The sequence below is a fragment of the Leuciscus leuciscus genome (assembly GCF_965113295.1).
Source record: "Leuciscus leuciscus genome assembly, chromosome: 5".
Lineage (NCBI taxonomy): Eukaryota > Metazoa > Chordata > Actinopteri > Cypriniformes > Leuciscidae > Leuciscus > Leuciscus leuciscus.
In genome coordinates this window covers 6,115,186-6,187,274 of record NC_138729.1, presented here as the reverse complement: position 1 = coordinate 6,187,274, position 72,089 = coordinate 6,115,186, and the positions used below count along the sequence as shown (strand labels likewise).

At 39.8% G+C, this 72,089-nt stretch overlaps 1 protein-coding gene and 1 long non-coding RNA gene across 2 annotated transcripts; one reads left to right on the top strand and one right to left on the bottom strand.

The window, feature by feature from the left end:
• Window positions 1–23,239: 23,239 nt before the first annotated feature.
• Window positions 23,240–25,441, bottom strand: LOC309500171 (RWD domain-containing protein 2B-like). Its single transcript, XM_082171739.1, has 2 exons — window positions 24,344–25,441; window positions 23,240–23,671 (listed from the first exon to the last, which is right to left on the bottom strand). The coding sequence occupies exons 1-2, from the start codon at window positions 24,679–24,681 to the stop codon at window positions 23,431–23,433; spliced, it is 579 nt and encodes a 192-aa protein (XP_082027865.1). The 5' UTR covers window positions 24,682–25,441; the 3' UTR covers window positions 23,240–23,430.
• Window positions 25,442–33,169: 7,728 nt separating this feature from the next.
• LOC309499664 lies at window positions 33,170–35,813 on the top strand. The gene is made up of 3 exons (XR_014206312.1): window positions 33,170–33,252; window positions 33,371–33,459; window positions 33,642–35,813. It is a non-coding gene; the product is annotated as an uncharacterized lncRNA (long non-coding RNA).
• Window positions 35,814–72,089: the final 36,276 nt, after the last annotated feature.

The window sequence follows — 72,089 nt, the reverse complement described above, 5'->3', positions numbered from 1 at the left end:
AAGGGCACTTACACTCCTGATGAACAACAAAGAAACACAAGACACATTCTTGAAGTTGGGCCAGGAATGGGACCTCTCACCAGAACTGAGCAACAAACTGGAGGCATTTATATGTGTCCTCTATGCCCCAAAAGCATCAACCACCATGATCAACAAGCTCAGGTACCACCTTTTCTGTGCAAAGAAAGGTGAAATCGAGAGTCATCAACTCCCACCGTGCAAGGATAGGTTGAGGCAACACACACTGCGAGCTAACTATCAAGCTGGTATTTGGAAAAGATGTTTAGAAAAGGACCCACAAGTGCCAAGCCCTGTTGGCAGAGGATGGAAGATGGAGACAGAGGAGGAAGGTGAACAGTTGGTGCTGCACTGGATGGAAGGCCAGCCAGCACCTGAAGCTGTCCTGGATCCACTCGCCTGCAACTGCACAAAAAAAAGTTCACTCCCACGATGTATGTGTCTTGCAAAATGGCCTCAGGTGCACAGACGTGTAAACTGACAGAGTGTGAAAACCAGGTGACCTGTGTAGAAAGTTCAGATGAAGACGAGGACGACATGGAAAATGATGATGATTAGATAATAAAATAATGGACATCAACATACAAACCAGTCTTTGATTAAAGGGATAGTTCACTTTGAAATTAAATTTTGGAATGTTTTAGCTTAAAGGGCATCCAAGATGTAGGTGTCTTTTTTCCGCAGTAGTTTCAATTTTGATATTTTTAGGTCAAACCGTTCTTGTCTGTCAGTCATATAATGCAGGTCTATGGTCACTATCTCAAAGAGCATGCACAGAGTCCAAATTAAAACAATTCCCCATCCCCCATACACTAGATGTCGCCTTGGCTACTGCAGTTCATTGGAAAGAAACCGTAGCCAAGGCGACATCTAGTGTATATATCTATGCACCAGTCTGCGCACACGTCACACAGCAGGATGCGCGCGCGCCCTCAGATCACTTGGATGTGGCTGTGTTCAAGAGGTAAAAACGATATAAATACTGTTCGTTTTCTCACACAAACCGCTCGTTTCGTGTCTTAGGCCATCAATGTGTACTTACGATGGGGAATTGTTTAATTTGGACGATGGAGAATTGTTTTAATTTGGACTCTGTGCATGCTCTTTGAGGTGGTGACCATAGACCTGCATTATATGACTGACAGACAAGAACGGTTTGACCTAAAAATATCAAAATTGAAACTACTGCGGAAAAAAGACACCTACATCTTGGATGCCCTTGAGGTAAGCTAAAACATACCAACATTTTATTTCAAAGTGAACTATCCCTTTAAATATATTCACTTTACAACCTGTTTCTTTATTGACTTTTACAACTAATAGGTCTCCATTCTATTTGTCCATTCTATTCACTCTATTCTATTTTGAAGACTTGTGCTGGCTGCACAAGTCTAATTTAAGGCTCTCACAAATAAATAGTATGGGTATATTATACATTTTCTGAGTCATCAGAGTGCCTTGAGTATTGAAGTTATTGAGTTTTGTGTCTGTGGTGTTCTTTCATGCCACAGGGATAAAAGAAAGCATACAGTTTAGGCGGAAATTGTGAAAAAATGTGTTATTTTTGGTTTAAAGAAGTCATGTGACCTCTGTGTTTGACAGACAGATTCAGTATTGGGCTTAAATGAAAGCCTAATAGGTTCCCTTTCCAACGATACCAAGCACCATATTATAGAATATTGACAATATCCCTAGAATGAGCCTAAACCAGATATACACCAGATTTCAAAAACAGAATTTATCTTTATCTTTATATTTATCTGATTTCGCTACCACCCCTGCACTGCTATCGTGATTTTTCTAGTACTAGGGGTGTATACCTTGCCAAAATACAATGATAGCATTTGTCCCCCCGATGATACCGATCAACCCCCCTGGCTCATGGACTATTAGTGGAATTGCATTAGCATGGTTTAAATCAAACCGTTATCAGTTTGTAGCAGTAAATGAAGAGATGTCTTATCGATCACCAGTTCAATATGGCGTACCACAAGGCTCAGTACTAGGACTGTTGCTTTTCACTCTGTACATGCTACCCTTGGGAGATATCATTAGGAAGCATGGAATTAGTTTTCACTGTTATGCCGATGATACTCAGCTCTATATTTCTTCACGCCCTGACGAAACTTACCGTATTCACTAAATTAACGGAATGTATAGGTGATATAAAAAAATTGGATGACTAGTAATTTCCTACTACTTAATTCTGAAAAAACAGAGATTCTAATTATTGGACAAAAAACTTCCTCACGTAATAATCTAGAATACTGTCTAACACTTGATGGCTGCTCTGTCAAGTCTTCGTCGTCGGTTAGGAACCTGGGTGTGCTCTTTGATACCAATCTTTCATTTGAAAGTCACGTGTCTAGTATCTGTAAAACCGCATTTTTCCATCTTAAAAATATATCTAAATTACATCATAGGCACTTGGTGTTTTAAGCCCCCAACAGTGCCTTCCAGGCAGCGAGGGGATGGGTAGGTTTAAGGTTGAGGGTAGGGTTAGCTGCCTCTAAGGAGCCAAACGCTGATTTCACGCAGCCGTTATTTTGAAATCGAAAGCGAGGCTCCGGTGGGAAGAAAACCGGAAGTGTCGCCTTTAATCACAGGAGAGTCGTGAATGCGATGGCGTATTGTTGTGTTTAATGATGTTGTGTCAATTCTAAAACTGTACATACATTTCTTTCATTCTTTAGACTATATACAGTGAAATTAATTTATAAATAAAATATTTTTTTTATATATAATTCAGAAAGTAAAAAAAGAAGCAGGAATGAGATATATACATATCCTATATTGGATATTAACATCCAATAGTGTAAATCGCGGCAGCAGCTTCAGGTTGGTAGTCCAAGGCATTGTTGTTTACGGGGTTCTTACCACCGGAGCCTCACTTTCGATTTCAAAATGGCGGCTGCGTGAAATCAGCGTATTGGGGGCTTAAAACACCATTGTTCTCATTGACAAATGCAGAACAATTAGTTCATGCGTTCATGACATCAAGGCTAGATTATTGTAATGCTATTATGGGTGGTTGCCCTGCACGCTTAATAAACAATCTTTCTTACCAAAACCAGGAAGTATGACCATATTAGCCCTGTTCTGTCAACACTGCATTGGCTCCCTATTAAACATCGTATACATTTTTAAATATTGCTGATTACTTATAAAGCACTAAATAATTTAGCTCCGCAGTATTTGAGCGAGCTCTTAACGCATTATAGTCCTTCACGTCTATTGCGATCTCAAAATTCCGGCCAGTTGATAATACCTAGAATATCAAAATCAACTGCTGGCGGTAGATCCTTAGCACCAAAACTTTGGAACAGTCTTCCTAACATTGTCCGGGAAGCAGACACACTCTGTCAGTTCAAAGCTAGACTAAAAACACATCTCTTTGACCTAGCATACACATAACACATTATAGACTTTTATAATTCAATGTCAGGCTGCATAGATTAGGTCAGCCGGAACCGGGAACACTTCCCATAAATCCTGATGTACTCGTTACATCATAAGAAGAATGGCGTCTACGCTAATATTAGTCTGTTTATCCCGAGGTTTACCGAAGTCCGCCGGATCCAGGCTGTATCTAGTGATGGCCAAATGAAGCGTTTCGAAGCATTATTGCTTTCTGATACAATTGTGTCGAAAATGATTCATTACTCAAAGCTTCATTCAGATAGAAATTGCAGCACCATCTCCTGGTGAAGTAAATGTAATGCAACAAAGCTGACAACCATAAAATGCAAGTAGGCTTATTACGTGTTTAACGAGGCGATCAAAGCTGAAACAGTGTTAGTGCTGTGAAACTCATTTATGTAGGTGCATTTTACAGATACTGATGAATTTCATGTGTTCACCTTGATAATAAAACATTAAGCATGATGTGTGTGTGTGTAATTATTTCTTTAGACAAGGACAGAAGATCAGACCAGCTTAAAAAAAAGTTGGAAACCATCACAGAAATTCTAATGGTTTCTATTAAAATACCAATAGGAACCATTGGCTTTTACTATTTAAACCACTACAGAATTCTTTTTTGTTGTGTGTTTGGGACATATTCCATTAGGATTTAATGCCCCCACCAATAGAACCCAACACATATCAGAGACCACTATAATTCCCATTACAACCAATAAAATTCCCATGAAAACCATTAAATCCAATAGAATTTCTGTAATGGTTTCTATAGTTTTTTTTTAGCAGGGCAGTATCGTGTGAAAGCTTTATCTTGTTTAGCTGTGGGAAGCAGAACTCTATAACTTGTTAACTGGTGGGACTGATATTTTTGTATGTTGAAAAGGATGTGCTTGTGTAACTGGTTGTACTTGTATAGGCCTAATGTAGCAGAGGATTTTTGAAGTTTCTGTCTTTGATGCATGTTTTTATGTAACAATGTTCATATGTTCTCTAATTAATAATAATAATAAAAAAAAGAAGAAATACAGCCGCCATGTTTCAAACCTGTCAACACTGGATTGGGCTGTCAAAGCAGTCAGAGATGATTCACTACAGGAGTGAACCAGTGTGTTTGCTTCAGAAGTCATTTTCACGTGACTAGTGACGTAATGATACAAGCTCCGAAGCAGTGGTTCATTGCAAGGACCGTTCGAGTTTGAAGCAAGCTTCGGAGCGTCGGTGTCAGACGTAACATCACTAGCTGTATCCAGATCTGATGAAGGACCTGTGCCTGGACACGACGACAGGTAATTGGTAATTATCCTCAGGTGAAGAAAGTTCCAGGAAGTGGGCGTGTCTCCCAATAGAGTGACAGGAGAGTGACTAATTGGGATTTTTAACATAATAGCTTTGTCCATCAGGGAGACAGAGACATCAAACCACTGTCATTCACTAGAGGAGGACAGGGCACAACTTTCACAACCTCTCCTTTTACCCCTACTGGCTGAAATGGGTATTGCATGCTAAAATTAACATTCTTTTAGTAACAACTTTGTCCATCAGGGAGACAACGACATCAAACCACTGTCATTCAGTAGAGGAGGAAAGGGGACAACTTTCACAACCTCTCCTTTTACCCCTACTGGCTGAAATGGGTATTGCATGCTAAAATTAATATTCTTTTAGTTACAACTTTGTCCATCAGGGAGACAGAGACATCAAACCACTGTCATTCAGTAGAGGAGGAAAGGGGACAACTTTCACAACCTCTCCTTTTACCCCTACTGGCTGAAATGGGTATTTGCATGTTTAAAATTAACTTTATTTTAGTAATAGCTTTGTCCATCAGGGAGACATAGACATCAAACCACTGTCATTCAGTAGAGGAGGAAAGGGGACAACTTTCACAACCTCTCCTTTTACCCCTACTGGCTGAAATGGGTATTTGCATGTTTAAAATTAACTTTATTTTAGTAATAGCTTTGTCCATCAGGGAGACAGAGATATCAAACCACTGTCATTCAGTAGAGGAGGACAGGGGACAACTTTCACAACCTCTCCTTTTACCCCTACTGGCTGAAATGGGTATTGCATGCTAAAATTAACATTCTTTTAGTAACAACTTTGTCCATCAGGGAGACATAGACATCAAACCACTGTCATTCAGTAGAGGAGGACAGGGGACAACTCTTACAACCTCTCCTTTTACCCCTACTGGCTGAAATGGGTATTTGCATGCTAAAATTAACTTTATTTTAGTAATAGCTTTGTCCATCAGGGTGACATAGACATCAAACCACTGTCATTCAGTAGAGGAGGACAGGGGACGACTTTCACAACCTCTCCTTTTACCCCTACTGGCTGAAATGGGTATTGCATGCTAAAATGTACTTTATTTGAATAATATCTTTGTCCATCAGGGAGACAGAGATATCAAACCACTGTCATTCAGTAGAGCAGGACAGGGGACAACTTTCACAACATCTCCTTTTACCCCTACTGGCTGAAATGGGTATTGCATGCTAAAATTAACATTCTTTTAGTAACAACTTTGTCCATCAGGGAGACAGAGATATCAAACCACTGTCATTCAGAAGAGGAGGAAAGGGGACAACTTTCACAACCTCTCCTTTTACCCCTACTGGTTGAAATGGGTATTTGCATGTCTAAAATTAACTTTATTTTAGTAATAGCTTTGTCCATCAGGGAGACATAGACATCAAACCACTGTCATTCAGTAGAGGAGGACAGGGGAAAACTTTCACAACCTCTCCTTTTACCCCTACTGGCTGAAATGGGTATTTGCATGCTAAAATTAACTTTATTTTAGTAATAGCTTTGTCCATCAGGGAGACATAGACATCAAACCACTGTCATTCAGTAGAGGAGGACAGGGGACAACTCTCACAACCTCTCCTTTTACCCCTACTGGCTGAAATGGGTATTTGCATGCTAAAATTAACTTTATTTTAGTAATAGCTTTGTCCATCAGGGAGACATAGACATCAAACCACTGTCATTCAGTAGAGGAGGACAGGGGACAACTTTCACAACCTCTCCTTTTACCCCTACTGGCTGAAATGGGTATTGCATGCTAAAATTAATATTCTTTTAGTTACAACTTTGTCCATCAGGGAGACAGAGACATCAAACCACTGTCATTCAGTAGAGGAGGAAAGGGGACAACTTTCACAACCTCTCCTTTTACCCCTACTGGCTGAAATGGGTATTTGCATGTTTAAAATTAACTTTGTTTTAGTAATAGCTTTGTCCATCAGGGAGACATAGACATCAAACCACTGTCATTCAGTAGAGGAGGAAAGGGGACAACTTTCACAACCTTTCCTTTTACCCCTACTGGCTGAAATGGGTATTGCATGTCTAAAATGTACTTTATTTGAATAATATCTTTGTCCATCAGGGAGACAGAGATATCAAACCACTGTCATTCAGTAGAGGAGGACAGGGGACAACTTTCACAACCTCTCCTTTTACCCCTACTGGCTGAAATGGGTATTGCATGCTAAAATTAACATTCTTTTAGTAACAACTTTGTCCATCAGGGAGACAGAGATATCAAACCACTGTCATTCAGAAGAGGAGGAAAGGGGACAACTTTCACAACCTCTCCTTTTACCCCTACTGGTTGAAATGGGTATTTGCATGTCTAAAATTAACTTTATTTTAGTAATAGCTTTGTCCATCAGGGAGACATAGACATCAAACCACTGTCATTCAGTAGAGGAGGACAGGGGACAACTTTCACAACCTCTCCTTTTACCCCTACTGGCTGAAATGGGTATTTGCATGCTAAAATTAACTTTATTTTAGTAATAGCTTTGTCCATCAGGGAGACATAGACATCAAACCACTGTCATTCAGTTGAGCAGGAAAGGGGACAACTTTCACAACCTCTCCTTTTACCCCTACTGGCTGAAATGGGTATTTGCATGCTAAAATTAACTTTATTTTAGTAATAGCTTTGTCCATCAGGGAGACATAGACATCAAACCACTGTCATTCAGTAGAGGAGGACAGGGGACAACTCTCACAACCTCTCCTTTTACCCCTACTGGCTGAAATGGGTATTGCATGTCTAAAATTAACTTTATTTGAATAATAGCTTTGTCCATCAGGGAGACAGAGATATCAAACCACTGTCATTCAGTAGAGGAGGAAAGGGGACAACTTTCACAACCTCTCCTTTTACCCCTACTGGCTGAAATGGGTATTGCATGTCTAAAATTAACTTTATTTGAATAATAGCTTTGTCCATCAGGGAGACAGAGATATCAAACCACTGTCATTCAGTTGAGGAGGAAAGGGGACAACTCTCACAACCTCTCCTTTTACCCCTACTGGCTGAAATGGGTATTGCATGCTAAAATTAACATTCTTTTAGTTACAACTTTGTCCATCAGGGAGACAGAGACATCAAACCACTGTCATTCAGTTGAGGAGGAAAGGGGACAACTCTCACAACCTCTCCTTTTACCCCTACTGGCTGAAATGGGTATTGCATGTCTAAAATGAACTTTATTTGAATAATAGCTTTGTCCATCAGGGAGACAGAGATATCAAACCACTGTCATTCAGTTGAGGAGGAAAGGGGACAACTTTCACAACCTCTCCTTTTACCCCTACTGGCTGAAATGGGTATTGCATGTCTAAAATTAACTTTATTTGAATAATAGCTTTGTCCATCAGGGAGACAGAGATATCAAACCACTGTCATTCAGTAGAGGAGGAAAGGGGACAACTTTCACTACCTCTCCTTTTACCCCTACTGGCTGAAATGGGTATTGCATGCTAAAATTAATATTCTTTTAGTTACAACTTTGTCCATCAGGGAGACAGAGACATAAAACCACTGTCATTCAGTAGAGGAGGAGAGGGGACAACTTTCACAACCTCTCCTTTTACCCCTACTGGCTGAAATGGGTATTGCATGCTAAAATTAATATTCTTTTAGTTACAACTTTGTCCATCAGGGAGACAGAGACATCAAACCACTGTCATTCAGTAGAGGAGGAGAGGGGACAACTTTCACAACCTCTCCTTTTACCCCTACTGGCTGAAATGGGTATTGCATGTCTAAAATTAACTTCATTTTAATAATAGCTTTGTCCATCAGGGAGACATAGACATCAAACCACTGTCATTCAGTAGAGGACTACAGGGGACAACTTTCACTACCTCTCCTTTTACCCCTACTGGCTGAAATGGGTATTGCATGCTAAAATTAATATTCTTTTAGTTACAACTTTGTCCATCAGGGAGACAGAGACATAAAACCACTGTCATTCAGTAGAGGAGGAGAGGGGACAACTTTCACAACCTCTCCTTTTACCCCTACTGGCTGAAATGGGTATTGCATGCTAAAATTAATATTCTTTTAGTTACAACTTTGTCCATCAGGGAGACAGAGACATAAAACCACTGTCATTCAGTTGAGGAGGACAGGGGACAACTTTCACAACCTTTCCTTTTACCCCTACTGGCTGAAATGGGTATTGCATGTCTAAAATTAACTATTTTAATAATAGCTTTGTCCATCAGGGAGACAGACACATCAAACCACTGTCATTCAGTAGAGGAGGACAGGGGACAACTTTCACAACCTCTCCTTTTACCCCTACTGGCTGAAATGGGTATTTGCATGCTAAAATTAACTTTATTTTAGTAATAGATTTGTCCATCAGGGAGACAGAGACATCAAACCACTGTCATTCAGTAGAGGAGGAAAGGGGACAACTCTCACAACCTTTCCTTTTACCCCTACTGGCTGAAATGGGTATTGCATGTCTAAAATTAACTTTATTTTAGTAATAACTTTGTCCATCAGGGAGACAGAGACATCAAACCACTGTCATTCAGTAGAGGAGGACAGGGGACAACTTTCACAACCTCTCCTTTCACCCCTACTGGCTGAAATGGGTATTGCATGCTAAAATTAATATTCTTTTAGTTACAACTTTGTCCATCATGGGAGACAGAGACATCAAACCACTGTCATTCACTAGAGGAGGACAGGGCACAACTTTCACAACCTCTCCTTTTACCCCTACTGGCTGAAATGGGTATTGCATGCTAAAATTAATATTCTTTTAGTTACAACTTTGTCCATCAGGGAGACAGAGACATAAAACCACTGTCATTCAGTAGAGGAGGAGAGGGGACAACTTTCACAACCTCTCCTTTTACCCCTACTGGCTGAAATGGGTATTGCATGTCTAAAATTAACTTCATTTTAATAATAGCTTTGTCCATCAGGGAGACATAGACATCAAACCACTGTCATTCAGTAGAGGACTACAGGGGACAACTTTCACTACCTCTCCTTTTACCCCTACTGGCTGAAATGGGTATTGCATGCTAAAATTAATATTCTTTTAGTTACAACTTTGTCCATCAGGGAGACAGAGACATAAAACCACTGTCATTCAGTAGAGGAGGAGAGGGGACAACTTTCACAACCTCTCCTTTTACCCCTACTGGCTGAAATGGGTATTGCATGCTAAAATTAATATTCTTTTAGTTACAACTTTGTCCATCAGGGAGACAGAGACATCAAACCACTGTCATTCAGTAGAGGAGGAAAGGGGACAACTTTCACAACCTCTCCTTTTACCCCTACTGGCTTAAATGGGTATTGCATGTCTAAAATTAACTTTATTTTAATAATAGCTTTGTCCATCAGGGAGACAGAGACATCAAACCACGGTCATTCAGTAGAGGAGGACAGGGGACAACTTTCACAACCTTTCCTTTTACCCCTACTGGCTGAAATGGGTATTGCATGTCTAAAATTAACTATTTTAATAATAGCTTTGTCCATCAGGGAGACAGACACATCAAACCACTGTCATTCAGTAGAGGAGGACAGGGGACAACTTTCACTACCTCTCCTTTTACCCCTACTGGCTGAAATGGGTATTGCATGCTAAAATTAATATTCTTTTAGTTACAACTTTGTCCATCAGGGAGACAGAGACATAAAACCACTGTCATTCAGTAGAGGAGGAGAGGGGACAACTTTCACAACCTCTCCTTTTACCCCTACTGGCTGAAATGGGTATTGCATGCTAAAATTAATATTCTTTTAGTTACAACTTTGTCCATCAGGGAGACAGAGACATCAAACCACTGTCATTCAGTAGAGGAGGAAAGGGGACAACTTTCACAACCTCTCCTTTTACCCCTACTGGCTGAAATGGGTATTGCATGTCTAAAATTAACTTTATTTTAATAATAGCTTTGTCCATCAGGGAGACAGAGACATCAAACCACGGTCATTCAGTAGAGGAGGACAGGGGACAACTTTCACAACCTTTCCTTTTACCCCTACTGGCTGAAATGGGTATTGCATGTCTAAAATTAACTATTTTAATAATAGCTTTGTCCATCAGGGAGACAGACACATCAAACCACTGTCATTCAGTAGAGGAGGACAGGGGACAACTTTCACAACCTCTCCTTTTACCCCTACTGGCTGAAATGGGTATTTGCATGCTAAAATTAACTTTATTTTAGTAATAGATTTGTCCATCAGGGAGACAGAGACATCAAACCACTGTCATTCAGTAGAGGAGGAAAGGGGACAACTCTCACAACCTTTCCTTTTACCCCTACTGGCTGAAATGGGTATTGCATGTCTAAAATTAACATTATTTTAGTAATAACTTTGTCCATCAGGGAGACAGAGACATCAAACCACTGTCATTCACTAGAGGAGGACAGGGCACAACTTTCACAACCTCTCCTTTTACCCCTACTGGCTGAAATGGGTATTGCATGCTAAAATTAACATTCTTTTAGTAACAACTTTGTCCATCAGGGAGACAACGACATCAAACCACTGTCATTCAGTAGAGGAGGAAAGGGGACAACTTTCACAACCTCTCCTTTTACCCCTACTGGCTGAAATGGGTATTGCATGCTAAAATTAATATTCTTTTAGTTACAACTTTGTCCATCAGGGAGACAGAGACATCAAACCACTGTCATTCAGTAGAGGAGGAAAGGGGACAACTTTCACAACCTCTCCTTTTACCCCTACTGGCTGAAATGGGTATTTGCATGTTTAAAATTAACTTTATTTTAGTAATAGCTTTGTCCATCAGGGAGACATAGACATCAAACCACTGTCATTCAGTAGAGGAGGAAAGGGGACAACTTTCACAACCTCTCCTTTTACCCCTACTGGCTGAAATGGGTATTTGCATGTTTAAAATTAACTTTATTTTAGTAATAGCTTTGTCCATCAGGGAGACAGAGATATCAAACCACTGTCATTCAGTAGAGGAGGACAGGGGACAACTTTCACAACCTCTCCTTTTACCCCTACTGGCTGAAATGGGTATTGCATGCTAAAATTAACATTCTTTTAGTAACAACTTTGTCCATCAGGGAGACATAGACATCAAACCACTGTCATTCAGTAGAGGAGGACAGGGGACAACTCTTACAACCTCTCCTTTTACCCCTACTGGCTGAAATGGGTATTTGCATGCTAAAATTAACTTTATTTTAGTAATAGCTTTGTCCATCAGGGTGACATAGACATCAAACCACTGTCATTCAGTAGAGGAGGACAGGGGACGACTTTCACAACCTCTCCTTTTACCCCTACTGGCTGAAATGGGTATTGCATGCTAAAATGTACTTTATTTGAATAATATCTTTGTCCATCAGGGAGACAGAGATATCAAACCACTGTCATTCAGTAGAGGAGGACAGGGGACAACTTTCACAACATCTCCTTTTACCCCTACTGGCTGAAATGGGTATTGCATGCTAAAATTAACATTCTTTTAGTAACAACTTTGTCCATCAGGGAGACAGAGATATCAAACCACTGTCATTCAGAAGAGGAGGAAAGGGGACAACTTTCACAACCTCTCCTTTTACCCCTACTGGTTGAAATGGGTATTTGCATGTCTAAAATTAACTTTATTTTAGTAATAGCTTTGTCCATCAGGGAGACATAGACATCCAACCACTGTCATTCAGTAGAGGAGGACAGGGGACAACTTTCACAACCTCTCCTTTTACCCCTACTGGCTGAAATGGGTATTTGCATGCTAAAATTAACTTTATTTTAGTAATAGCTTTGTCCATCAGGGAGACATAGACATCAAACCACTGTCATTCAGTAGAGGAGGACAGGGGACAACTCTCACAACCTCTCCTTTTACCCCTACTGGCTGAAATGGGTATTTGCATGCTAAAATTAACTTTATTTTAGTAATAGCTTTGTCCATCAGGGAGACATAGACATCAAACCACTGTCATTCAGTAGAGGAGGACAGGGGACAACTTTCACAACCTCTCCTTTTACCCCTACTGGCTGAAATGGGTATTGCATGCTAAAATTAATATTCTTTTAGTTACAACTTTGTCCATCAGGGAGACAGAGACATCAAACCACTGTCATTCAGTAGAGGAGGAAAGGGGACAACTTTCACAACCTCTCCTTTTACCCCTACTGGCTGAAATGGGTATTTGCATGTTTAAAATTAACTTTATTTTAGTAATAGCTTTGTCCATCAGGGAGACATAGACATCAAACCACTGTCATTCAGTAGAGGAGGACAGGGGACAACTTTCACAACCTGTCCTTTTACCCCTACTGGCTGAAATGGGTATTGCATGCTAAAATTAACATTCTTTTAGTAACAACTTTGTCCATCAGGGAGACAGAGATATCAAACCACTGTCATTCAGAAGAGGAGGAAAGGGGACAACTTTCACAACCTCTCCTTTTACCCCTACTGGTTGAAATGGGTATTTGCATGTCTAAAATTAACTTTATTTTAGTAATAGTTTTGTCCATCAGGGAGACATAGACATCAAACCACTGTCATTCAGTAGAGGAGGACAGGGGACAACTTTCACAACCTCTCCTTTTACCCCTACTGGCTGAAATGGGTATTTGCATGCTAAAATTTACTTTATTTTAGTAATAGCTTTGTCCATCAGGGAGACATAGACATCAAACCACTGTCATTCAGTTGAGGAGGAAAGGGGACAAATTTCACAACCTCTCCTTTTACCCCTACTGGCTGAAATGGGTATTTGCATGCTAAAATTAACTTTATTTTAGTAATAGCTTTGTCCATCAGGGAGACATAGACATCAAACCACTGTCATTCAGTAGAGGAGGACAGGGGACAACTCTCACAACCTCTCCTTTTACCCCTACTGGCTGAAATGGGTATTGCATGTCTAAAATTAACTTTATTTGAATAATAGCTTTGTCCATCAGGGAGACAGAGATATCAAACCACTGTCATTCAGTAGAGGAGGAAAGGGGACAACTTTCACAACCTCTCCTTTTACCCCTACTGGCTGAAATGGGTATTGCATGTCTAAAATTAACTTTATTTGAATAATAGCTTTGTCCATCAGGGAGACAGAGATATCAAACCACTGTCATTCAGTTGAGGAGGAAAGGGGACAACTCTCACAACCTCTCCTTTTACCCCTACTGGCTGAAATGGGTATTGCATGCTAAAATTAACATTCTTTTAGTTACAACTTTGTCCATCAGGGAGACAGAGACATCAAACCACTGTCATTCAGTTGAGGAGGAAAGGGGACAACTCTCACAACCTCTCCTTTTACCCCTACTGGCTGAAATGGGTATTGCATGTCTAAAATGAAACTTATTTGAATAATAGCTTTGTCCATCAGGGAGACAGAGATATCAAACCACTGTCATTCAGTTGAGGAGGAAAGGGGACAACTTTCACAACCTCTCCTTTTACCCCTACTGGCTGAAATGGGTATTGCATGTCTAAAATTAACTTTATTTGAATAATAGCTTTGTCCATCAGGGAGACAGAGATATCAAACCACTGTCATTCAGTAGAGGAGGAAAGGGGACAACTTTCACTACCTCTCCTTTTACCCCTACTGGCTGAAATGGGTATTGCATGCTAAAATTAATATTCTTTTAGTTACAACTTTGTCCATCAGGGAGACAGAGACATAAAACCACTGTCATTCAGTAGAGGAGGAGAGGGGACAACTTTCACAACCTCTCCTTTTACCCCTACTGGCTGAAATGGGTATTGCATGTCTAAAATTAACTTCATTTTAATAATAGCTTTGTCCATCAGGGAGACATAGACATCAAACCACTGTCATTCAGTAGAGGACTACAGGGGACAACTTTCACTACCTCTCCTTTTACCCCTACTGGCTGAAATGGGTATTGCATGCTAAAATTAATATTCTTTTAGTTACAACTTTGTCCATCAGGGAGACAGAGACATAAAACCACTGTCATTCAGTAGAGGAGGAGAGGGGACAACTTTCACAACCTCTCCTTTTACCCCTACTGGCTGAAATGGGTATTGCATGCTAAAATTAATATTCTTTTAGTTACAACTTTGTCCATCAGGGAGACAGAGACATCAAACCACTGTCTTTCAGTAGAGGATGGAAAGGGGACAACTTTCACAACCTCTCCTTTTACCCCTACTGGCTGAAATGGGTATTGCATGTCTAAAATTAACTTTATTTTAATAATAGCTTTGTCCATCAGGGAGACAGAGACATCAAACCACGGTCATTCAGTAGAGGAGGACAGGGGACAACTTTCACAACCTTTCCTTTTACCCCTACTGGCTGAAATGGGTATTGCATGTCTAAAATTAACTATTTTAATAATAGCTTTGTCCATCAGGGAGACAGACACATCAAACCACTGTCATTCAGTAGAGGAGGACAGGGGACAACTTTCACAACCTCTCCTTTTACCCCTACTGGCTGAAATGGGTATTTGCATGCTAAAATTAACTTTATTTTAGTAATAGATTTGTCCATCAGGGAGACAGAGACATCAAACCACTGTCATTCAGTAGAGGAGGAAAGGGGACAACTCTCACAACCTTTCCTTTTACCCCTACTGGCTGAAATGGGTATTGCATGTCTAAAATTAACTTTATTTTAGTAATAACTTTGTCCATCAGGGAGACAGAGACATCAAACCACTGTCATTCAGTAGAGGAGGACAGGGGACAACTTTCACAACCTCTCCTTTCACCCCTACTGGCTGAAATGGGTATTGCATGCTAAAATTAATATTCTTTTAGTTACAACTTTGTCCATCATGGGAGACAGAGACATCAAACCACTGTCATTCAGTAGAGGAGGAAAGGGGACAACTTTCACAACCTCTCCTTTTACCCCTACTGGCTGAAATGGGTATTTTCATGCTAAAATTAACTTTATTTTAGTAATAGCTTTGTCCATCAGGGAGACAGAGACATCAAACCACTGTCATTCAGTTGAGGAGGAAAGGGGACAACTCTCACAACCTCTCCTTTTACCCCTATTGGCTGAAATGTGTATTGCATGTCTAAAATTAAATTTATTTGAATAATAGCTTTGTCCATCAGGGAGACAGAGATATCAAACCACTGTCATTCAGTAGAGGACAGGGGACAATTTTCACAACCTCTCCTTTTACCCCTACTGGCTGAAATGGGTATTGCATGCTAAAATTAACATTCTTTTATGTACAACTTTGTCCATCAGGGAGACAGAGACATCAAACCACTGTCATTCAGTAGAGGAGGACAGGGGACGACTTTCACAACCTCGCCTTTTACCCCTATGGCTGAAATGGGTATTGCATGCTAAAATTAACATTCTTTTAGTTACAACTTTGTCCATCAGGGAGACAGAGACATCAAACCACTGTCATTCAGTTGAGGAGGAAAGGGGACAACTCTCACAACCTCTCCTTTTACCCCTATTGGCTGAAATGGGTATTGCATGTCTAAAATTAACTTTATCTGAATAATAGCTTTGTCCATCAGGGAGACAGAGATATCAAACCACTGTCATTCAGTAGAGGAGGAAAGGGGACAACTTTCACAACCTCTCCTTTTACCCCTACTGGCTGAAATGGGTATTGCATGCTAAAATTAACATTCTTTTAATAATAGCTTTGTCCATCAGGGTGACATAGACATCAAACCACTGTCATTCAGTAGAGGAGGACAGGGGACGACTTTCACAACCTCTCCTTTTACCCTTACTGACTGAAATGGGTATTGCATGCTAAAATTAACATTCTTTTAGTTACAACTTTGTCCATCAGGGAGACAGAGACATCAAACCACTGTCATTCAGTAGATTGAGGACAGGGGACGACTTTCACAACCTCTCCTTTTACCCTTACTGGCTGAAATGGGTATTGCATGCCAAAATTAACATTCTTTTAGTTACAACTTTGTCCATCAGGGAGACAGAGACATCAAACCACTGTCATTCAGTAGAGGAGGAAACAGGACAACTTTCACAACCTCTCCTTTTACCCCTACTGGCTGAAATGGGTATTGCATGTCTAAAATTAACTATTTTAGTAATATCTTTGTCCAACAGGGAGACAGAGACATCAAACCAGTGTAATTCAGTAGAGGAGGACAGGGGACAACTTTAACAACCTCTTCTTTCACCCCTACTGGCTGAAATGGGTATTGCATGTCTAAAATTAACTATTTTAGTAATATGTACAATATTTGGTGTTTGGCTGGTCAAGGATGAGTGCTACCAGAATGGTGTGTCGATTAGAACACAGGAATGAGTCCAGAAGTTACTTCTCAATTGATTGATTCATTTATTATTCATGATTCATTTATCATGATTCATTTAATTTAGAAGGATGTCCTGTTACTTTATCCACTACAGTAAAAGACCTGGGAGTTATACTAGATCGCAACTTGTCTTTCGAAAATCATATTTCATATGTTACAAGAACAGCCTTTTTCCACCTTAGAAACATTGCTAAGCTACGTAACATGCTCTCTGTTTCTGATGCAGAAAAGTTAGTTCATGCATTCATGACCTCGAGACTAGATTACTGTAATGCTTAATTAGCTGGTTGTCCTGCATCCTCAATAAACAAGAATGTACAAAAGCGTTAGTCCAAAATGCAGCTGCTAGAGTTCTTACTAGGTCAAGAAAATATGATCATATAACACCAATTCTATCATCTCTACACTGGTTACCTATTAAGTTCCGTATCAATTACAAAGTATTACTACTGACCTATAAAGCCCTAAATGGTTTAGCTCCTGGGTATTTAACGGAACTTCTATCGCCCTACAATCCATCGCGCTCTTTAAGATCACTAAATTCGAGGCTTCTGGTCATTCCTGATTCCTGATATTGTTCGAGGCTCAGATTCGCTGTCCCCGTTTAAAACTAGATTAAAGACGCATCTCTTTAGCCAAGCATTCACATAATACTTACCTTTCATACTACAGTTGAATCAGATTGAATGCATTAATATTATGAACAGCAGCTATGCTAATTATTTCCCATCTGCTTTTCTGTCGTTATCTCGGGACGCTAGTCCCGAGGTAAATAGAGTTCGTCAGCTCCAGTTTGTATCCAGCCTCTCATGGAAACTTCAGAAGCCCCAACACCCGTGAGGAGACGACTCGAAACCTGTGAAGAGACGACTCGACACCGGCGATATGTTATGCCCTAAATTAATACATGATTAACTAACTGTATTTTTCTATGTACATTTCTGAAATGCACTTTCTGTGAAGCTGCTTTGAGACAATATGTATTGTGAAAAGCGCTATACAAATAAATTTGAATTGAATTCCTAGGATATCTAAGTCCACTAAAGGAGGGAGGGCGTTTTCACATTTAGCTCCTAAACTCTGGAATGGCCTTCCTGATATTGTTCGAGGCTCAGACTCGCTGTCCCAGTTTAAAACTAGATTAAAGACGCATCTCTTTAGCCAAGCATTCACATAATACTTACCTTTTATACTACAGTTGAATCAGATCGAATGCATTAATATTATGAACAGCAGCTATGCTAATTATTTCCCATCTGCTTTTCTGTTGTTATCTCGGGACGCCAGTTTTGTGAAAAGCGCTATACAAATAAATTTGAATTGAATTGAATAAACAAAATGTTTCAACTTGCACATGGTACAACTTTCCTCAATGGGAAATTACCATTAGAAGATGTGGTATTCCATTTTATAACCCTCCAGGAGATTGCAGACAGTCATAATGTAAAAATAAATTATTTTAACTCTGTTGCCTTTTTGTAAAATTGCTATTGTGAAAGTGAAGAATGAATTAAGGCAGAACAAAGTCAGTCTTGTTAACTTCTCTATCAGTCCTTCAACCATTTTGTTCATTTGCTAATTATTCCAGTTTTACACAACTCATTTGAGTTAATATTTTGCTGTATTTTCAAATAAACTTTATTTTTTACATAATCTGAGTCTGAATTTATTACACATACAATGAAAAAAAATCTCTAAATGACAGAAATAGCCTGTCTTCAACATTCAAGCTACCATTTTTACACAACTTATTTACAACAAATACTCGCTGTATAATAGAGTATAACAATATGCCTTCAGAATACAGTGGTTGCTTGTTTCTTTATAATTAATTTCCTTGAGGAATCTTTTGACTGGAGAGTCATATTGTGTCATAAGGGCGTTCGATGTGCATAAAACTGTAACAATAACGACTCTGGGTAAATGTGAATTAGCTCAAAAATATGGGGAATCTTGGGAATATTAATAATTATGACTCATGGTCATAATTCATAAGTCGCATGTACATTTATTTTATCAATTATCGAGATTTCCTTGTTCTGTAACTGGATTGACCAACATCTAATTCGTCCAGCGAATAAATGTAAGATCATTACAGTTAAGAAGGGGGTATCCCTTTACAAACTCCGAGAAAGTTTTATCTTCTGGCCACGAATATCAAACTTACTGAGTTTCTGAATTAAGAACTACTAAATGTAGTTTATATCGAGCTTGTAGCTTAGATCTTTTAGTTTCATTGACTTTTATAAGGTGGGTTTTCAAACACAGAGACAATTAAAAGTATAAATGGGTTTATTAATAAAATGGCACACACTAGAGGTTATGTAAACTACAAACATAAACGTACGTAAAAATGCAAACAAACAAACAAACATTTAACCGAACAAAAACATAAACATAGCGTGATCAGAATGAAATGAAATGAAAGAAAGAAAGATATAGAGGGAAGATAGAGGGTAACTTAGTTCACAGACCTAAGACCTGGACACCTGAAATCAGCGTTTAGAGAGCGTTACGTTACGTGCAAGATTCTGTGCTCTTTCAGTGTGGTGCTGAAGAGGGGGCGCGCGTGCGCGTGTCCGGCTGGTTTGCGTCTAGCTTCGTCTTCTGGGTCGTTTCGCAAGACGATGTAAAGGCTCACTTGAATTTAACGTTACCGAGAAAGTTCAGATTCATCTCCCGGGCAGGGAGAGGTTTAAAGTCTTTGTTGCAAGGGACGCAGCTACGACTCGAACATGTGCTCGCTCGATGGAGAAGGCCAGGGCCTCCTCCAGATGTTCCTTTGGAGAAGCGCTGCGCCGAGGAAGAGGGTCAAGAGAAGTTGATGAGAGAGAGAAGAGAAACTGAAGGTTTGGACTTTTATCAGTGTCCCATGTGCCGTCCCCTCCTTCGTGTAGGACGAATCAGCTGTCGAGATTTTTCGAGCGGGAAGATTCCTTTGTCCGGTTAGACACGCACACTCGAATGAGTCATGATTGACTTTAACTTGAGAGGATTTTCTCCAGACATATGAACTTATAAAACAATGCGCATCACTGAATTCTGCTATCGGAATTCAACTCCGTTAGCGGGAGAGGATTACAGAGATATCAAAAATAGAATATAGGCTTTGTAGCAATGCAAAGATACATTATTATGCATTTGTATAGGCATTTGCAGTTCTATTAATGTTACAAATAGGACATGTATGCTTTCCTATGGTTTACACACACCTCTTAACACACAAATTTATATATTTAGTACATTTAAGAGTGACTTTATGGGTAAAAGTCCTTTTCTGTAAGGGGGTTTCTGTTTCAAAGTCCAGAGTGTGTTTGTGTGTGGGTTGGTGCTCAACTTTTAAGACCTGCCAATGAGATCGGATTACGGGATGCGATTCTACTGGGAGAACATTCTTCAGAAATACATTTCAGAGCCAAACACTCGAAGATCATAACTATATGATTAAAACAACATTAATCACACATGCATAATGGAATTGTACATATATTTAAAATAAATATTGCTTATCCTGAGTTACACACAAATGTTGGTCTCTTGGTGTGTGTGTGTGTGTGTGTGTGTGTGTGTGTGTGTGTGTGTGTGTGTGTGTGTGTGTGTGTGTGTGTGTGTGTGTGTGTGTGTGTGTGTGTGTGTGTGTCTGCGTTGGAATGTCATGAGGCTGTAAAGTCACAGGGAGTCCATGCTGAAATGGGGGTTTTAGAGGGTATTCTCCAAAACAGGGTTTCCTTATGTGACTCAAATGTCCCTCGGGGGAGCCACAAAGATGCAATTGTGACCGTTCAAGCAGACTTGGAGGTGCCATGAACAACTCGTTGTTTAAGGAGACAACGAAGGATGTGTTTGGAGATTGGGATTTACTAATTTGAACAGCATGTGACCGCATGTCATAGTCATTGTCGTTACAAAACTCATTCTGGTATGTACAATGTTGATGGGTCAGGGTCTGTGTCTGCCTGCTTATAGTAATTGGCATGTCTTCATTAATGGGTGTCTACGCCTGCGTGCCTCGAGTGAGGACAGTATAGGGCGCCTGCCAGTGTAAGGTAGCAGGAGGTGCAGAGAGATGCATATATGGGTGGAGCAGTAAATTCTGGTATACATTAGCTTTCAAACTGAGCACATCTAGGTTGTGATCTGTGATCATATCCTTAACAATTAATAAGTGCTTTAGTAGAAAGGGATCTAATATTCGGCAAGCCAAATGTAACACGTGTCAGGTCTGATGTGTCACGCTTGTATAGGGTTCAATATGCTTCGATATGGGCCAACTAATCAGAAGGTAAGGAGCAGCTACTGTAGAGAGGGAAACAACACAGCAGGAAGGTGAAAACCAAGAACTTCGTTTACTCGTTGGAATCTTGCATTCATTGAAGAATTTCTTAATTGCAATTTGTCTGGAGTATGTAAATCTCAATACTGTCATTTAACAACATACAATGAATTATAATGCTTATGATCAACTCTCTTTTTGAAATGTCAGGAAGTTGGACTCAAACAAATCAACTCAATTGAGAACAATTGTCATATACTTTGTACGAAAATGAAATAATAAAATAAAACTTCTTGAAAACTCAACAGACTCAGTTTGTTTATAACCCAATAAAATTGAAGGAAACAATAAACAATGTTCTCAAAACAAAATATTACAAACTCAATAACTCAAATCAGTCTTTCCCTTCAAATGTCTTTTCAGTCAAATGAATCAAATATTCAAGATTCACTGAATTGATTCAGTTAATGTCAGTTCAGAATCAAATGACTCAGATCAAAATATTTGTTGACTCTTTAGAATCGTTCAGTTCAGAATCAATGTCTCTCCGTTCAAAGCTCGAGGAAAAATATGCAAAAACAAAGTCTCAGTCCTGTTTGTCCAAAAACAAAAAGGAAAATATTTCTCATACCAGTTTCGATGAATTCAAGATCAAAGTTCAACAATCAAATTGTCTCCGTGGGTTGCTCGCCTTTTACATACGCTCATATCTCGTGTCCGCAGGATGGTGATCACAATTTCTCAGAAGAAACACACACACACACACACACACACACACACACACACACACACACACACACACACACACACACACACACACACACACACAAACCCAGCCAAGGCAAGAATTTCACATCTTATTCAATAAGAAGATAATTTGCGGTGCTTTAGTGTGTATCTACATCGGCCTTTATTCTCGATTCTCTGCCTCGTCTTTTTCTCACTTCGGCATCAGCTCTTCAGACTTATCACTTTCACTCAGAAATGTAATCTTTTGATTGCATTCAAGTTTCTTTTTCTCAATATCTATCTTTAGATGCGGAGTATCCCTGGAGATCACTCAGTGTGTATCTGCTTCGTCTGACTCGCTCGCTCTCTCTCAATGTCTCTGAGCGAGCGGCAGTGTCGCCGGCGCAGTCTCCATTGGCTCGTTGGAGTGTCAATCAATGCAGCACGATCAATAATTGGACAGAACACTTTCTCTTCTAAAGCACTCGTTTTTCTCTCTTATTCTCTTTTTCTTAATTTTCCCATCTTTTTACATATCTTTCAACTCTTTTACTGGTAGCCTGGATCAACTAGGTTACACAAACTTTATCAATTGTTAATTTAAGTGATCTCCAGAATCCTTGCAATAGAGAGTAACAGTCAGGTTTTGGAAGTAAAACTCTCCATAGGGAAATTGATTTTTGGCGATAACATATTGCAACTGGTATCTAAAATAATTATTTCTAAAATGACCGTGTTTAACAGCGTCTTTAGCTCTGCTCACTCCCATGAAGCACTATGAATGATGTAATCAAGTCAGTCTCCCTATGCCCTCAAAATACTTAAATATTTGTTCATAATGCTTCGTGGGATTGTAGTTCTTTTCCTCACTAAAGCCGTTAAGTACACGGTCTTGTTCTTTTGCATTTTTGTCCAATTTTCAAATACTTTTTTGCTTTAAATCAAAGTTTGTGATGTTATGATTCACCTCATAGCTGGTTGGTTTGGTTCATTGCTTATGATACTTTAAAAAATGAATGGAAAAAATACTTCCAGAACCAACGCCACTGAAAAAGTGGGCAGGCACTAATGCACCAAGAGAGAAAACAACATTGTGTTCCATAAAAGGAAGATAAACTACATTTGAAGTGAATTTCTAAAAGAAAAAAAAATCCAAAGACAGCACAGTGAAATAAACCATCTTTATGAAGATAAGAAATTTGAGGATTGATGACAGGTCCATCCTTTAGACACAACAGTGATGCAGAACTACAACCCTACTAATGTGTTTGGATTGCACATTTCATTGCCTTTACTATAAAATTGGTTTCCTGTTTTAACATTTTTAATGTCTTCAATATTTTGCCTAAAAATAAGGCAAAAATAGAAATGATGTGCACACAAACAGACACAGACAAACTATTATCTCCCCTCAATCCCAAAGTACATTTGAAAGATACCAGCACATCCTTTGTCATTAAGGAACTGATAAAGCTGTCCAAGGTCCATATGGTTTTCTCTGGTCCCGTGAGGGTCAAAAATGGCTTCATGAAATCCAGTGAACTTGCGAAGGGAGTCAGTTCTCTCCTCTATCGAGCTGTTTTCCAAAGGGACATCCTCTCTGTGACGAATCATAATTATTTTCCATGTTAAAACTTTCACCCTGAAAATATATTTTAAAAAATGCACCAATAATAAAAATCTGCTTTGCCATCACAGGAATATATATTTTAAAATATAAAAGTTATTTTAAATTGTAATATCAAATAAATTTATTTGCATTTATAAATGTAATTTTATCAAATAAATGCAGCCTTGGTGAACATAAGGGACTTCTTTCAAAACATAAAAAAAAAAATCTCCTTCAAACTTTTGACCGGTAGTTTAATATAATATAATAATTAATAACAATTTGAAAATTAAACTAACATTGTTTGTGTCAACCATAAAGTACGGTCAATTATTAGCTGCAGAGAACATTAAACCATCAAAATTAAAAGTTAATCTACTGTAGCCTATATGAATTTGGGAGATCGCCTATATCAGGGGTTTTCAAACTTATATTAGCAAATTTAAGCACTTAAACATATGTCTAAGTTCAAGAAATATTTTATAGTCATCCCAACAGCCATGAAACGCATACACACACAGGCCCCTAACATAATAAATGAGATCCTTATTTTGGACCTAACAAGTATAGTCACACACACACAGGCACACAAACAAAACCTATTTTAAATTAGGTATTAAACTCATCTTTGGTATTTTGAGTTTGCACTCAAAAGGCGTGTTCACAAAAGAGTAAGAGTAGACCCTATTGATTTTCAATTCATACCTGGCCCAGAACTCATCACAAGCAGACTGCAGACCCTCCACACACACAATACCAGGCTTTCCCGGCATACTGAACCCAGAAAGGTTCAGCTCCTTTGCCCATTCCAGAATGTTGTTCCTCTTCATCTTATTGTAGATATGATGGCTGTAGATCCAGAGTCTAGTGAAGGTCTCTTTTGACTGCATTGAAACATTTTCCTTCTTGGGATCGCAGACAGGAGCACTTTTACTGATATATCCTTGTGTATTTTCATTGATCCACTGCACAGCAGACAGAATACACACATCACCACTGCAGTTTTCAGACAGGAAGGTGTTGAGGTTGGAGTGAAGCAGCATCTGCTGGGATCTAGTGAGCTCAGAACATCTGAAAAGGGCAAAAAATTATTATCCTAGTAAAAATCCAGAAGAAATCCATTTGAAATATTTATAATAACTTGGATCCTAATGGGAATTCAGATACATTTTATCAGAGTTCCTCAAATCCGGCCCTGGAGGGACTCAGCGTTCGTACAGATTTTTGAGTGAAATTCAAGCACTAAAGTAAAGTCATTTGTGGTGATTTATATGATTAAATCATCGTAGGTCAGCAGCAAAGGCACTGGTAGATTAAGTGAGAAATCCATAAAGTATGTTTTACGTATTAAATCATTGCATTATTTGCATACAATTCTGTAATTGTATTCTATTGTGCATTTTTGTTAATTTTGAGGAATACTGAATCTGTTTGGTGAGTGTCAGAGGAGAAAAAACACTTGCAGAAAACAGCATCTGTTGTTACTATATTTAAGCAGCATTCGCATACATTTTGCTATGAATATAATTCCAACCAATCGTTCCACGAACCTATACATATCTTTTCTTATTCTAAAATAAAAATTAACTACTGCATTACTGCATTAGCTACAGTAAAACAAAGGCTTTTGCTATTATTTATTCTTTTGGATATTTTTCTTTAATAAAAAGTAATTTAATGATATGACAGCAAAAGAAAATCACACACATATATATTCATCAACCCATTTCAGAATGCATTGCAAATAGTTGTGCAAAGTAAATGAGTGTACTAAAGATTTTACAGTGTCAGTCAAGTCAAGTCACCTTCATGTATATAGCGCTTTTAACAATATAGACTGTTTCAAAGCTATGGAAGCTTGTTTCCGCCACAGAAAAAAAAAATAATAATAATAAATTGCGACTTTTTATCTCACAATTCTGACTTTTTTTTCCTCAGAATTGCGAGATATGAAGTCAGAATTGTGAGATATAAAGTCGCAATTCTGAGAAATAAAGTCGCAATTGCAAGATATAAAGTCAGAATTCTGAGAAAAAAAAGTCAGAATTGCGTGATATAAAGTCTCAATTGCGAGATATAAAGTCTCAATTGCGTCTTATAAAGTCAGAATTCTGACTTTTTTCTCGCAATTGCGACTCTATATCACGCAATTCTGACTTTATAAAACATAATTGCGAGATATAAAGTCAAAATTGCGTGTTATAAAGTCAGAATTGCGAGATATAAAGTCAGAATTGTGTGTTATAAAGTCAGAATTGCGTGAAATAAAGTCGCAATTGCGTGTTATAAAGTCAGAATTGCGAGATATAATATCAGAATTCTGACTTTTTTTCTCGCAATTGCGACTTTTTATCACGCAATTCTGACTTTATATCTCGCAATTGGGAGATATAAAGTCAGAATTGCGTGTTATAAAGTCAGAATTGTGAGATATAAACTATTCTGAGGTAAAAAAAAAAAAGCTACAGAAATAAGTAGCCTATATAAATGGCTGCTATTCTGCATGAGTTTATTTGTAATTGCAAGAAAGAAAGAAAGAAAGAAAGAAAGAAAGAAAGAAAGAAAGAAAGAAAGAGAGAGAGAGGGCAGAGATGAGGTTAGGAATGAAAAGTCAGTAAGCCTATGTTGTTTCTTCATTCACTGTGACCTATGCACTGGATGGCCAATTTCACATGTAGGCTATTTTGTGTATTTTCAAAATACAAAATACTGTATTTGTATTTAAATAAATTATGACATCATAGAATGTTGAGGACAAAAGCGTGAAACTCCCTGATCACTTTGTAGCGAGTAAGGAGTTCAGATATCAACAGTGTTTTTGCAGTTCTTGCGGTGTGTTTGCATTTGTTGATAGCGGTTTATCGTATTGATTATGGGACAGCGACACTTTCGGAGAGTGGGAGTTGACGGAGGAGGAGAGTGTGTGCCCGGGATAAACCCCCGAACAACACTGACACCCACCGACCACAAGGCGGAGCTCCATCCTCGTCCCGACGAGACGCCTGTGGTGGGCATCGGTAAAGCGGAGAGAAAGGAGAGAGGGAAAGAGAAATCAAAGAATAAGGGGCAGAAAAGGAGGACATTTCGGGAGTTTGCCTCTTTTTTCTTTTGTTCATCTCTATGACGAGTGGATAGTGCCACGGATAACTTACCGAAGTCGACAGTCGTGTACTTTTACGTGACAGAAGGGGTACGCCGCACCACAGACGCATGACACCAACCTGTGCGGTCGCATCACAATAAAATAATATCTATTTTTCCCCCTAGCTTTTCTTATCTTTCCTTTGTTATCTTTCTAATCAATCATTCTTTTCTTGTATTCTGATGACATTGAAAATATCATTGATACAAATTTTGTATTGTATACAAAGTTGTGTATGTCATTAATGTCATCTCTGAATGGTTTATGAACAGTATTTTTTTTATTTTTTTATAATTCACTCACTTTCTACTGGATATGAGGACTATGCAAATTATACACCATCAAAGTCACAACTTTTTGCACAATTATTAACAACAACTTTAAAGTTGAACAGATAAATTCATTAATTGTAATTGTAATTGTGTCATTCTGAGTTTTTACTTTTGAAGGTGGTAATAATTTTAATTTACACAGTTGACCATAATGGGCGAATACACAATATGAAACTATTCACGATATTGTTGGTATAAGGTGACAAGAAAGTATTTTAATATTATTTTCAATAAATCAACAATGAAAAAATATAAGACAGGGAAATAGTCTTTTAGTCACAAAATGCAAAACAATGTAGGTTCATGTTCAAATGTTCAAAAGGCTGTCAGTGTCGACTATTTTATTTTTGGTCATAAAGATAGATCTGAAGTGAACAATAGCCTTTAGTATGACTTAAATACATATTACAAACGAGGCAATATAATTGGTTCAAATAAAGTAGGCTATTAAAAGTAATTAATTATTTTATTTTATTTAACAACACTATTAAAATACATGAAGAAATATATAAACAATGAACATATGTATATTATGTACAAATGCCAACAGAGGGCGCAAGAGGGCTGACGATAATTGTTACACTTTACATCAAGAGCAGTAGCCTACTACGATGACGCATATTAAAACGACATATTTTTCTCGTAATAACGAGATGTCGTTAAAACGACATCTTTTTTTTTTTTTTTTTTTTGCCTTTATAAGACATGTGTAGTCATGTACAAAATATGCCTTTATCCACATAAAATTGACAGCCTATCGCGCCTTTATCACACATACGTTCAAAAAGCTTAAGCAATAGTAGCAGCCCCCAATCAGGCAAAATGAATCAATAAGGCCCTTTTTTAAAATATATTTTATATAACCGGCGCATAGGCCTATTATAGGCCTATAAGTTTTTTTTATATAATATATTATATCCTAAGATTTATTTTTGTTAATAGGCTATATCTTCATTACCTAGAAATATAATTAAACAAAAAGTAGTCAAAACACATCTAACAGAACATAGCCTAAGTTGTTTATTTTTTACAACATTGTGTTATTTTGTTTAATTAACGAAATGTCAATCTTCAGCTTTATAACAGAAGATACAATAGAAAAATCTTCAAGATACAGACAGCCATATACAATCTTCACATGTATAACGGATTGTCACCTTATAAACAGTCCTTTGTGTGGTGGAATAAGCAATGCTATATGGAAATATATGGTTACCGGTAGTATCTTAATTTAAACTTTATTTTATTATTTTATTTGTTCATTAACTAATTATGCTAACTCAACTAATTTAATGTAAAGAGCTGGATACTAATTACTAATTAAATAATGTCAAATATTAAATGTAGGCTATAGTTGCCATAGACTAAAGGTTTTTTCTAGACTAGTAGTCATTTATTTAAGCAATTAGGACTAATCGCACGTTTATATTCAACCCTGGGTGTAGGCCTATATATGGCAGCCTTTATTCCGCGCTCAAGCGCATGCATAAAACTTTCATACGGACAGGATCACATAATCAGATGGTATACCGTATTTGCTTTCGATTGGATTTTTTTTCGTTGGTGGACATTTTTTTATTTATAAACTTTATATAGATAGCCTAGTTATATTTCTCATGTCTGTGAGGCTTGTCTATACACTGTTTTTCGGTTCATTTTTTAGACGCGCTCCAATTGACAGAGATCATGAAAGCGCGCCCTGTTCGTTTTCTTTTATTTTACAAAAGCACAACGTTTTCTTGTTGTTGAGAGTTTACACAAATAAAAGTAGTTGTGACTGATGTATTAATCTTTTCTGTATGACCAGAAATGATGGAGTATTTTAAGTTGTTTCCACTGTGGATAGGAAAATGCGAGTGATGGCACCGGCGCGTCCATGTGTGTCATGCAGTGCGCGCTCCACACTCCGCACAAACACTCGGATATGCGCTTAATAATAGCGAACATGTATCTAGGTTAACGTTAGAGCGAATGGCCATGCCAGACTGATAAGTCCTCTTCATGTTTAACAAATCAAATTCTGTTGCATTTTATTGCGCCAGTTTGAAAAGGGCGGCTGAAACACTTAGCCTATACAGATAAACGCCCAACGCTGGTGTTTTTCTTTAAACAAATTCGTTTAGTCTTTAAAATAAATATTGTTTGTGGGCTAATTAATGGCACAATAATTTGTTTATTTTATTGGCTACTTTTATTTTTCATTTTTGTTTTGCATTGAATAACATTTAAAGGATTTGCTGTGCACCGCAATGCCATCCTCCCATAGAAAGACACGTTAAGAGCCACCTTTATTTTCTTTATAATAAAGGGTTTCTATCGGAAAACGCTTAAAGTATAATTAAATGCATTGCGTTCATATTCTGGGCTCATCTGCTTTTCTGTAGGATAGTGGGCCTATGGTTTATTAATAAGGTGTGTACAGCATTTGATCTTTATCACTGAAGTAGCCTATTAAGCGACATTAAGCTTTTTCTTTATAATAATGGTTTTCTATGGGAGGAAAACGCCTAATATGCAATTAAACACAATGTTCGTATTCTGGGCTCATCTGCTATTAATAAGGTGTGTACAGAATGTGATCTTTTAACATGAATGTCCGTTGGGGGCTGCTATTTCTTCAGCTTTTTGAACGTATGATAAAGACATGATTGGCTATCAATTTTATGTGGATAAAGACATATTTTGTACATGACTACACATGTCCTTATAAGTCCAAGAAAATATGACGTTTTAATGACATAAGATCTTGTTATTACGAGAAAAAGATGTCGTTAAAACGACAAAAGATCTCGACATAATTGAGTGGAAAAAATAATATGTAGCCTATGTGGCAGCAATGCGTCACCGTAGTTTTTCATGAACTTCGATTTATGAATAAAGAATTTTCCAAGCAAAATTATTAAGTTGACTATATATTGTAGGCTACAGAGAAGTTTGAGTCAGAAAAGTAAAAGAAGATATCAAAATTAGATAAATGGCTATGTTTGAGCCAAGTTGTCCATTAATGAAACATTGGCTATATCATTCCACAGAGAAGAGCTATGTGAGCAATTATAGAATAAATGGTCTAACGTTTCCGTTTTCATAAAGCAAAAGCTGCATTTTTCGTCTACGGTATAAATTTAGAGATAATCTTGTTACAGGGGTAATAATGGTAAAGAATTTTAAATTATATTTCTTTTACTTTGTTTGTAATTAAAAATGTATGTGGGTTACTCCATGCTCTATTCCAATTAATATTTTCATACAAGGGGGACCATTTGTATCTGGAGGCAGGGATAGATTTTGCACATAAAATATTTTTTATTACTTTGTTTGTAACTTTTCTGTCTAGAAAAGATAGACCATTTATTGAAACACTGCTGTAGAAAGACCAACAAGTTAGAGCCTGTTTATGGAATATTCGCTTCTTTTTTAATAAATCCATGCAATTGGTTGATGACAAATTGATTAAATTAAAATATAATTAAACAAAATTCACTTCAAAGAAAGGCTTCATGCAAAACAAAACAAAAATCATGTCTCCCGATATAGCCTATTGCAAATCCAATACTCATGCTATATTCACTTTTCGTTATCAAAATGGGAAAAGTAACATTATAATATTGGGACGGGGCGTCTTATTAGGCGACGTACTGAGGGACGACGTGTGTATCAGGCGTCTTATTAGGCGACGTGCCTGGTTCAGACGTTATGATTTTTTATACATTTCTCACGTACGCCGTCGCCACGTCGCCGTAAGGTATACGTTACTACCGTGACGCCGCCATGACGTCGCCGCCGGTCTGTCGTCTGACGTCTCTATCAATCCCATTCAAAAATAGACACGGACTGACGGCGACGGAAGGGTAGACTGCTCCTTCGCCTTCTTCAGGGTAGTCTTAGAAAAGGCATTATCCACTCGCCATACATCTCGCCCCAAATCCACCAAAGCTCAGGGTGAGCAGGTGGAGCAGTGTGAGGTGGACCAGGACACTGATGAAGCCCCATCCAGGAGATGTACTGATGGTAAATTGAGCTCTGAACAACACAAACTCTCTTTTACACTCTTGTAAAACACTCTTTTATTATCTTTTTTTTTTTTTTTTTTACTATTTTGATCACACGAGCAGTGCGCTTGGTTTTTTTATGTTACTAGGCAACCACCGAAACAGTTGTGCTGTCAGTCAAGTAAACGTCAAATCAGCCTTTTATTAACTTTATTTACTTTGTCAAAACTGTGGTAGTTGGTTCGTGAAGTCGTTAAGCTCCTGGTAACCCGCGGTAAAACGCGAGGCGCTTGGGGCTTATTAACAGCGCGCAGAACTCTCACTGCCATAGGAAACCAATTGAAAAAAAAGGCGCCTCTCACTGCAAAAAAACGCGTCACGTGTGATCGGGTCCAATCATTTGCACACAATATAAAAAACCCACATCACACATTATAAAAAGGCAGATAAATGAATTCCACGATGTGATGAATGTTTGAATATAGATGAAATATAGTTTGAAGATGTGGCGGATGATTTTAAAACAAGCTTGTGGTTTATATTCCTCTCTTTAGATCAGATTTCTTTACAGGACATCTTTACTGCAGAGGATAATGATCATCAGGAACCTCCTTCCAGTCGTCCTGAAGTCCCCCCCACTGCCGAAAACCAGCAAGAGGAGGACATCAAGCCTCAAGATCAGGACAGTCCAGCCAGTTCATCATCAGGTGACACTGGATCACAGCTGGACAGTCACAAGATCGAGGGTGAGTTTACTGCAAGTTTACTGTCTGACATAAAATATAACACACACACACTCTCTCTGAAAGTAAATATGTATATAGGAAAGCATATGTTTTAAATAATCCAGCTGATACTGCTGTAAGGTTTCTTTTAGTTTTTTTTTTCTCCATAATTTTAAATCACCATTAGGCTTTTTTTGCAGTTCACTTAAATAGTAATGCGACAAATGAATTTTTAAAAGAACAAATATTACAAATATATTTCCCTATTAACATTTCATCAGAAAGTATGGCCTCACTGCAGGACACTGCTGTATTAAACAATAAACAAATACAAATAATTATGTTTTAATAGATCACATCTCCTCGAAATACGCCATTGGCAGGAAATTGGGGGAAGGAGGATTTGGCTCTGTATTCGAAGGGACCCGTTGCAAGGACGGCCTCATGGTAGCTGTGAAATTCACAGCGAAGAGAAAGAGCCAGCAATACACCAGCCTTGTACGTATCATACTTGTCTCTATGTTGGCAATTTATAACATTTGAATGTAAATCACAGTGCAAATATTTCAATAGATAGACTGGGCTAAATCCTTATTTGAGAAACCAATCCTATGTCTAACAATAATAAAAACTGTCATTCTTCTAGCCTGACCATCCCAAACCAGTTCCACTTGAGGTGGCCCTGACAGTAATGGCCAATCAAGGCCCAAGCTGTGGCCACATTATTAAGGTGCTGGACTGGCAGGATCATCTCGACCAGTACATCATGGTCTTAGAATGGCCCTTACCCTGCATGGACATGCACAGCCTTTGGAAGCGTAAGAGAGGCCGCTTCAGTGAGGGATTGGCCCGCCACTTCATGCAGCAGGTGATTCACGCTGCTGCCCTGTGCTGTTCCAGGGGTGTGCTTCACAGAGACATCAAAATGCAGAACCTCCTGGTCAACACAGAGACCCTGGAGGTCAAATTGATCGATTTCGGCTGCGGGGACCTCATGAAAAGATCAGCCTACAAATACTACTCTGGTATGTGTTATTATTTAAAATATACATTTTGGGATTTAAACTCTAGTGACCAGTTACATCACATTACATTCTCAGACATCACACAGTGAGATATTAACAATACACTAACAAAACTATCAAAGAATAATCAATATTAATATAATTTTTGTTGACTAAAATTAAATGCCATTTCAGTTAAATTGAGAAAAAGCAAGCTTACACGTGTGACAAACTCCTATCTCCAGGCACAGCAAGGTATTGCCCTCCTGAGTACTTAGAGAAGGGCAAGTACTTTGCGAAGCAGGCAACGGTGTGGTCGCTGGGGGTGCTGCTGTTTGCCATGATCACCGGCTATTTCCCAAACAGCAGAGATATTGCTTTGATGGACCCTGATGTCTGGTTCGAGCCGGGCTTCTCAGATGGTTAGTACAAAAAAGATGTTCTAATGGATAATGCAGGAATCTTTCCCATTTTTACAGCTTAGAGAGCAAGTGTAAAGTTGAAGGAAATAATTAGACAACTCTCAATCTTTCTGCACAGAATGCTGTCGCTTTATTCGAGGTTGCCTCCAGAGTAAACCAAAGCGGAGACTCCATCTGGTTAAGCTGCTCTCCCATGACTGGTTCAAGGTACTGAGTCTAAGACAAGCTAAAAAGATTTTGAAGGCTATTTGTTAATTTGGCTTGATTATGGACATCAGTTTATTTACATTACCATTCAGTACCTGCTGTAACTGTCATATACTGAGTCCTTATACATGGCACAGATGTATTTTATACCTAATGAAAAATGCTTTCTAATTGTGTTTCAGGTCATGTAGAGGGTTTAGCCTTGCGTCTGGCGGGCTGACACAGATGACCCCTCCATCTCTCCAGCCTCAGCGTCTTGCAGGGCTGGCAGGCCTCGGTTGCGTCTGGCGCCTTGGCTTGAGGTGGTAGTTTTAGCGTCTTGCGGAACTACTCGCCTAGTGATGTATATTGTAAATAGTTCACCCAGAGCTCTCTGTTCAGCCCGTCCCACAAGTTCCTCGCCCTGCCGCCCTAGAAGTTTCTACCACTGGCATCCGGGTCCCAGAGAGGGGGTTTCACATAGCTCTCTTTCTCAGCTGCCTTGGGCCCAGCGATCCTGTCAGGGCTGCTCCAGAATTCCCAGTGAAGACAGCCATAAAGTTTCCCGTCACTGCTGCTCCAAAACCTGCCGAGGCCCCACAGAAATCACTGTGAAGGTTCATTCTGCTGCAACTCCAGTCCCTGCTTCGGTTCTAGAGCTCCGTGTCAAAGAAGCTCAGGTTGCTAAGCTTTCCAGAGGTTCCTGACATGACCACAAATTTTCCTCCCAATGGTGCAGAGGTCAGAATAACCTAGCAAATTACATACCCATTTCAAATCTTCCATTTATGTCTAAAATACTAGAAAAAGTTGTGTCCACTCAATTGTGCTCTTTCTTGCAAGAAAATGATATCTATGAAAAATTTCAGTCAGGATTCAGGCCGCATCATAGCACAGAAACTGCTCTCGTTAAAATTACAAATGATTTACTTCTAGCTTCTGACCAAGGCTGTATCTCAATACTAGTTTTACTCGATCTTAGCGCTGCGTTCGACACTATAGATCACAAAATACTCTTAGATCGACTACAAAACTACACTGGTGTTCATGGACAGGCATTAAGCTGCATGTAAAATATTACAAACTCAATAACTCAAATCAGTCTTTTCAGTCAAATAAATCAAATATTCAAGATTCACTGAATTGATTCAGTTAATGTCAGTTCAGAATCAAATGACTCAGATCAAAAGATTTGTTGACTCTTTAGAATCGTTCAGTTCAGAATCAATGTCTCTCCGTTCAAAGCTCGAGGAAAAATATGCAAAAACAAAGTCTCAGTCCTGTTTGTCCAAAAACAAAAAGGAAAATATTTCTCATACCAGTTTCGATGAATTCAAGATCAAAGTTCAACAATCAAATTGTCTCCGTGGGTTGCTCGCCTTTTACATACGCTCATATCTCACGTGTCCAGGATGGTGATCACAATTTCTCAGAAGAAACACACACACACAAAAACCCAGCCATGTTTGATACATTAAAACCAACATTCAAACCACCACTTAAATAGACATGCCAGCAATCAGTGTAATTGGAAAGAGTGGAACAATTTTTATCATTCTAAGCCAATCAAATACCTTATAGGAAATTAACAGCATGGTAAATAAATAAAAAAAGGATTTATATAAACATATATAATGTGTGTGTGAGAACGGTCAAATAGGAAAAATGACGCATGTAATTTCAAAGTGAAGGCTTAGAATAGACCCTATACTTAAAATCACTTCTTTTTTTCTTCTTCTTTGACAACCAACCAATCACAGTCTTCAAAAGATTGTGTCATACATAGCAACGGGGTCAACCCCGCCTCCTTACTAAGATGAACGTTTTTGTCTTTTCCTTACTCAGAGTTGCCCTCAGATCAGTCCCGACTCCCGACCAATATAACACCATTTCTATCATCTCTACACTGGTTACCTATTAAGTTCCGTATCAATTACAAAGTATTACTACTGACCTATAAAGCCCTAAATGGTTTAGCTCCTGGGTATTTAACGAAACTTCTATCGCCCTAATACAATCCATCGCACTCTTTAAGATCACTAAATTCGAGGCTTCTGGTCATTCCTAGGATATCTAAGTCCACTAAAGGAGGGAGGGCGTTTTCACATTTAGCTCCTAAACATTCACATAATACTTACCTTTTATACTACAGTTGAGTAAGATTGAATGCATTAATGTTATGAACAGCAGCTATGCTAATTATTTCCCATCTGCTTTTCTGTCGTTATCTCGGGACGCTAGTCCCGAGGTAAATAGAGTTCGTCAGCTCCAGTTTGTATCCAGCCTCTTATGGAAACTTCAGATGCCCCAACATCCGTGAGGAGACGACTCGACTCGACGCCCGTGAGGAGACGACTCGACTCGACGCCCGTGAGGAGACGACTCGACTCGACGCCCGTGAGGAGACGACTCGACTCGACGCCCGTGAGGAGACGACTCGACTCGACGCCCGTGAGGAGACGACTCGACTCGACGCCCGTGAGGAGACGACTCGACTCGACTCGACGCCCGTGAGGAGACGACTCGACTCGACTCGACGCCCGTGAGGAGACGACTCGACTCGACTCGACGCCCGTGAGGAGACGACTCGACTCGACTCGACGCCCGTGAGGAGACGACTCGACTCGACTCGACGCCCGTGAGGAGACGACTCGACTCGACTCGACGCCCGTGAGGAGACGACTCGACTCGACTCGACGCCCGTGAGGAGACGACTCGACTCGACTCGACGCCCGTGAGGAGACGACTCGACTCGACGCCCGTGAGGAGACGACTCGACTCGACGCCCGTGAGGAGACGACTCGACTCGACGCCCGTGAGGAGACGACTCGACTCGACGCCCGTGAGGAGACGACTCGACTCGACGCCCGTGAGGAGACGACTCGACGACGGCGATATTTTATGCCCTAAATTAATACATGATTAACTAACTGTATTTTTCTATGTACATTTCTGAAATGCACTTTCTATAAAGCTGCTTTGAAACAATATGTATTGTGAAAAGCGCTGTACAAATAAATTTGAATTGAATTGAATTGAATTTATTGCCATTTGCTTTCTTTCTTCATTGTCTCATTTCCTTAATGTGGCTTTACAATTGCTGCATATTGCTGGTGTCTACAATCAAACAAAATTAACTTTACTGATACAAATCATTATAATAATAATTATACATTCACATAACCATAAAGAAAATCTTTAACCAAATTAGTTATCAAATTAATATCAATACAAAAGGTTTAAATAAACTTACAAAGTCATAGACGCAGCAAGCAGAGGAGCAAACAGTCAGCACAAAGAGAGACACACTAGTGAGGTTGATTGGTAATTATCCTCAGGTGAAGAAAGTTCCAGGAAGTGGGCATGTCTCCCAATAGAGTGACAGGAGAGTGACTAATTGGGATTTTTAACATAATAGCTTTGTCCATCAGGGAGACAGAGACATCAAACCACTGTCATTCAGTAGAGGAGGACAGGGGACAACTCTCACAACCTCTCCTTTCACCCCTACTGGCTGAAATGGGTATTGCATGCTAAAATTAACATTCTTTTAGTAACAACTTTGTCCATCAGGGAGACAGAGACATCAAACCACTGTCATGTTGTAGTGCAGTGGCATCAAACCACTGTCATTTTGACGTTTTATATTTATAACAGTAATTAATTTATTTCCTAGCGCGAGGCAGCAATCAGGGCAGCTATTAGCCGAGACTGTTGTTGTGGTGCTCCCGCAGACACGCACTGTAGCTGAACGCGGCAGAACGAAACCTCACAAAGAGTGAAATCCTGAATGAAAATCCTTTAAGTGCTTCGATTATGTTTATATCTCCATAATTGCTTCTAGTAAAATATTAGGAGTTCGAGTTCCTATATCAAAAGTTGCATTAACTACATACCCAGTGTAATGATTAGAAGAGTAGGCCTACGTTTGTCAACGTTTCTTGCTTGCTTGCTAGCTGTATGTGTGAAGCCAAATGATCTGCCAGCCACGGAAGCTTGTTTCCACCACAGAGTAACAGAGTGAAAATTATAAAAGGTAATGGCAACTTTTAAATCTCACAATTCAGATTTTTTTTCTCACAATTGCGAGTTTACATCTCACAATTCTGACTTTTTATCTCAGAATTACATGATATAAAGTCGTAATTGCAGGTTATTAAGTCAGAATTGCATGATATAAAGTTGCAAAATTGCGTGTTATAAAGTCAGAATTATGAGATATAAACTCACAATTGCGAGAAATATACTTGAAATTCTGACTTTTTTTCTCAGAATTGCATGTTTATATCCTGCAATTCTGACTTTATAATACGCAATTGGGAGATATTAAGTCAGAATTGCATGATATAAAGTCGCAGTTGCATGTTATAAAGTCAGAATTGTGAGATATAAACTATAGGTAAAAAAGGTTTTTTTAAAAAGTCCTTCTTTTTTTTCTTAGAATTGGACTTTATATCTCAAAATTGTTAGTTTATATCTCACAAGTCTGAGAAAAGATGTCTCGCAATATAAAACTCGCAATTATGTGTTTAAAGTCAGAATTGTGTGATATAGCCTAATGTCGCAATTGCGAGAAAAAAAGTCAGAATTCTGACTACATATATATATGCAATTCTGACTTTATATCTCTCAATTCTGAGAAATAAAGTCAGAATTGCGAGATCTAAACTCGCAATTGTGAGATAAAAAGTCGCAATTATCTTTTAATAAAATGTTTTATTCTGTGGCGGAAACTGTCACGATCCACACACAAGAAATAGGGAGAAGATCCAATAGCAGTAAGTATTTTAATGGGGCATTTCGTAATCGTAATCCAGTCCAAGCAGGGGTCAAAACCAAGGTAGCAATCAGACATAAACAGGAACAAAACAACTGGCAATAACAGACCTCAGAAGTGGCGTGATAAATACAAGAACTCCGTGACACATACTAAAACAGACAGGATATATATACACAGGGGAGAGACAATGACAATGGGGAATTGGCTGGGTGCAATGATCAGCGATGGGAAACAGCTGAGTGCAATGATAACAAGGATTGTGGGGAAAGTAGTTCACAAAGTGAAATGACACCGTGAGGAAGGAGGACATCTAGTGGTGACCCAGGGAACACAAACCAGACACTGACAGAAACAAGCTTCAATAGCAGACCTAGCAGCTAGACTAGTTATTCAAAGCTAGCATAACAACCTATTTGTCCAGTCAAGTGAATGTGATTTGAGCATGAATGAGTATATACGAGAGCTTGGTAAGCTGTCTAGGAAGCTAATATTATTTTTCTTAATTTAGAATCCTGCATCATGGAGAGAAAAAGAGGAAAAAGAACTTGTAACTTTGTTGCTCCAGAGTTAGAGGTTTACCTGTTAGATTATAGCCACTTCTCCAGACACCACTACAATACTGGGCCTAGCCCAAACCATGAAAAACATCCCAAGACCATTATCCCACCTTCAACATTGGTCCATATAATTTTGCCTACAGTATATAGTGTAGCAAGGTAGTCTTCAGAATTTTTTTAATTTTAGGGGACCCCCCAAGAGTCCTAAGTCATTTCGAACCCTGGTTTTATGTCTATGCTTCATGCATTTGTAACCATTTTAAGGACAACTTAGTTGTAGTGCAGTTAATGTCCTTTAAAGTTTTCAGATTTTCACCTAATCTGAAGTTGAGAACACTTTGCAGTTAATGAGTTTATCAAATTTTTAAAAAGCTGTCCTTTAGGTAGGCATGTATATCTTGTTTGTTGAAAGACAATAACTCTGGATGAGTGCCCAACTATAGTCGGTTTCAATCCGGTGTATGTTGTAGAGAGTGAGTTTCCGTAACTTTGTTACAGTCTGATGCAACCAGAAAGAAATGTTTGGGATCATATGGTCATTTGTTATAATTTCAGACACAGGAAGAGGAGGCTTGTCTTTTCCATGTGGTAGGTTGATGCTGTAGTACAGCACTCTCTTTGCCTGACTTGGAACTCGACTCACAACCCCTCCAGTAGCATCCAAATACAGGGTAACAGGATTTCCTTTTCTGAGATGTTGTACAAGAATGACCAGTCCTGTCTCAGTGTAAAGATGCACTCCAAATGGATCCACCTGCAGATGTTGGACATATCCTGGGCAAAATCTGTATGACAGATCTGTCTTTCATAATTTTCTGAGTCAACATCAGCTCCAGGATCACATCATCATGCAGTCTGCAGCTTTTTTGAATTTCACTAGAAATTACTTTGAGTATGTTTTTATTTTAAACTTCTAGTAATGTTTCCAGCCATCAACTCAGGAACTGGTGTTTCCCTCAGATTTTTGTATTACACATTACTTACTCCTTGTACCACTTCTTTGGCAATCTTGCCTCTCTTCTGGTAACTAGCTGGCCGGGACCTTATCTCTGGTTTCAAATGGGTTACCTTACCAATTCTTGTCACCTGAATTGGAATTCGTTTGTCACTGCTCAATGGTTTGTGTGTAATACGGAAAATATAATGTGCATTGCAAGTTTTGAAGGAACATGATGCCTTGACTGTCATAAATGGACACCGATACTTTCGACTATGAGTGACCTTTAAGTGCTGGTATGTAAAAACCAGTGTGCAGCAGGGATTTGTTTTAGGAAATATTTCATAAATTACACGTGTCCATGATTTCTGCTACCCGGCAAAGGCCTTATCTTTTTCCATTTCCGTGCGGATATGTACATTGTAAAAGACTTGGGTCCTGGCCTTGTGGTTCTGTGTGGCTTCTTGTGATGTTGCTGTTGGTCCGCAGATGTTGGTGCCACGTCACGCTCTCCATCGCTGTCTGTCAGACGCACAGGTGAGAGATGGTCCGCAGATGTTGGTGCCACATCACGCTCTCCATCGCTGTCTGTCAGACCCACAGGTGAGAGATGGTTTGCAGATGTTGGTGCCACGTCACTCTCTCCATCGCTGTCTGTCAGACCCACAGGTGAGAGATGGTCCGCAGATGTTGGTGCCACATCACGCTCTCCATCGCTGTCTGTCAGACCCACAGGTGAGAGATGGTTTGCAGATGTTGGTGCCACATCACGCTCTCCATCGCTGTCTGTCAGACCCACAGGTGAAAGATGGTCCGCAGATGTTGGTGCCACATCACGCTCTCCATCGCTGTCTGTCAGACCCACAGGTGAAAGATGGTCCGCAGATGTTGGTGCCACGTCACTCTCTCCATCGCTGTCTGTCAGACCCACAGGTGAAAGATGGTCCGCAGATGTTGGTGCCACATCACGCTCTCCATCGCTGTCTGTCAGACCCACAGGTGAGAGATGGTCCGCAGATGTTGGTGCCACATCATGGTCTCCATCGCTGTCTGTCAGACCCACAGGTGAGAGATGGTCCGCAGATGTTGGTGCCACATCACGCTCTCCATCGCTGTCTGTCAGACCCACAGGTGAGAGATGGTCCGCAGATGTTGGTGCCACATCACGCTCTCCATCGCTGTCTGTCAGACCCACAGGTGAGAGATGGTCTGCAGATGTTGGTGCCACATCACGCTCTCCATCGCTGTCTGTCAGACCCACAGGTGAGAGATGGTCCGCAGATGTTGGTGCCACATCACGCTCTCCATCGCTGTCTGTCAGACCCACAGGTGAGAGATGGTTTGCAGATGTTGGTGCCACATCACGCTCTCCATCGCTGTCTGTCAGACCCACAGGTGAAAGATGGTCCGCAGATGTTGGTGCCACATCACGCTCTCCATCGCTGTCTGTCAGACCCACAGGTGAAAGATGGTCCGCAGATGTTGGTGCGACGTCACTCTCTCCATCGCTGTCTGTCAGACCCACAGGTGAAAGATGGTCCGCAGATGTTGGTGCCACATCACGCTCTCCATCGCTGTCTGTCAGACCCACAGGTGAGAGATGGTCCGCAGATGTTGGTGCCACATCACGCTCTCCATCGCTGTCTGTCAGACCCACAGATGAGAGATGGTCCGCAGATGTTGGTACCAGGTCACGCTCTCCATCGCTGTCTGTCAGACCCACAGGTGAGAGATGGTCCGCAGATGTTGGTGCCACGTCACGCTCTCCATCGCTGTCTGTCAGACGCACAGATGAGAGATGGTCCGCAGATGTTGGTACCAGGTCACGCTCTCCATCGCTGTCTGTCAGACCCACAGGTGAGAGATGGTCCGCAGATGTTGGTACCAGGTCACACTCTCCATCGCTGTCTGTCAGACCCACAGGTGAGAGATGGTCTGCAGATGTTGGTGCCACATCACGCTCTCCATCGCTGTCTGTCAGACCCACAGGTGAGAGATGGTCCGCAGATGTTGGTGCCACATCACGCTCTCCATCGCTGTCTGTCAGACCCACAGATGAGAGATGGTCCGCAGATGTTGGTACCAGGTCACGCTCTCCATCGCTGTCTGTCAGACCCACAGGTGAGAGATGGTCCGCAGATGTTGGTGCCACGTCACGCTCTCCATCGCTGTCTGTCAGACGCACAGATGAGAGATGGTCCGCAGATGTTGGTACCAGGTCACGCTCTCCATCGCTGTCTGTCAGACCCACAGGTGAGAGATGGTCCGCAGATGTTGGTACCAGGTCACACTCTCCATCGCTGTCTGTCAGACCCACAGGTGAGAGATGGTCTGCAGACTTTCCATCACAGTCTTTATCATCACAGTTTTTTGTATTCATGACATGTGTTCTGACTCCTCTTCTATTTTCATTCCACACAACATAAAGCCATTTACGGTATTGTGAAGTATTGATTCCAAACACAGCTGTAGACAGTTCTGGCCATACCTCTGAACTCCAATGTGTTTTCTTCTTTGTTATATTGACACCATGGAACTTGTTTATTAGTTGTGCAAGTCCTCCACATGTACTCCATAAATCATGTTTCCTAATTTTTTTACCTCTCTTCACTCTACCCATGTCGACATGAAACACATTCTAAAGTAATATCTTGGTAATAAAGCGTTAATCACCTACTGTTCACGACAATCTGCATCAAAGCTTGAATGACAGCTGCAGTTTTTCCGTATGGAACGCGCAGAATGAGTGACAGTGTCGTGTAATGACGCAACAGAACGTTTTAAGACAAAGTAGAAGCCTCCAATGTAATATAAATAATTTTTGAATGACTTCATGCTGCATAAAACTATTATTTTTTAAATGTGCAGGCTACATAACTGTATATTGATCATATTTATTTAAAAATATAAATATTTTTTTTAAATTCTGTAAGATCTGTTAGGCGCAATTCCAAATAAGGCCAGTTAGTGTCACCAACACAATTAGAAGTGTGCGTGTGTGTGTGTTTGATACTGGTGTTCCCTAAGTTATGGGGTCCAAATATCCACAGAAATATAATACCAGTCAATTTTGACCTTGTGGAATTTTTTTTTTTTTTTTTGTGTGTTTGTGTGTGTTTGTTGTGTTTTCTGAAAATGTAAAAATGCAGAAATTGTTGTTTGATACGTAGGTTTAGAGGTAGGTTTATTGTAGTAGGACAGAATATACAGTTTGGAATATATGCCTATGGAATATCCCCTAAAAAACATGAAAACCCAACTTATGCTTGTTAAAACTTACTTATACTCAACACCTTATTTTGAAATTTCATTTTCATTTTTATTCATTTGAACCCAGTGGGTACTTGGGAGAAAGCTCTCAGTATTGATGATGATTGTTTATTTAAGTCAATTAGAAATATACTGACTTGCAATGGAATGGTTTGAAAAGTATTCCCTAAATATTCAGAGTAAGATAAAATAAGAATCACTGTTCATTATGCAAGAAATACCATAATTAAAGGGTCTTGGTCATGAATTGTCATTTTTAATTAGCGGGTGCATGATCCAGTAATAATCTATATTTTAAAACAAATGATGGTATTGTTTTTTAATATGTTTAGTATTTTGAATTTTCAAGATATACAGTTTGTAGTAAGTGACATAGTTATTTAGATACTTATTTATTTTATATACAAAATCATGAATATTTTTATTGTGGTGTTTCTATTTTTTTTCTATTCTGCCACTGGCCAATGCATATGGAAAAAGGACCAAGTCCAAGCATATTTAAGTGCTTCCCTGATGTTGTAAGAAATACAGCATTTTAATGAACAAGTAAAAAAAAAAAAATTCTTTGTAACATATTTAAAAACTCATACAGTATTTAACTCTATTTTTGCATTCTTGACAGTTATATTTGAGGATTGTTTACTAAGATCAGTACTTAGTATATAAAAAAAAAATCCTGACATTAAATTGTAGTTGTAAAAATATGTATAGGCCTATTTATCAACTTTTTAAAAAATATATATTTGAATCTTGCAGACTTCCATATAAACAATGCAAAACCACAAGTGTGTAAACATTTTATTTAACATTTGAACATAGTAACATATCTAACACAGACAAAACATTTGACATTTAGTTGTTGTAAAAGAAAAAAAATTGAGTTTGTTTTATGTCAATTGCCCCCCTCTGCTGAATGAGTTTTACATCTCTCTCTTCCTAATGGATAAAGCTATTACAAAAAGATGTTTAATTTGGTCATGAATTTTTCCACCAGTAGGGGTAAAAGGAGAGGTTATGAAATTTGTCCCCTGTCCTCCTCTACTGAATGACACTGGTTTGATGTCTCTGTCTCCCTGATGGACAAAACTATTACTAAAATAAAGTTCTCTTACGAGAGGTTCTCTCGTACTTGCGTAATATCTTACGCTAGGGGAAAACCTCTTTTCCTCGAGATATTGAAGCCAAAAATTATCCTTAATTTTGCAATAATGTAAAACGCATTGCAGCAGCATGCAGACATGGGCGAGACAGCTCGCGCGCCCATTGGCTGCTCTGCGGCAACTGCACCAGCCTATCGATAGAGGCCCCTCATGACGTCAGAACCAATGAGGGTGCTTCGCGCCCACTACGTCATGTCCCGCCGAAAGCGGGTGGGGCTATAAATATTTTTTATCTCTTTAGCGAAGCTCACGCATCGCTGGATCCCGAGAGGAAGAAGCCGCGCCGTCTGATAGAAGCACTCAGCGGGATTAGTGCTGCATCTGAAGCTGCTGGTTGACAACTCGCCGCCTTCAGTCGCCGTTCCTGCTCACGCTTTCCGGCGTACATATCCTTTTCTCTGCTACTGTGTTTGTGTATGTGTGTGTTCGCCGCCGCGACACACACTCTCATTGCACTAAAAGAGCCGGGCGTCTTTTTCAAGACGCCCCTTTCCTGAGGACACGCAGCTCTCGCGCTCGCTGACGGCGACTGCCCTCACTGCGAGCTAGTTACTGCCTATGGTGACTCTGCGGACTCACCTGGCATCCTTCTCCGAGACTGCTCCTCCGCCCCCCCGTGCTCGTGCATCTGAAAGCCTTTGTGTTCCCCCCTGTGGCTCAGTGGCGGAATCTTTGGTTTTTCGCACGAGAGACCGGTGTTCGAATCCCGGTCTAACGGCAGATAAATTATGCCTCCAATGCTTCGCTCTGTCAGTTCCCTGAAAGGCGACTGCAGATGTGCATTTTGCAGCCAACGAGCGCGTTGTACAACCCGCTCGCCTGCACCCAAACACCGTTTCTATGGTTCCCGTGCGTCACTGGCGAAAGGAGAAAAGAGTGTTTATGTCCCACTGCGGCCGGGCCGAATTCCATTTCTCACACATTCCTCATTCCCCTCTGAAGTTCAGGCGACTGGAAATGTCAATACTGCAGTGAGCGAGCCTGTTGTAATGCACGCACGCCTGCAAACAAAAAGCACCCAAGCACCGTTTCTATGGTTTCCGTGCGTCACTGGCGAAAGGAGAAAAGAGAGTGTTCCTAGTCCAGCTGCGGCTGGACCGACCTCCATTCTCACACATTTCTCTGGAAATGCCAATATTGCAGTGGACGAGCCTGTTGTAATACACGCACGCCTGCAAACAAACGCCAGCATGTTGACGCTCTCTGTTTCTATGGCAACTTCTCGCTCGTTCAGTTCCAGTAAATGCGACTGTTCCAGTGTATTCTGCAGTAAACAAGTCGGCGACACAGCCCGCTTGCCTGCACACAAACGCCGTTTTTACGGCTACCCAGATAAATCCCATAAGAGTGTATTTTCTGGTGTTCCGGCCACGGGCGATGGTGTAATGAGTGTAGACAAAATGCCCACTGCCCAGTGCTCATTCCTACACAGAAACACAGCCCGTCACACAGGGCTCGCGCACATGAAATCGACCCAGATCGATTGCGCATTAAATGTGGTAAATGTGCCCACTGCCCAGTGCCCACAAACACTACGTTCTGCATGTCTCAAGGTTTCTGTAAAACGAAACCAACATGCATCGCTCTGACAATGCTCTCAGTGTTGTAAATGTGCCCGCTATCCTGCGCCCACATTCACACATAGACATGAAAGGTCTTACGGGACTCGCCCAGCCCTCCCCCTCTCGGTTGACCACCGCAGAGGAGTCGAGCGCGGGCAATCTGCCCGCTGTTATCAGCGCGCCCCCTGCCTCAAATGTCATAAGCGCGACGCTTATGTTGCAGCACACTGAAGCCCCTCTGTCGCTGAGCGACCAGAGCGCGCTTCGCATTCAACCCCTAGCCATTCGTGCAAACGCATGGCAAGGCTACCCGGGGTTTCGAAGTGGGTGCTAGACATTATAGAAAGAGGCTATTCGCTACGGTTTCGCCAACGCCCTCGCCGCTATGCGACGCGCGTCGAAACCACGGTAAAAACAGAAGTAGCACACCTACTTCGAGCCGAAATTTCGAAACTGTTGAGCAAAGGGGCCATAGAGCCCTTATCTCAAGCTCAGAGCGAAGGAGGGCTATACAGCAGATACTCCCTGGTACCGAAAAAAGACGGGGGTCTCAGACCCATACTAGATCTAAGGCAACTGAACAGAGTGCTTGCGAAGTGACAGTTCAGAATGCTCACGACCAGAAAAATCCTCGCGCAGATTCGCCGAGGAGATTGGTTTGTGTATATTTGTGACGCATATTTTCAAATACAGATAGCGTCACGTCACAGGCGATATTTGAGATTCGCCTTCGAGGGCCAGGCATATCAGTACACAGTCCTACCGTTCGGCTTGTCCCTAGCACCCCGTACATTTACGATGTGCATGGACGCAGCGCTCGCACCCCTCAGACTACAGGGCATGCGAGTATTGAACTACTTGGACGATCGGCTGATTCTAGCTCAATCTCACTCGGTGCTCATAGAGCACAGGACCATTTTACTCGATCACCTCGAGAATCTGGGTCTCAGAGTCAATTGGGCGAAGAGTTCTCTGTCCCCCAGGCAGATAATATCTTTTCTGGGCACAGAACTGGACTCGCTGTCTATGATAGCGCGACTGTCACCACAGCGCGTACTAGACGTTCAGCGCGCAGCAAGCTCTTTCCGCTGCGGCGCATCTGTCCCGCTCAAGAAATTTCGAGGATGCTAGGTCTCATGGCCTCAGCATCATCAGTACTTCAGCTGGGCTTGCTTCGCATGCGCCCGCTACAGTTCTGGCTGAAAGCGCGAGTGCCGCGCCGAGCGTGGGCTTCCGGTCTGCTTCGTCTCAAGGTCAATTAGAAATGCATCGCAGCTCTGAAACCTTGGAAAGCAAACGACTGGTACCGATCAGGTGTAAGCCTGGGGACTTCCCCGAGTGTGAGGGTGGTGTCTACAGACGCATCCACCTCGGGATGGGGAGCGCTGCTCGAGGGCAGGCCGTTCTTCGGCCAATGGTCAGAACGGGAGAAGCTTCTGCACATAAACTGCCTCGAAATGTTGGCAGTAGATAACGCGCTGACGCGTTTTTGTCCCCAAATAAGAGGACACCACGTCCTGGTCCGTTCGGACAACATGTCAGTGGTGGCTTATATAAATCACCAAGGAGGTATCAGATCCAGAACCCTTCACAGGCTGACGGAACGCCTCCTGGTCTGGGCTCAGCACAATCTGCGCTCGCTCAGAGCAGCGCATGTGCCCCGCCACCTGAATGTGGGACCAGACAGACTGTCCAGAAACAATCTTCCGGTAGGAGAATGGTCTTTACACCCACAGACAGTCAAACTGCTATGGAGGACATTTGGCAGAGCGAAATAGACCTATTTGCGTCTCAAGAGAACGCTCACTGTCGGGAATTTTTCCCCAAGAGCAGGGATGCGCTGGCCCACGTCTGGCCCCGCTGCCCGCTCTATGCGTTTCCCCCTGTCATGCTCCTACCCCAGGTGTTAGAGCAAATCAGGAAAAACGGATGCCCAGTGCTACTCGTCGCCCCATTATGGACGAACCAAGCCTGGTTTCCAGTCCTGATGCAGCTGACGAGTACCGCCCCGTGGCCGATACCGGTGAGGAGGGATCTCCTCTCGAAGGCATACGGCTCGATCTGGCATCCTTGCCCGGAGCTTTGGTCCCTACATGTGTGGGCCATCAACGGGTACCCGTTAACCTCCCAGCGGGAGTGTTAAACACGATCACGCAGGCTAGAGCTCCATCTACGAGGTGGCTCTATTCCTCAAAATGGTCTGTGTTCACTAGCTGGTGTACAGCGCGTGGCACTTCACCCTCACACTGTGGGGTGCCGGAGGTTCTTTCCTTTTTACAAGAGCTTCTGGATAAGGGCAGAGCCCCATCCACGCTCAAAGTTTATGTGGCGGCCATTGCAGCGTTCGCTGAACCACCGCTTGGCCAGTCATTAGGAAGGAACAATCTGGGCATTCGCTTCCTTAGAGGAGCTAAGAGGCTGAATCCTCCCAGACCTCCCTCGGTTCCCGTTTGGGACCTTTCCACGGTTCTGGAAGCCATGAAAGGTGCCCCATTCGAGCCAATACAGTCAATAGACCTGAAACTCTTGTCTCTCAAAACAGTGTTTCTTCTGGCTCTCGCTTCAGTGAAGCGCATAGGGGACTTGCAAGCGCTCTCAGGCCCCGTCCACACTACTGCGTTTTCGTTTAAAAACGGAGAACTTTTGCTACGTTTGCACCTCCCGTCCACACTAAAACGGCAAAAACGGAGACCCAAAACGGAGAAGTTTAGAAACGCTGCTGACCCGTTTTTCGTTTTGAATCTCCGGAGGGCGTTTTAGTGTGGACGGGTCAAAACGGAGGACTTTAGAAACGATGACGTAGTAGAGGCTCACGCTCGGCTCTATGATTGGGTGTCATCAGTCATGGCGTATATCTTTGCTAGCAGCTGTTGTGCAAGTAAATTCTGCATTTTACAATGATATAACTGCCTACATGCGCCGGAGGCAAGCTATTATTCGAGCGATCTGTGACAATTCCCGTGTGCAGTGGCGGTACCGACCGTACATGGAGCGTCGGTTTTGGGTTAACCCGGGAAGAACCAGCGCATGGTGGGATCATTTTTATCAATGAAGTTGTGTTTACACCGGCACGCGCATGCCCAGTGTTGGTGAATGGTCACGTGATCCGCGTTTTCAGTCGTTTTAATGTGGACGGAGATCAATTCTAATACGCAGCTAAAACGCTGGTGTGGACGGAGATCGTATTCGTTTTAATTCTCCGTTTCTAAACTAAAACGCAGTAGTGTGGACGGTAGGGCTGGGCAAAAAAATCGATTTTTCGATAAATCGTTTTTTAAAATGTGGTCGATTCAAAATCGATTCTCAAACGCCAAGAATCGATTTTTTTCCATCTTTATGTATTAGTTTTCCTCCACTGTTCATAGGCTTGCAAACTCGATTTTATAGCTAATGCTGTGAGATTTTATGGTAGTTTTATCTAAATCATAAAATAACCTCAATTAGTGCTGCACGTTTAATCATATCGCAATCGCTATGACAAGCCTATACGCAATTAGGCTATATGACCAAAATGCTGCCAAAATGCTGTCGTGACTGTGACAGAAAAACTTGCGATGATATCGTGCGTGCGCACAAGACAGCACAGAATAGAATTATCTTTCGCGCTTGAACGAAGAACACACACAATTATGCCAAAATGTATTTTTGTCGAGTATCTTTATAACATAAGAGCAGTCTTATGACGAACGTGAAGAGTTGTGCCTCGTGAGAGAATGAGTCCGCGTGTGAGTTCCAGCGGCTGGTCTTAAAGGGACAGTACACTGTAGCCACTAATTATCTCTGTCATTTAAGTTAATCAAAGAACAAAGAGAACAGAGAAAAACACTCACTGCTCTTGAATAAAGAACTTTTGTAACTTTGATTAGTCAATATATAATTTATAATTAATGCAACACAGACTGTTTGATAATTTTATTCAATTTCTGTATGGCCTAGCTGTTAGACAGGAAGGGCACATATTATATTATATGCAACGTTTTTATATGTGGGTTTATGTGAGGATTGTTAACCTGTTTGATCAAGACATGCGACTGTTCTGACTTGTCCAATTTTCAGCATCAATTTTTCATCTTGCATCAAAATCCTGTCTATTCATTGTATGCATTTGAAATATAGAGTTGGGTTCTGTTTTAATGTACCCAAGTGTACCTAAAATAAAAAGAGTTTAATATACAGGTTTGTAGCTCTTAATTTCTTTTTATTAATTAAACACTTGAAAACTTGTTCACTTTTTTTTCTTTTCTTTTTCTTTTTTTAATAAATATAGGATTTGTATTTAATATTCATTGAGTGAGTCGAATCTAAATTAATTTAGAATCGAAATTGGAAAAATCGAATCGAGAATCGAAATCGAAAATTGAATCGAGAATCGAAATCGAATCGAATTAGAGCTTGCGAATCGAAATCGAATCGAATTGTAACATCTGAATCGATACCCAGCCCTAGTGGACGGGGCCTCCACACTAAGTGAGCGCGACGTGTATGGAGTTTGGGCCTCATGACCTGAGAGTCATACTCAAACCAAAGCACGGATATGTTCCTAAATCCCTCAATACACCGTTTAGGGCACAGGTGATCTCCCTGTCGGCCCTGCCGGTATCTGAAGAGGAAGGAGACGCAGGCTTCCTTTGCCCGGTCAGGGCGTTAAGAGCCTATGTGTCTCGCTCATCTGTTTTCAGACAGACGGAGCAGCTCTTTGTTTTGTTCAGCGGACGTTCTAAGGGACTAGCTGCGTCAAAACAGAGTTTATCCAGACGGATAGTTGATGCTATAGCGCTAGCTTACACATCCAAGGGCCTGCAATGCCCGTTAGGTGTCAAAGCGCACTCCACGAGAGGCATGGCCTCGTCGTGGGCTTGGTCTAGTGGGATTGCCTTGCAAGATATCTGTATGGCGGCGGGCTGGGCCTCCCCGTCTACATTTATAAGGTTTTATAACCTCGAGGTTCCCGCTTTACAAGCTAAGTTGCTCTCGGTCTAATTTTTCAGTATTGCCTGCCCGATGCTATCGGCTCAGGATGCTGAAACTGCTAGAGCGTCGATCACTGATCGTCTGTATCCTTCTGTGGGCAGTGCGTAAGTCCCCCATATTTATCAGTCCAGGCCGAGTTCGCCTAGCCTGGTTCCTGAGTCTGGCCTCTCTCCATTGAGAAACGTTTACTTCCTTGTAGGCGGGTTCGCTGTTAAAGTTCAAAACTATTGGATCTGCCCAGAGTCACTCAGGATCTGCCATAGCCAATCGCTAACGTGTGGTCGTGACGTATGTCATGCGCCGAAACCAGCCGGAAACAACAAGTCCGAATGATCAGAGGATTATGTTTAGAATAAGATGTCTGTCAACGAGAGCTGCAGGTTTTGTTCATCAAATTTAAGAGTTCAAGGAACAATTGTAAATTCTAAATGTATATTTGACACTCAGTCATTTAATGCAGGTCTGTGGTCACTGTCTCAAAGAGCATGCACAGAGTCCAAATGAAAACAATTCCCCATCGTCCAAATTAAACAATTCCCCATCGTTAGTACACATTGATGGCCTAAGACACGAAACGAGCGGTTTGTGTGAGAAAACGAACAGTAGCCTATTTATATCGTTTTTACCTCTCTGAGGGCGCGCGCGCATCCTGGTGTGTGACGTGTACGCAGACTGGGTACGCAGAGGAGGGTCACAACATCATGGCCACCAACAAAACTTAGCAAACATTGTTCTTGCTCCGGCTTTAACTTCTATATATTCTGCAGTTTTGCAACAACGGACCGAATAGCTTTTCTCACGTCTTTCTCCGCTGCCATTACTGAACTCCAACGCAAACTGACGCACTACATCAACGTCATCGTTCTCAGCCACTCCCTCTGTTCGCTGATTGGTCCTACAAAAAATTGGTTTCTGGAAACCTAAGAATATACAGCAGTCCCAGACGTAGTACTGAAGGAAAATGAAATTGAGCGGAAGTGCGTAGGAGGGCGCAGCCAGGCTAGAGTTCGCCCTGGCTGTGTGGAACACTTGATATAATCTGCTCTTATTAGAGCTCTATATTACAGGAATGATGCTATTCTAGCCCCTCTTCCCGGATTCTCTGCGAGTCCCTTGTGATTAGGCACTGTATGAGCCCCGGGCACCTGCCCTTGGGACTTTAGTGTTATATCTCAGGCACGCACGGCGTTTTACACTGTGTTCCCCTAGCGTAAGATATTACGCAATTACGAGAGAACCTCTCGTAAGAGAACGTACTCGGTTACTAACGTAACCTCGGTTCTCTCTAGAGAGGGAACGAGTACTTGCGTATCTTGCCGTGCATGCGTCATGTTCTGATTCGCTTCAGCGATGAAAAAACGGACCAAACCAGCCTCTCGGGGCCGTATTTATAGCCCCACCTGCTTTCGGCGGGACATGACGTAGTGGGCGCGAAGCACCCTCATTGGTTCTGACGTCATGAGGGGCCTCTATCGATGGCTGGTGCAGTTGCCGCAGAGCAGCCAATGGGCGCGCGAGCTGTCTCGCCCATGTCTGCATGCTGCTGCAATGCGTTTTACATTATTGCAAAATTAAGGATAATTTTTGGCTTCAATATCTCGAGGAAAAGAGGTTTTCCCCTAGCGTAAGATATTACGCAAGTACTCGTTCCCTCTCTAGAGAGAACCGAGGTTACGTTAGTAACCGAGTACGTTAATTTTAGACGTGCAATACCCATTACAGCCAGTAGGGGTAAAAGGGGAAGTTGTGAAAGTTGTCACCTGTACTCCTCTACTGAATGACAGTGGTTTGATGTCTCTGTCTCCCTGATGGACAAAACTATTAAAATTTTTATTTTTATTTTTTTAGACATGCAATACCCATTTCAGCCAGTAGGGGTAAAAGGGGAAGTTGTGAAAGATGTCCCCTCTCCCCCTTTACTGAATGACAGTGGTTTGATGTCTCTGTCTCCCTGATGGACAAAGCTATTACAAAATGAATGTTAATTTCTGACGTGCTATACCCTTTTCCCAAAGAAGGGGTAAAAAAAGAGGTTGTGAAAAATACCCCTCTGTTAATTTTAAGTTCGGCACCTCTACCGAACTGCACTGGTCTCATGTCAATGGGCCCTTTAAAATAAAAAGCTGTAACAAAAACACACCCTTTGCGTTGTTACAGTTAGAAACGAAGAAAAGTTGCACTTTCCGGATTTAACCTGGTGCGTTCAAGCACCCACTTCAGCAGTGACACGAGTAGCGTAATGACGTACCTCTCTAGGCCCCGCCCACTCGCTGCCAACGGAAGGCGGGCAGTTGGAGAAGCAAATGCGGTCATTTTATATACTGTCTATGGGTCATTCAGCGGTAGCATTAAACACGCGGAAGAAGAAGTATTAGCAACATCGTACATATGCTGTTCAAAAGCAGTGTATATTACGGTGGCCGAGAGAGCTCAACGCGCTGCAACTGAAGAAAACACATGCAAATAGGAAAACACCCGCAAAATTAAGAAATATCTTCATCAGTTTCACAACACATGTGCGCTCCAAATACTCACAACACAACCAAATACAGAAGCGTGCTGCAAAAATTCACAACACAACAAAATACAGAAACGCGCTGCAAAAGTTCACAACACAACCAAATACAGAAACGCGCTGCAAAAGTTCACAACACAAAACAAATCAGAAACGCGCTGCAAATAGGACAGAACACAACGGAAATGTTTCGGGGAACCCAATAAGTGACGGACCCGGCTGGGACGTTTTTATTGCTCTTGCGCATTACCTATGCCCTAACGTTACTCCCTTAAAAGGGCAGACGGCAGAGCCCTTGAAGTGGGCACTTTGGAGGGAGCGGGGCACTTATGTGCCATTATGTAGCTGTTTGGAACAGAATTGATGAAGGGAGCAACGAAAGACAATGTAATTTCCTCATTATTTTCACCTGGGATGTTCCCATGACAACGCAGCGCCGTCTCATATTTGGACCTCTTATATACTGTCTATGATTTGGACCCTTCATTCTAACATTTCTTATGAAACTTATTTTAACATAACATGAATGTGTACAATGTAACTGATGTATATATTAATATCTTTCCCTCGTGTTCTTTTTCTCTATCTTTTTTCTTTAATTTAGTCTTCAGCTCATTGTTCTTTTCTGATTAGTATTCTTAAGACATTGAACATATTATAAATGCATTTTGTATATTGTATACAAAGTTGTATGTCATAAACGTGTAATCTCTGTATGTTTTGCAACAAAAATAAAATAATAAATCAAATTAAATTAAAGTAGACAGCTCCGTAAGCACGTCCCAGTCGGGTCCGTCACTTATTGGGTTCCCCGGAAACATTTCCGTTGTGTTCTGTCCTATTTGCAGCGCGTTTCTGATTTGTTTGTGTTGTGAACTTTTTCAGCGCGTTTCTGTATTTGGTTGTTTTGTGAGTATTTGGAGCACACTTGTGTTGTGAAACTGATGAAGATGTTTTCTTAATTTGCAGGTGTTTTTTTCAGTTGCAGCGCGTTGAGCTCTCTCGGCCACCGTAGTATATACCTCTGTCTGTCCTCCTAGACCTGAACATACCTCTGTCGGCACTATCTGTTTCTCTGGGTTAAAGCCTAACAATTATAAAAATGAGATCCTTGTTTTTAAGAGAGATTATTTCTACGCCTTATGTTATTTTCTACTGGAACAGTTTCTTTAATAATGTAAATTGGACTCAAGTTTGGTCATTACCTCAAAAATTCCTCCTTACAAATAAGGTTAAGGAAATCTCATATAAATTAATTCATAGAGTTTATCCTACAAAGGTATTCCTACAAAAAATTTAAATTGATATTGATTTAAAATGTTCTTTCTGTGAATGCTCCACTGAAACAATTTCTCATTTGTTTTGGTCTTGCCAATATACCCATGGAATAATGTGGAGGTTTTCATTGCTGATAATATTTATCTTATAAACATGTGATTTTGGGTTATCAAGGATCTCTCTTTAAAGGATGTTGGTTTTATTATACATTTTATTTGATTTTTATGTAAATTTCACATTCATAAATGCAAGTTTAAAAAAGGCAAACCTCTTTTTATGGTGCTTGAAAAGGAGATTAAAATGTATGTAGATGTGATGTCAAAATCTAAAAATAGTAAATCAATTAAAACAATTAATATATGCTCCTCCTTTAACATTTTCACATAATATAAAAAAAAAATATATATAATGAATGGTGTTGACCTGCAAAGTATATTTTCTGTATTTAAATTGCATTGTAATATCCTATGGAATTGTTATATGTATAATGTGTATCTGTTTGTAAACTGATGCTTATGTACCCTCTAGTCTTTTTATTATTATTTATTTATTTATTTTTAAATGTATTATTATTATTAATTTATTTTTTCCTCTCCCTTTGTTCCTTCTTGTTGAGGCATGTGAAATATTTTCTGTTATATGAGATATGGCACTGTACATGCTACCTGCTGTTGACAATAAAGCATAAAAAAAAAGTATTAGCAACATCAAATAATTATGTAATTCAAAACTACATATAATGTGTACAAAGTCTGTGCAATCAATCAAAGACTAAAATAAGTTGAAAGATGCCACACAACAAAGTAAGGTCTATTTAATTGAATGGGGGAAAGTTTTTATCTAGAGAGATTTTTTAATATTTAATTTAAAGTTTTAGCTGGCCCAATTTTGTGTTTTTGTAATTTTATTTATTTTCTGTATTTTTTAGATTTAGTTACTTTGGGCCTATATAAACTAAAATGAGAAACGTTGCCTTGGCAAACGTATAGCTGAAATAAAATTAGTTTAACTTTGTATTTTATCTCAATAAATGAAATGTTTATGGTTTTAGTTAACAGTAATAACCCTGATCTCTATAGGCTACTGAAAAAGCAGTCATACTTGTATTTGCAGTGCTTTATTCAATATAGAAAATAGACCATCAGTGTGAGTTTCTCAAAATTAAATTAGCTACAACTCAGAGGATATTGACAGTGAATTAAATTTCTTAGGAAAAGCAGTTTTACAAACATTCTATAAATCATAAACATCTTAAAACATTTAACTAACTATTTCTCTAACGTCTGAAAGGAACATTATTGCAGATGAGCAACACTTGCAGATGTAAATGCAGACATCAAGAAGTCTCCGTGATGTAGCCTATACGTGTGCTATCCGGGACAAGTTAATGGAATCTGAAAACAGGATAACATTAGAAGTGATCAAAAATATAAGTAGGCCTATGAACAATTTGTCTGTGGCCTATATAAGCAAGAGCAAATGCTCTAATAAAGATGGATACAGCATTTTGCTCCACAAGGTGGCGATATGGCACTCTCTCAATGTAAATCGCCTTTGTCAAAAAATACTAGGCTATGTAAAATGTATTATATCTCAGTAGTAAAATGGAGTGGAAAAAAATGAACAATGGCGCGGCAGATTCTGTAAATGATTGTACAGAAGACACCAGAAAATAGTGCCTGTCTAAAAGTAATGGCCTATAGGCTACAGAGTATTTCAAAGACATAATTGCAAAACGATATACAGTTCTGCTATCTAGAAAACTAGTCAGAAGTACCAGTCACATCCACCCCGATATCTTTCAAACAGATTTTTTCCCCCAGGGTTTAAGATATGGTTGGTTCCTTTCAGCCAAGGAGCTCTAAATTGGTTAGGGTTAGTGTGAGCTAGTTCCAGCCAGCTGGTGTAACTAACATTAGCCTATAGAGCTGGTTTGAATTGTGCCATGAATGTGAACATATGTTGTCTGTGAATTTTTTATATAATTTTTCATGTTACGAGTTTGACAGTATATTGTATGATTCTTTGGCTAGCAGTTGTGGAAAAGACATAACGAAAAAGACTACATGTCGCCTATGTGACGTCACCCCATAACACATTTTCCCTCCACTTGTCAAATCACGGTGCTAATGCTGCGATAATCTATGGGGACAGATCGAGATGCCTGTGTGTTTTGTACCCAAATGTCACCATTCAAACCAAATGGGCTGTTCTTTCTTCAGATTCCCGTCTGATGTAAAAACTAGGTTGTAGTCCACAAAGTGCTCTCAAACAAAGTCTAACCGTATCAAACTTCTACCCGCTAAATTGTAGCATTCTTCACACGAAAAATTATATAAAAAAATTCACAGACAACATATGTTCACATTCATGGCAAAATTCAAATGGGACCAGAAAATAATTATTTTCTCCCATTCACTTGCATTGACGATTTTTCAACCTAGAGGTCCAGTGGGGTTAGCGGAAGGGGCGGGACTTACAGCTCTATCTATGCGAGGCCAAAGCATCTTTTTTTCTATTGACGACCAGGGCTGGAAAACACTGGGGGGACAGTTGGGAATTTTATATATTTTTATTCATATTTTTTTATTACTTTCAATTACTTTTAATTTTCAGATGTATTAAATATAAAATATTCTATAATCTTATTACAGTTTTTCTCAATTGCTAAAACACTAAAACCCATTGGCTGAACAAAGTTCTCAGTTGCCTGAACTCATTTAGCTAATTGTGCAGTCTTTTGTCAATACCTTAAACCATTTCACATGGTGAAACACAATTTGCAGATCTCACTTAGACTTTTCAGCAAAACTCTAAACACTTTCTCATTCTCAAAACACACTCTAATGCACATGTCATCCACACTGGTAAACACAAGTGGCAACAATCAACTACAAATAGAGAACACGTGTCATTGATTGAACACAACCACTCAAAACTGATTTAACCTGTTTCAAATGATGCCCAAAGACAAGAAGAAGCACACTGATCACATGTTTACTCTGATTTTTTTGTCCCTTTTAGTATTGTATTCTGCAGTACAGTGCATTGTGGGCTGTATACTGTACAATGAACACATTGTATGTCCCTGAACATTGTGCTTTCAATTTGTTACTGTAACAGCACTGCCACTGACTGCTCAATAGATTTTGACTGGTTGCAGGTTCATATCAACAAAGAACAAGAATTACAGTATCACAGAGACAAAGGACAAGTTTGTGAGATGCAGGGTACAGTACTGTAAAAATAGGGGTACAAGGAGGAGGAAGAACAAACACATTTTGCAAAGAGCAAAGCAGAGTTGTAATTTCTGATAAATTTTGAGCTACTATGATAGAACATGTTTTCGTTCATCAAAAGACAATGACGGAAACATATGAAATTTGTTTTGAGATTAAAAATGTACTTCTCCCTGAACTTTTTGATGGTACAGTAAGTGTCATGGGTAAGTCTAAACAGAATAGCTGTCCAATGTCCATAGATATATTTCGAGAACTATATGTTTTGAACAATGTGTTTTCTGTTTTTTGGTGTATTGTTTACTGCTTGATAGTGTATATTATGGAAGCCCATTCCCGCCACATAAGAAAAAAAACGACCATAAAAACTCGAAATGATGACATTCTTAAATCATTATTATGACATAAAATGTCGAATTTATGATTTACTAAATCGAAATTATGACTTTAAAAGTCATAATTATGAGATAAAAAGTCAAAATTTTGACATACCAAATCGAAATTTTGACATACTAAGTCGAAATTATGACTTTAAAAGTCGTAATTATGACTTTAAAAGTCAAAATTATGACATAACGAAATCGAAATTATGACTTGTCGACTAAGCTAATTGATCTTCAGGCTTCACTCGACAGGACACGACACGACACGACACAGGATGACATGCATGCTTCCATAGAATTGTGAACACATTAATTAGGCTATTTTGATCGTAGTTGGATGAAATTCTTGCCTTTAGCGAGCGGATCTGAGCAAACTCACTTCTGAAAAGATTTAAGGAAAGATTGTAGGCTATCACCCCAGGTAAGTCATAAAGTAGCCTAGCTAGGCTACACAGAAGTAGGCTATTGCATAATTGCACATACAGTAAGTAAAGATTATAATTCGCGTAGCCTATATATAGGCCTATGTGAATATGAATGATCCCGCGTCATATTTGTAATTAAATCACATTTAGAACATGTTATGGCTTGGGCGCCTAAAACACTCTAAGAATAGGCCTATAGGCTTAGGGAAATTTAACTCATGTTAAAGTTTCAGATGTATACACCTAATAAATTATGGCAGTATATAAGATTTTATGGGGGAACAAATATAACATTTTATTTTATGTTGGCTACCATCATGTCAGCCCTCCCTAAGTGAACGAATCAGATAATTAGTGCCCCGCCGCCACTAGGTGGACCCCAAGACCATAGACCCTGACCTTGACATTTAATTGCAGCCTACAACTTGATGTAGGCTATATTTACATCACATGTTAACGCAGCGGTAGACTTACACTCACGAGACACTGCACTTATTCGCAATAACAAAATATCATTATTTGCCTCTTCTTTTTTTTTTTTTTTTTTTAAAGCATAGGCTACACCCGGAGCGCGCGTACACTAAAAGCCTGTCAAACAGCGCCCGATTATTGGACTTTATCGTTTGCATCTGATTGTGCTTGCATCTGACTATATAAATACACACAATGTTTACATAAACACAGTTGGTTATATCTAAAGTGAAAGTAATCCGTTGTATCTCTGTGTTAGAGGCATGTAGGTCTTAAAGGGACAGCAGGGTTATAGTAAACATGCTGAGTCTGACGCTTGTTCTTAAAGGGATAGTTCACCCAAAAAGGAAAATTCTGTCATTATTTACTCACTCTCATGTTACTCCAAAACTGTATCAATTTCTTTCTTCTGCTGAACACAAAAGAAGACATTGTGAAGAATTTGGGTAACCAAACAGTTGTAGGTCCCTATTGACTTATATACTATGGAAGTCGCTGGTGACAAGCAACTGTTTGGTTGCCCAAATTCCTCAAAATAACTTTTATGTGCAACAGAAGAAAGATTGATATAAAAAAAGACTAATAAAATTGATTATGGGTGTGTTAGATTTATAGTCAAGTATTGACAATAGTTAATCATATTGGTGGCCTCCAAATAAAATTCTCCTTAGAGGGACTCTGTGTAGGAATTTCTCCCATCTAGTGGTGAAATTGTATTTTGCATTCAAATGAATAATGCTCTCCAGCGCCTCACTTTTTCAAATGCGCGTTGCATCTACGGTAGCTGTTATGTACCAAAAAGCTATGACAGGATGTCTTATAATAGCACTTCGAGTTTTTCTTGGTGAAACTGAAACTTGAAACAACGAAAAAAAGATTGTTAGTTATCAATTACTGACTGTGGAAAACATTAACTATGGTAATTACTAGTAATGCCTTCTTTACTCGTTATATTTTTTGAAGTACGTGCATTGTTAGATATCATCATCATCAGAGCCTTCTCTATCGTTACTTTACTCAATAGCTGCTATTCATCAAAGAGTCTGTTTAACTTTTAACTATAAATGTTCTACTGTCTATATAACATAGCTGTCAACTTTTGAGTTTTGCTTGGAGTGAGATTTATGGAGGAGCGGGGTGTGGGGGGGATATCTACACAAGATAGGCATTAATTTTTCTCAAGAAAAAAACAACTCACCTAATGCTGTAAACATACAGAAAGATACATAATGCGTTTTTTTATTATTATAATAACTTTATTTAATGATATAAATACAAATATAATAAATATGTAATATAGTACACATATTTAGCAAAATACTCTTTATAGCTCTTTTTTTCTAGCCAACTAACTGCTAGCCTTTATTATGGTCATTAAATGGCTTTCCTGAGGTAAATGTTGTGACATACATAATTGTTCTCCAGCTGTTTACCATTTGTTTGATTGATTGGTCGATATAATGTATGAGGAATATACATTTCGGTAAGTTGTACTGTATCTTTCAACATTGTTCATTTGTGTTTATTTACTAGCTAGAGATGATCGGTTCACGTGCCGCTAGGGATCCGTCGTGACTCGCGTCACATTTACAAGCGCCAAAAACAGTATATATTGTTTGAATTTCGTAATAAAAGTGACAGAATCTGAGAGCTGAGATTTTTTTATATCATAGGTAACCTGCTCTGTCTATTCTGTCAGTCTCCATGTCCTCTTTGCTTCGCGATAAAGTACACAACCAAGCAATGAAAAAAAAGCTTGTAATTAAGACCGTAACATTGACTTACCTGTCGAGAAGAAAGCAGGAAACTTCAGCGTCTCTTTTGAAAGCTTTCTCCTGCGTTAGCTATCCCGACATTAACCCTTGTTTTTGTAATCTCCGGTCACGTTTCCTTTTACGGTCTATTTTGAACTTTTTCGACGACGAGGACTCCTTATCCTGTGACTCAGCATATGTATGAATGAACGGTGTATAAATAACCGTGCAGTGCAGCCTTTTAAACTTGCCGGTGCAGTGACAAGCGCCTCTCACTGCTCTGCTCCTCCGCTTCTGCTGGCTTCAGTCACGTGACGCTGGTTCTGAACGAAAACGCGTTGTGGAAACGCGTTGGCCTAGTACTTTTTGTCCCTCTCTGCTATTATAGTTTTTCAAGATGGCGGAACTACATGGAAGCCTCCGTGGACTTACCCGTCCCATGTATATAAAGATAATAAATTCTTCGTTTACGAGGATTAGTCTGATCATTGGCATAGGTATTTGTACACCATTGAGGGCATATTTATGAATAAAAATATTGATTTTAGATAATAAAATACCTAAAAAGCTACACATAGTCCCTTTAAAGACACATAAAGGCTTGGGCCGGCCATGTGTACCATAATGCCACAATATATTGGGTCAATTTTACTGCATAAACATGTAGCTTCGGTCATAAAATTGTAGTTTTATAATATCTGTTAATCATATGTTTAATAGTAATAGGGTTGCCAATTATCCATATTGTGCTGTGATGTGCATAGGCCTATGTAGGTCCAAAGTCTCTAAGTTTTTAAAAAGTCAGAATTTTGGCTATATATTTCGGAACTAATAATGAATTCAGTTATGTGTATTGTAAAAGACTTGGATTTAACCAAATCATAAGACTTGGCCTTTTTCAGTGTGATTTCTATCGTTCAAATGTGTGTCGTACTGTCCACTAGAGGGCAAAACGAATGGACCGATCTTATTCCAGCTAACTCCAGAGTTTGTTATAATATTTTTTATATATCATTATGTCTGTTCTTCTAGGATGGATGACCTTTGGGAGTTTTTGAAGTCAAGAAACGTCTCTGATGACACCATACAGCGAATGCAACAGGATAAGGTAATCATTAAACTGATAAATATGCATCACAAGTGCAGTCCAAAAATAATAATATTAAAAAACGTCTTGAGATTTGTTCATTTATGTTCATGAGAAGGGTTGAATATGTGATAAATGAGTTTTCTTGATTTTTCCATTTAGAAGACAAAACGAGAAATCAAATTATCCAATAAGTTATGACAATAAGTCACCTTTATTTCTATTGTTCTTATTACAATACAGATTGGCCTGGTTTCACAGCAGGGCTTAGATTAAGCCAGGATTAGGCCTTAGTTCAGTTAGGTAATTTAAGTAGGCTAGCTTTGATATACATGCCTTAGAAAAAAAATTAAAAACATTTAGCCTACAGGGGCCGTATTCACAAAGCATTTTATCTTACCACTAGGAGTACTCCTAAATCGCACTAAAAGATTTTAGCTAGGAGTTTTCTCTTAAAAGTTATTCACAACGCCTTTCAGACCTACTCTTAGTAAAGAAAAATGAAAACTCCTAAACTAAGAGAGAGTCTTCGTTGCTATGGATGACATCATTACTCATGCACAAGCTTGACTGAAGTGACCACCTTGATTGGCTGATGATTGTAACGCGGGAATGATTCCAAACACCTCCCCTACGATGATGAGTGACAGGTGACAGGTCTGAGAATGCGTGCGCTACACAAGTAGTGCGAAGGACGGAAGATGATGAATAACTGAATAAATAGCCTAAATGAATAAAGAGTAAGGCAAAACAAATATATAGTAGCCTAATGAAACATATGGATTGATGCAATATCTTTGCAACATTATTGAATTAATCTGTCACTATATGCCTCTGCCTACGTTTGCAAAGAGAAGAACATTTTAATTTGATTCACAATGAAACGTTACAATTAGTTTACATGCAATGAGTAGCCTAGGTTTGGTTGTTGTTGGTGGCGTTATTGGATCCAATGCAAAATTGTTCCCTCGCGATTGGAAGCTCCTGAGCCGCCGCATACGCATTTCAAAACATCGCAACGTGAAATGCCACAAAAAGCGGTTTGTGAATAGGTCTTAGTGAGTTAGGAGTCCTCTCGACTTCTTTTAAGCTGTCCCAGGCTTAGGTGCTACTTTTAGGGCTAAAATGCTTCGTGAATTACTCTTAGTAAAAAAAATTAAGAGTCCTAAAGTTACGAGTGACGCCCATTATTTTTAGGAGTTGCTCCTAAATTCGCCAGTTAGGAGCTACTTTTAGCCTTAAAATTCTTTGTGAATACGGCCCCTGGTCTGCATCTTGAGAAAAACAATGCCACAGATGTATTTTAAAGGGGTCATATAATGCCATTTTTGTACAAGCTAATATGATTCTTTAGGGTCTAAATTAAAAGTTTGTAATATACTTTAATTAAAAATTCTCATTAGTATTGTAAGAAAACACTAATTTTACCTGGTCAAAAACAGCTCTGTTTTCAGCACGCCGTTTCAGTGCATGTGTCTTTAAATGATAATGAGCTTTGCTCACCCCGCCCCTCTGTTCTGTGGGTACACCGTATTAGACATTCTCTGACCATATCTAGCACAATAACCACGTGTTATTCGTTATAAACGTGGGATTATGAATTATATTGAGAACGTCGTACATAGAAAACATGCCGTAATGTACCCTGAGTGTAAACCTTAGACGCATTCATCGTGAAGCCTACAGCAAGGTTTGCAAATTTCGCAAAGATTAATATAAATACTAATATAAAGGTTAATAAAACATTACACTCACATCTTCTGGAGGTTCAGCAGGAACACGTTGGTACCGATCCGTTTTTTCTCGTTTGTGAAGCTGTCTGGTGTGAAATGATTCGCGCAAACATGAAAGCACAGACGATCGTGGGGAATCCCCGTGAGGGAATCCCCGCGTCAATCCTTTGGGCATATCGCTTCAAAAACAAAACTCAGCCACTGCTTCTTCAACGGCTCGGATTTAGGAACATCCAAATGACTGCTGTGTTCCTTATTACATCTAAGAACAGAACACCACAATCGCTTAGACGCCATTCTACTCCAGCATATCAACCATATATCAACAATGGCGGACTACTATGACGACGGCTGTCACAGCTTGCTCAGGGCGGGTCTTGTGTTGAAACACGGCTGTCAATCACAATAGCGGGAGGGGCGTACGATCTTATGACGTCACAATATCGAACGGCTTGATTTCAGAGATGGTCAAACATATAAGGAGATTAAAACAAAACCACTGGATGGATTTTTATCATGATAGGATGGTTGTGTACAGGCACTGCCAACAGACATTTCAGTGCAATCAACTTGTAAAAGTGCATGTACCATTATATGACCCCTTTAAGATATATCAGTGCAAGTTGTTTTCAGCTAAAACAGCTCAATAACGCATTTTAGTCTGGGACTACACTGTTAGACCTTACCAGGTTTTTTTTTACAGTAAATTACTGGCAACACTGTTGCCATAATATACTGTTAATTGTACAGTTATTTAATGTAATCTACAGTATGTTACTGTAAAAATGCACTAAATTGAAACTCGAGTTAACTAATTTCACTTGGAGAAACTGACTGCCTTGAATTGACCAACTGTCATTTAAACGTATTATATATTTAAAGCAGAAATAATGTGAGCAAAGTATTACTGTGAACTTATTTTATTTGAGGCCACTAAAAAACTATTGAACATAAAAAGATTTCCACTGGACCAGCAACTACACAGACACCGCCTGTTAAATAAAGCAACATGCAGCAAATCATCAATGTTTGTAGATCTTCTCCTGGACTGAAGCACAGGCTCTACTCTTCAGCAACAATGGTGACCCAAAAAACAACATTTTACAGAAAACTACTGGCATATACCTGTTTTATAACTTACAGTTTATTACTGTTAAAATACATTTTGTGGGTGTGTCTATTTATATTACACTATATTACACTATACTGTAAAATGTTGTTTTTTGGGTCACCATTGTGCTGAAGAGTAGAGCCTGTGCTTCAATCCAGGAGAAGATCCACAAACATTGATGATATGTTGCATGTTGCTTTATTTAACAGGCGGAGACTGTGTAGTTGCTGGTCCAGTGGAAGTCTCTTTATTTATAATATTTTTTTAGTTGTCTCAAATGAAATAAGTTCACATTAATTATTTGCTCACATTATTAGTGCATTATAAATTTTAGTTAACACATTTAAACGACAGTTGGTTAATTTAAGGCAGTAAGTCTCTCCAAGTGAAATTAGTTAACTCGATTTTCAATTTAGTACATTGTTACAGTAACATACTGTAGATTACAGTAAATAACTGTACAATTAACAGTAAATTACAGGCAACAGTGTTGCCAGTATTTTACTGTAAAAAAAAGCCTGGTAAGGTCTAACAGTGTACCTCACAGGGTAACTGTCATCAGAGAATTGTAAACTTATATCTAAAGTGTTTTAAATTGTATTCTTTTTGCAGATTGATTGCAGTGTCATACAGCTTATGACAGATGACCAGCTGAAGGAATATCTGCCTTCCTATGGTGACAGACTGGCTATTCATGGATACTGCAGACGAAAAGAACAAGATCCCAGAGGCCGAAAATCTAAACTTTTTGATCGGCTGAGAACCAGGCTAGCAAGAAGCAGAGGTGACACTGACAATGTATATGAAAAAAGGTCAAAAAGTGCTCAAAAGAGTATGCGAAATATTGAAATGGGATGGATGCATTTTCGAGAAGGGAACTTTATTCTGGTCCGAACAAAAAAAGGTGGGGGTAAACGTAAAATTTGCGTGTTAAAGGACTGTACAAAAAAGGATCTACTTGAAAAGGCTGCCGAGTTGTTTTTTCCAGGTGAAAAATGTTCCGTGGGAAGCTTCACAGATTTTGTGGTCGATATAACAGACTTTCAAGAGCAAACAATAGATGACCAGATTACAGTTGGAGAACTTTATGAGCTGACCAAATTACCAATCTTGCGTTTTTACTTGACAACCAAGAAGAAAGCCATCGCTAGTGACACACAATTAGACACACAGTTGAGCTTCAACAGCGAAACAATTACGCAGGGAGGGGGAAATAGGCAAGATTCCAGATCTCCCATACGTACCAGCCAATCCCTTCTGTTGACTGAGCGAGATTCCAGATCTCCCATACGTACCAGCCAATCCCCTCTGTTGGCTGAGCGAGATTCCAGATCTCCCATACGTACCAGCCAATCCCCTCTGTTGGCTGAGCGAGATTCCAGATCTCCCATACGTACCAGCCAATCCCCTCTGTTGGCTGAGCGAGATTCCAGATCTCCCATACGTACCAGCCAATCCCCTCTGTTGGCTGAGCGAGATTACAGATCTCCCATACGTACCAGCCTGTTGACTGAGAATGTAGAGTCAGACCTAATTTATGTAGGGAGGAGCACTTTAATTGAAACAGGCAGTGATGATGTTTTATTGTCAGACTCCATAATTAGCATGACTGATCCATCAAGTGTGTTTGAAATTGATGCAGCCAGGCAGCCAGAGGTGGACAATTTGGAAGATAGTGGCACTGTAACAATCTCCACAGGACTTATCTCTGGGCTGGAAGACACTGCGCTTGATGACACATTACCTATTTTAGAGGAATCATATTCTGTACCTTCTCCAATTGATAACTCACTGGAGCCCTTTGTTCAGAGTGAAAGGGTGAAGAAAATTCTTATAAAACAGCTTATTGAACATTTTTGTGACGAAAGTGTCTTGACAGATGACATATCTATGAAAGTCATTCTTCCCGATGGAAGGCTGGAAAATGCTGTTGATGAAGGGGGGGTTTTGAGGGATGTGCTTTCAGAGTTTTGGCATGACTTTTATGAGCAATGTACTTTGGGAAATAGCTTTAAGGTCCCTTATCTACGACATGACTTTGGTCAACAACAGTGGGAAAGCATCGGCCGAATCATTGCATTTGGTTGGCAAAGAGAGAAGTACCTGCCTGTAAAAATTGCACCTGTAATGCTGGAACAGGCGGCCCATGGATGTGTCACAACCAGTCTTGTGGACTGCTTTCTCAGATATGTTACAGAATCAGACAGAATGATCCTAGAATCATGCCGTTCACATTTTGAAGATGTGGACAAAGAAGAGCTCTTTGAGGTCATGGATCATCATAACTCTCGAAGAGTCCCAACAGCAGATAATATCGAGCAGCTCTTGGAGGAGATGGCACATCAGAAGCTGATTCAAGAACCTGCGTTTGTGATAGAGCAGTGGCATAATGTGCTTGCGCCTATGAGAATTGAGCTCCAGGACATCGCAGCTGCCTATGATGAACTACAACCGACATCTAGAAAGGTCATGAAATCAATAGCCTACCCTGCTACAATGAATTTACAACAAAAACACACTGGCAGGTATCTAAGTACATTTCTTAGAGAATCAGATAAACAACACCTGTCCCTCTTCCTTCGGTTTTGTACCGGGTCAGATTTGTTCCTGGGAAAGACCATCACCGTTAGCTTCACACAGTTGGAAGGCTTTCAGAGACGACCCATTGCACACACATGTGGCTGTTACCTGGAGCTGCCTGTGAATTATGACAACTACCCAGAGTTTCGCCATGAAATGAACAAAGTGTTAGAGAGCAACATATGGGTCATGGATATAGTCTAGTACACAACAGACTTACTATTAGTAAGATTCAGCTTCAATTGAAGTTAAGCTTCAACAACATAATTGAGGTCACAACAGGCTTTATTTCTTGATGTTTTTTTCAAGATGTGTTTTACATGTTCACATTTCCAAAGTTCCTGTTAGTACTTTCTCTGCGGCACAAGGTTTGAAAGTGTCAGTTACAAAGCTTGTACCATAATTTATTTTGCCATGTATTATGATAAAAATAATGTTTTTATTTGAATGCACTTTATTATACAACACTTTCCTTTTGTTTTTCTAGTATTCATTTCTAGCATGTTCAGTCATGCCCATAACACAAGTACAGTTTATAGTACAGTTTTTTTTGTTCTGCAATTTTGGAAAGTGTTATTTTGAGTCAATTAAACCATTCCCTGGTTAAAACACAACCTGTTTGTCTTCCCTACTGACTCTTATAATACAAATCTTAAATGTTCAGCAACACATATTTTTTAGATATGAGGCTCCAACTCACTTTTAATTAGCACTCTAAGAGTTATGTACAAATCCACTGCTGCAAACACATCATTCGTATGGTTCAAATCATGCTCTGACATAAGATCAACACATACGTTAAAAGTGTCTTCATCGCATGGAAAGTCCTTGAAAACACACTCTTCTAAACAGACTTGAACCTTCTCCAGACACACTGGATGCAGATGGTCTGTGGCTCCATAGATGAGACACTGCATACATGATGGATGGTCGGCCATGTGGTGAACGTGAGTTGTGGACTGGCCGTATTCTGTGGTTGTTCCAAGTGAAGACTATCTCATCAAGCTCTTCCTGTAAGGAAACATGTTTTGGTAGAGTTAGTAGATGTCTGGGAGGCTGTGTGTGTAGCAGGAGAATCACACAGAGCATGAATCATGGAACCAGGTAATCAAATCACAGAAAAATTTGCAATTAAGAGTATTTTAAGATATTTTACATTTTTGGTATGCATAATACATTATAAATACGATTTATAACATTAAAGATACCCTAAATTAGTGAGGACGTTAATATGTGACCCAAGTTACAATTCAATGTTTGACTTAAAGTGTTAGTTCCATAGGCGTAATTCTATGGGGGGACAGGGGGACACGTCCCCCCCAATATTCAAAGAAGGACAATTTGTCCCCCCCAATATTTGATCATACTGTATGATTATGCGGGCAATATCGATGTGATTGCAAATATGTCTTTCTTTCCAGCTCCGAAAATATAAAATCCCGGCCGGTCCATTTCCCAAATCCATTCGACTGGCCTTACACTATACAATAACAAAACCTATTTCTCCTGAAATCCATGTCATGTTTTCCCTATACCTTTAGTAGCTCGTGCACCGTCAGTGAGTTAGGAAAAACCAAACAGAAGAAGAGTTAGGAGCGCGAAATCTGACAGAGCAGGTGACGGCGGTGTCGTCTCACATGGTGAAATTTCATATGGCAGGTGACGGCGGTGTCCTCGCAGAGAAACCGAAGTACAGTTGTAAATTTATGTTTCCATTTATGGGTATTGCCAGAGTTTTTCCTGCATAAAGAATTATAAGGCGGCTGCCTCCGTCAAATTTCGTGCCGCCTCCGGCTCTCGACAAAACTCGGACAGACAGTCACATGGTCAGATACACTTTCCCCACCGTGATGGTTCTGTTGCGGTTATAAAAATATTTAAAATAATCTAATTTAATACAGTTATAATTTTTCAATGTAAATTATTTAATTTGATTGGTAACAGCCTAGTGTCTTATTATTTTAATTGGATATATTTATCAAATTTAAGAATTTGAAATGAAAGATGGAGCATACAGTTAATAAAATTAGGGGGGAAAATGCCCTTTATAAAGGTACAAAAAACTATTCTGAGTGTTTTCAAACAGTAATGTAATGAAAAATTGACCATTTGAAGTTTGAAGGGAGTAAAGCCTCTGTTTAGGCTATTAAGGAAATATAATTTTGCCAAAAGAAGAACTTTTATTTTAAATAAATGTTCATTTTAAATCAGCATGTCAGTGTGATATGTTACCATATTATCATGCTTAACACTAAGAATTTGAATAATTGTAATGTGATGATCAGATGCAGATATCTAAATCAGAGAATATCATAGGTTCGGGCGGTTTGCGGGTGGATTATTTATTTTTAACAGTGGATTCGGGTGACTCAAAGTGCACCAGATTAATGAATTTACCTTTAAAATGTACAAAATTTTCTTCCGGGGGAGCATGCCCCCGGACCCCCCTAGAGGTACCAAGTACACAGCTGTCCCCCCCAATGTGTGATTGACAATTTCGCCCTTGGTTAGTTCACCCCCCAAAAATCATAATTTACTCATCCTCATGTTCCAAACCTGCATGAGCACGCGAAAATGAGTTTTTTCGTGCATGTAACGCATGGGTAGGTTTGTGGGGTACGTATGTATACGTTTGGGTAGGATTAGTGAGTGGGGTGCGTGTGTATTACACGCAATAAATTGCGTATCATATGCACGCGAAAACATGCGTATCATGCACGTAAAAAACTAATTTTGTGAAGCCACGTGTGGACAAAATCACAGAGCCTTACTCCAATCAGATGAAATTAAATAATGGTTTTAGATAAACTCTTTTGTTGCCAGCTTTTCTCATGTCAGTCATTTATGGTATTTTTATATTTCATAATTCATGGCACAAAACTTCTAAATTATCATTTCTAGAAGTGCCAGAATTCCATAACTACTAGAACTGCCGCAAGCGGTCATTTTGACCGCTAGATTCCAAACTCTTTATCTTTAATGATAAATAGGCCTACCCAATTAAGAGATTAATGCATTTATTGTATTGGGATATCTTTTAAAAAACAAAACAACACCAAACTGTACATTTAAACAAGTTTAATTATACATCTATAAATAATAATATCCGTAGATGTCCTGAGGAGTAGCCTTCATGTTTACACTGTTCGATCGCGCCCCCGCCTTACACACACACACACACACACACACACACACCATATTTCAGCATTGCAATCTTGACATCGCAGCCTGTTCATTATAGCCATAATAAAATATAATAATAAAATAGTCAACCTAACATATAAAAATTCCACTGCTCTGTTTATATAGTAGCCTAAGTATAGTAGCCTACAATTCGTAGTTTTGAAATTCAACTACGAATTTCGTACCATTTTGCGCATGTGAAGAGGATGATTTTTTCCGTCGATATTGGAACGTGAGTGAAGTACAAAGCCTATAATGAAGAATAGTTTACCATCCAAATACATCCAAATGTTGAAACATTTTGATTCTAATTAGAGAGTTACGTGAGCCCAACGCCGCTTACTTTCACTTTCTCTTGAAAGTAGCCTATTTCATTTTGGCTTGTTTATAGCCTAGTTATTTTTTCATTCTTGTTCTGAATATCATTACATTTAAATGATTTGTTTTGGAATATGTTTTGTGTATTTTTTACCACATTTTATTGTTGTGTAGCCTATATTGGTATAATACCGCGAAATTCAGTGCGGTCAATCTGGCCGTCCATGGCCGAAATAGGTAAATATGTTAATTTGTTTGTTTGCCTTATTTGTAATTTATATGAAAAACATTTTAAATTAAAATACAGACACTTTTAGGAAAAGTCAGGTAACAGCAGGATTTTATTTATTTTTTCAACAAAGTTATTGCAGATATAAAATTCAAAACGGTCAAAATGACCGCCATGGCAGTTCTAGTGTTATTTTTTACAGTCTATGGTTAAACCACACATTATTCCCTTTTTGATTCTATTAAGAATACTTTTGTAACGTTTAATGTCTAAGCCAAATAATTTTGAATACAGTATCACGACATAAATGTAGGTATTATTATTAAGCCTACAGAACACAGATAATTTAATATTTGAGACTATATTCTCTATATGAATTAAAAGATGTTAATGTAGGCTATAGGCATGCAAGGCAATTGAGATAAGCGAAATAAACTCACCTGAATTTTGTTAAGGAAACAGAACTTCACCAAGGATTTGTCCAAAAAAGTGTCTGAGAAGTGCCCGTCCTCTCTCAGCTTGTCAAAGAGGTCTATCCAAAATTGGACACATTCACTTCGCAAAGTGAGCCACCATCTTTCGATGCGCTGGTTTCCAGTGCTTGGGCCAAACGTAACATGGTCTGTTTCGAGTCGATCCTCAGAAAAAGTCAAAAATCTTTGCATCTCAGCCACATGAACATTTTCTGTTCCTAAATCTAGCCTCACTCTAGCAGGACAACCCCCAGCTTTAATGACTGCATCCATGAAGTATCCAGCAATAAGTCTTGGATCATTGTTGGTCTTGTATGCCTCAAGCCATATCATGCTCCTGGAAAATCCATCGATACATCCACTTATTCCAATTCCAAATGGCTTCAGCTTATCATAACCATCTATATGCCACACAAAGTTAGGACCACGGCTATGATACACACGCCGCCTCAGTCGATTTCGTGACCTCAGATCAACCCCTTCACCATCTAAAAGCCGCAGCAGAACTCTCACTGTTTCCCTGTCAGTTACAATCCCATTCATCCAACATTTTTGGTGCATCCATCTATAGCCATGACATTGCCCAGATGTTTGAAGTTGTTGTTCGATGAAAGCTGCCACCTCCGCCACATCCG

Bases quoted from the DNA above. Each gene is read 5' to 3' on its own strand.
- LOC309500171 (XM_082171739.1), bottom strand. From the start codon at position 24,681: ATGCTGCTTCACTCCAACCTCAACACCTTCCTGTCTGAAAACTGCAGT. The intron at 23,672-24,343 runs GTATGAATTGAA...ATATATTTTCAG, and splicing joins TGTGATGAGTTCTGGGCCAG to GGTGAAAGTTTTAACATGGA.